This window comes from Folsomia candida, unplaced genomic scaffold (assembly GCF_002217175.1).
Source record: "Folsomia candida strain VU population unplaced genomic scaffold, ASM221717v1 Fcan01_Sc034, whole genome shotgun sequence".
Classification (NCBI taxonomy): domain Eukaryota; kingdom Metazoa; phylum Arthropoda; class Collembola; order Entomobryomorpha; family Isotomidae; genus Folsomia; species Folsomia candida.
This window is the reverse complement of record NW_019091226.1, coordinates 811,670-880,681: the sequence shown is the minus strand read 5'-3', so window position 1 is coordinate 880,681 and position 69,012 is coordinate 811,670. Positions and strand designations below refer to the sequence as shown.

The 69,012-nt window shown below is 37.5% G+C and overlaps 9 protein-coding genes and 2 long non-coding RNA genes across 15 annotated transcripts; 6 read left to right on the top strand and 5 right to left on the bottom strand.

The window, feature by feature from the left end:
* Nucleotides 1-1,540: 1,540 nt before the first annotated feature.
* On the top strand, nt 1,541-3,703 carry LOC110860755 (polyenoic fatty acid isomerase). The gene is made up of 2 exons (XM_022109852.2): nt 1,541-2,685; nt 3,047-3,703. Exon 1 carries the CDS (start codon nt 1,554-1,556, stop codon nt 2,355-2,357), a length of 804 nt encoding a protein of 267 aa, XP_021965544.1. The 5' UTR covers nt 1,541-1,553; the 3' UTR covers nt 2,358-2,685; nt 3,047-3,703.
* Nucleotides 3,692-8,221, bottom strand: LOC118439383. Its single transcript, XM_035860638.1, has 4 exons — nt 7,693-8,221; nt 5,713-7,242; nt 4,961-5,508; nt 3,692-4,649 (listed from the first exon to the last, which is right to left on the bottom strand). The coding sequence occupies exons 1-4, from the start codon at nt 8,124-8,126 to the stop codon at nt 3,925-3,927; spliced, it is 3,237 nt and encodes a 1,078-aa protein (XP_035716531.1). The 5' UTR covers nt 8,127-8,221; the 3' UTR covers nt 3,692-3,924.
* Nucleotides 8,222-9,219: 998 nt separating this feature from the next.
* Nucleotides 9,220-12,079, top strand: LOC110860754 (delta(24)-sterol reductase). The gene is made up of 8 exons (XM_035860623.1): nt 9,220-9,508; nt 9,602-9,760; nt 9,837-10,061; nt 10,432-10,526; nt 10,795-10,966; nt 11,017-11,379; nt 11,448-11,625; nt 11,708-12,079. The coding sequence occupies exons 2-8, from the start codon at nt 9,668-9,670 to the stop codon at nt 11,710-11,712; spliced, it is 1,131 nt and encodes a 376-aa protein (XP_035716516.1). The 5' UTR covers nt 9,220-9,508; nt 9,602-9,667; the 3' UTR covers nt 11,713-12,079.
* On the bottom strand, nt 12,060-18,464 carry LOC118439373. Its single transcript, XR_004837392.1, has 5 exons — nt 17,758-18,464; nt 13,309-13,736; nt 13,137-13,168; nt 12,902-13,038; nt 12,060-12,400 (listed from the first exon to the last, which is right to left on the bottom strand). It is a non-coding gene; the product is annotated as an uncharacterized LOC118439373 (long non-coding RNA).
* A 10,678-nt stretch (nt 18,465-29,142) lies between these two features.
* Nucleotides 29,143-34,232, bottom strand: LOC118439391 (ATPase family AAA domain-containing protein 2B-like). Its single transcript, XM_035860649.1, has 6 exons — nt 34,196-34,232; nt 33,018-34,054; nt 31,569-32,518; nt 30,702-31,402; nt 30,157-30,501; nt 29,143-29,759 (listed from the first exon to the last, which is right to left on the bottom strand). Exons 3-5 carry the CDS (start codon nt 32,230-32,232, stop codon nt 30,400-30,402), a joined length of 1,467 nt encoding a protein of 488 aa, XP_035716542.1. The 5' UTR covers nt 32,233-32,518; nt 33,018-34,054; nt 34,196-34,232; the 3' UTR covers nt 29,143-29,759; nt 30,157-30,399.
* A 1,643-nt stretch (nt 34,233-35,875) lies between these two features.
* On the top strand, nt 35,876-40,549 carry LOC118439346 (delta(24)-sterol reductase-like). Of its 5 annotated transcripts, none has more exons than XM_035860594.1 (9): nt 35,876-36,166; nt 36,240-36,401; nt 36,471-36,695; nt 37,391-37,485; nt 37,545-37,716; nt 37,780-38,148; nt 38,535-38,686; nt 38,783-38,950; nt 40,325-40,549. In XM_035860594.1, the coding sequence occupies exons 1-8, from the start codon at nt 35,978-35,980 to the stop codon at nt 38,934-38,936; spliced, it is 1,518 nt and encodes a 505-aa protein (XP_035716487.1). In that variant the 5' UTR covers nt 35,876-35,977; the 3' UTR covers nt 38,937-38,950; nt 40,325-40,549. The 5 variants fall into 5 exon arrangements, with proteins under 5 accessions (XP_035716487.1, XP_035716485.1, XP_035716486.1 ...); XM_035860592.1 differs by having other exon boundaries at nt 38,783-38,971; XM_035860593.1 differs by having other exon boundaries at nt 38,783-38,971; nt 40,315-40,549.
* Nucleotides 40,550-42,785: 2,236 nt separating this feature from the next.
* LOC118432948 (delta(24)-sterol reductase-like) lies at nt 42,786-47,964 on the top strand. The gene is made up of 8 exons (XM_022109933.2): nt 42,786-42,960; nt 43,321-43,415; nt 43,489-43,660; nt 43,715-44,074; nt 44,439-44,620; nt 44,691-46,334; nt 46,700-47,033; nt 47,479-47,964. Exons 2-6 carry the CDS (start codon nt 43,402-43,404, stop codon nt 44,842-44,844), a joined length of 882 nt encoding a protein of 293 aa, XP_021965625.2. The 5' UTR covers nt 42,786-42,960; nt 43,321-43,401; the 3' UTR covers nt 44,845-46,334; nt 46,700-47,033; nt 47,479-47,964.
* On the top strand, nt 46,721-47,855 carry LOC110860820 (glyoxalase 3). Its single transcript, XM_035860566.1, has 2 exons — nt 46,721-47,033; nt 47,479-47,855. Exons 1-2 carry the CDS (start codon nt 46,721-46,723, stop codon nt 47,853-47,855), a joined length of 690 nt encoding a protein of 229 aa, XP_035716459.1.
* Nucleotides 47,965-54,278: 6,314 nt separating the features above from the next.
* LOC110860753 (UDP-glucuronosyltransferase 2B14) lies at nt 54,279-58,037 on the bottom strand. Its single transcript, XM_022109850.1, has 4 exons — nt 57,993-58,037; nt 56,932-57,428; nt 54,980-55,178; nt 54,279-54,698 (listed from the first exon to the last, which is right to left on the bottom strand). The coding sequence occupies exons 1-4, from the start codon at nt 58,035-58,037 to the stop codon at nt 54,279-54,281; spliced, it is 1,161 nt and encodes a 386-aa protein (XP_021965542.1).
* A 6,136-nt stretch (nt 58,038-64,173) lies between these two features.
* On the top strand, nt 64,174-67,312 carry LOC110860752 (solute carrier family 25 member 45). The gene is made up of 5 exons (XM_035860628.1): nt 64,174-64,382; nt 64,571-64,687; nt 65,040-65,364; nt 66,715-66,827; nt 67,061-67,312. Exons 1-5 carry the CDS (start codon nt 64,337-64,339, stop codon nt 67,276-67,278), a joined length of 819 nt encoding a protein of 272 aa, XP_035716521.1. The 5' UTR covers nt 64,174-64,336; the 3' UTR covers nt 67,279-67,312.
* A 305-nt stretch (nt 67,313-67,617) lies between these two features.
* Nucleotides 67,618-68,174, bottom strand: LOC118439376. Its single transcript, XR_004837393.1, has 2 exons — nt 68,023-68,174; nt 67,618-67,937 (listed from the first exon to the last, which is right to left on the bottom strand). It is a non-coding gene; the product is annotated as an uncharacterized LOC118439376 (long non-coding RNA).
* Nucleotides 68,175-69,012: the final 838 nt, after the last annotated feature.

Sequence of the window (69,012 nt, the reverse complement as noted above, 5' to 3'; positions counted from 1 at the left end):
TACGCAGTCTCATCACCATAAAACTGTGCACGTACACATGTATGCATTTGCCCATTCGTCGCTACTCTGAAGCTAAAAAACTTGACTACTGAAACATTTAAGAATTCTATTATACATACATAACTAATTACTTCAAGATTCATTTATGCAGCTCATATATGTACACCCATAAGGGATCAGCACTTCATCAGGCATGCATACATGTGTACATAATATGTAATACATATGTGCATATGTATGTAAGCTTTATATGATGCTTACATATTACCAGAGGGCGGATATGCATGTATTTCTAACTTTTTCATATCAAATCAGATCGTACTAAAACTTTGTGTACTGTTATCCCATCGAAGCGTGATCTCAAAAATTCAAACATTGTTTTCCATATTTTACATATTTTAGGGTTTTCGTACATATGCATATTTTCATACTTATTTTGAGTTTTTTTTCGTACATGCACATATTTTCCTACATATTCGAGCCTTTTTCTAAAAATAATTATTTGAATACATATTTCGAGGTTTTTTATGTGAAAATATTTTTCTTTATTCAGAAGTTAAAGTTTTCTCAAAATTATATTTTCATGATAATGGTGTTCAATTCATGTGAACGACTAGCAAATCCAGTTTGCCCGATTTTTCTAGTAAAAAAATTACACCTGAAAATCTCTAAGTATAACTAATGTCGCATTATGGGTTATTAGATAAAGATTAAAATGATATATTTAATAATTCGTTGATAAGAGTGTTAAAAAGTTTAAAGGTTTGGACAATTAAATTTAAATACAGTAGAAAATTACAATAGAAAAATGTTTTATTTGCATATTTTCGTGTTTTTTAAGCACATATTACATACATATTTTGAGAAATTTAAGTACATACATATCCGCCCTATGCATATTACATTTGAAAGCATTATGTAATGCCTTCGACATCAGTTTATATCAAATGATGTCCAAAAGACTACCCTCCCATTTTCGCCAGTTTCATAAGTTATTTTACGAGAGCAAAAGTTACAAGGTTATTTATCCGGAATCAACTCATTGTCTCTGAGGTTAAAGGAGACACACATGTAAACTGTTCATGCATACGTGTGGGAATAATTAACCATAATGGTTGCTTATGTGGCTCTGAGAGATTCTCAGGGATTTCCCACCTAGAATACTTATGTAAGGCTTACAGACAATTGCCTTAATTTTCTGTCAACACATAGTTTCGCCTTTAATAAAATAATGCACTCTTAAAAATACTTAGGATTAATGATATACTTGAAAAGTAAATGCGCTCTGAATTCTGCATATGTATGTATGTACATATATCTATTAGGTACATTACCTATAGTACATATTTAAATACAGAGTATAAATTATGTACACTTTATCAAGTTAACGTTACCCTGTCATTAATACAGAATTGAGGCTGCATCTACTTTTCAATAGGATACATAACATCATTTTTAAGAGTGAAATCGTAAATTTCGCAATAAAAACAGACACTTCACAAGACTTGAGTACAATCGCTGATTTGGTTTGATCCGTTAAACAGGCTTCCATTATGGAACATATTCCCTTTTTCTGGGTGGCACTACCCACAATTTTACTAATTTATTCCCCCCTCACTTCCACCCTTGACCAGAACGGTCACATTTGCATCATCGGTGGCGGCATTAGCGGTCTCACCATAGCGGCCGCACTACAATCCAAAGGTTACACAAACGTCGACCTGTACGAAGCTGAGAAAACCCTTGGCGGGAGAATTGTCACTCACCGATCCACCGGAAGTTCTCGCAAATCCCGGGTTATCGAGACCGGTCCGATCGCCTATTACCGCAGTATGACCCACACCTTCCGCTACATGAACGAATTAAAGATAACCTCCATTCCATACAATAATTTCGACACGTCTCTCTTCAATCCGAAAAGTGGCGTGATTTTCCCAAAATTTGAAGCTTCCGCCAAACTAAAGGCTATCGTGCAAGAGGCGACAAATCGATATAAGAAATACTGGTACGAACTAGCTCCCGCCCTAGAACTGGGGTACACTTCGCCCCTGTTTCAATCAAAATTGGCGGCATTGTCGACCCCAATTGAGACCTGGTATAACGACCGGAACTTATCCTTACTCCTCCCCATTTTGGCGGGACAGTTTACCGCGGATGGATACGGAGATGTGAAGGACGCCCCGATTTTACAAGCACTAAAGCCCGTCGTGGGGGACGAAGCGGAAGCATATTTTCAAATCGGGGGAACCCCATTTCAACCGTTGGAAGGGTTTGACACGTTTGTCACCCGGTTTGCTGGGAGGATCCGGAAAAAAACCGATTCTTGGTTGGCGGGCGATCGATATCACGAGGAGTAAAGGACAACAGCACGTGACTTTTAGCGTGGCAGGGAGAAAATCGCCGGCGGGGGTGACGTGTAGTAAAACGATTCTTGCATTCCCCCCGCTGCTAAGAAATTTGGGAGTTTTAGTGAGCGACCTAAGTTTCGCGGAAAGGCGGGTTCTTGACCAAGTTAAAATTAACAAGTATGCGGTCAGCGGGGTTTTAATTACGAACTTGAAAAGGCAAACTTATACTGGATTTGTGCCCGAGATTGGGTTAGATTTTAGGCGGGACGAAATTCCAAAAATAATATACCCGCTGGGTGATGGAGGGCCCGTTATGCTAGTGAGACAGGATAAAGGGGTAAGTTGAGAGATGCACTCAATAAAATTTTTTTTGAATAATTGGTGAATAAATGCTGCAAAAGGTTTGAATGAATATTGAATGAATGATTTATTCACTTCACATTCATGAGCAATGAAGGAATAACTTTGTACCTCATGGGGTACATTGAGAAATCCATCTAATAAAGAAAATTTGAGGTAAAATGAATAATAAATAAGTGAATAATGAATAAATAATTATTTTAAAATTCTGAATACGTGAATAATGAAAGAATAATTTTTTCGAATTCTGCTATTTTTTTAATTTCTCAAATTTAGTTTAATGAATTTGAACAGGTGTATCGTTCAAAAGTTAAATTAACGTATATATTTTTACAAAGGATGAAGTTTGCTATGCCGCATACTCATGGATTTACGGCCACTACGATTCAATCGCTGAGGGAAAAGAAATCGAAACTATGGCGGGAAGATTGAACGCAACGTTGAAAAAGATGCATCCCTTCGCCACCACGCTTTTTACCCGGGCGACAGAATACTTTCCCCACGTGACTGGAGAATCCATGCGGAATGGATTTTATCAAGATTTCGACGCCATTCAAGGAAACGGTGGACTTTATTATGCCACGACGCTCCTATCTTTTGAAACTATTAATGGCGCCATCGAAATGGGGGAAGGTTTGGTGGAGAAATATTTTTAAATTTTTTACTATGTAATTTTGTTCATTGTATATGATATTAATGTTTTTTATGTAACAAATTCGGATTTTCTCCTTCCAGGGAAATATCTTTAAGCATGTATGTATTTATAATCTATTCAGTTCATCTTTTAGGCATTTCCAGTATTTTTGGCTAGTTTAACAATGTAACAAACAGACATTTACACATACATACATATGTACATTTACGTACACATGTACAAATAAGTAAAACTCAAATTTTTACTGGAATATTTTTTGTCCGGAGGCCGGAACCCAGCAATAATTCTAAAATTACAAGAATCTTCAAATCAACATCAAAACGAGTTGTTGAATTTAGGAATAAATAAATTTATTAACTTGGAAGCGAAATTAAATTGAAATTTCAAAACAATTTCGTCACTCACCAAAAGTGGCTGACTTTTTTAAGTAAATTATACGCAGTACATACAAAAACTATTCTAGCATTGTAACTTATCTATGTATTTAAATTGGCTAAAATTTTGGAACAATGATCCTCGAACTTTCTCAGACACCAACATAATCGCACTTAAATCATAATGCTAAAGTATAAAAATGCAAATCACCATGACTAAAGCAATGAATGCGACCTTTACAAAATAAGTAATTTTATCAATATACTTGCCATTTATAAGAACGGGGAGGATAGTTTCTTCACAAAATGGGACAATGGGCCTAATGACCGAGTGCCTTGACGCAATAAATAAAACGTTTGAGAGAAAAAACCTTAGTGGAGAATATTTCCAAAATAGTGGTTTAAACATTTTCATGACTCTAATTAGCTCCTTGATCTTGTCGGCATATTCCTCGTCCACGTGACCCATAATATTTTCCAACATTTCAATCGCAACGTTTCCCTTGTTTAGGATGAACAGCACGGGAGCATAAGACAGCTTGGAAGCCACCGTTTTGCAGTGATACGGCCCCCAGACGGCTTCGTGGAGATGGACCGATTCTTCATGAGCTTTTAAGGCATCTCGAAAGTGACCCAAGCGGAAGAGTGCGTTTCCATAAAGCATCAAAGCCACGGGATCCTTCCCTTTCCCCTTTCTGTCCAGATATTCCAGAACCTCGCCCAGTTGTATGGCCGCTTTTGACAGTTTTCCTTGTGATACTAGTAAAATGCTGAGATCGCTCTTTAAAAGTAGCGAAGTTCTTTCCGCGTCCCATAACTTGGCGCGTGCGCAGGCCGCCAAGAGTTGTTTATATTGTCGGGTGGATTCTTTGTATCGCTTTAAATACCACAGGTTAACAGCGATTGCTTTTCCTACAAGACAAAAACATAATTTTTACTTTTACTCTGGTCGTTTGTTTCCATGCGGTGACCGAGTGGCGATGTTTGATCACCATCAGGTAGAGTCACATACATATATACAGTCACCGGTTATTGATAAATGATAAAGTACACTGGCACACTCAACAATTCTTACTCAAAATGTAGTAATCATGGAATAAATTCTAGCAGTTCCGTTTTCCAAATTGAGTGGGAATTGTTAGGTGAAAATTGTCAGTTCCGGTGATAAAACTTCTTAGCATGCACTTTTTCAACAAATTTCTAGCAATCAGCTATTGATTTACCTGATGAAATACTTTCCTCGCTCTCCAATCCATACCGGGCACATTGGCGGGAATAAATTTGTCGGTATTTTTCCAAAGCTAAGTCATACCTCCCGCTGAATTGGAGGGCACGAGCTAATTTATGCGCCGCGTAGAGGCTAATGTACCCCAGCTTGTCGTACTTTTCGAGTCTCTGTAACGAGCCAAGTCCTCTAATTAACACTTCACGCATTGCCTTGTACATTGGAAACTTATCCATTTTTGGCGCTAAGGAGGTCATGGGCAATCCCATAAAATTGTGAAACTTTACTTCGTCCTGTTGAATGTGATGCCATAAACGGATCACATGGTTGAAATCGTGCGGTTCAAAGGTGTCAAAATGTTTCAGAATTACTTCACCCATTTGCCGAAGAATTTCGTGTTCCACGTCAATTTCCAGTTTTAAGCGGGTCACTTCCTGCACTAATCGATGAATCGAGACGACATTGTTCTCACTTTTTATGAGGGAATGAAGTTTCAAAAGGGTAACGGCATCTTCTGTCCGCTCTTTGTCGAAATACTGTAAGAATCTTAAGGTTTCATAGGATGATGATTTGATGTGGCATAGATTTTTAATCTCACTCTCCCCTCTTCAATGTTTAAAATGAAAATTTCCAAAATCGCGTTTATTTTATGAGGTTAAATGTTGTTGAAACTTAGAAATTTGCATTGAACCACATTTAACCTTAACAGGGGTAAAATGAGATTAAAAATCTATGCCGGTGTTATTCCACCTTAAGTCAATTCCATCCGGTTCTAGAAACGCTAGACGATGCATTAACTTATCAGCTGCTTCACCATTTTCCACATCATTTCTAATTTTTTCCATCGAAATGTCCCATGTGATGAGGCATGTGCTCGGATACGCGTGATAAATACTGTCCAGTTGATAATTCAAAATTTGCTCCTTCTTCCTCTCATAAATTTCTAATAAATTTTTGATTTTAAACGACTCTCCGAGAGGACCCACGTTTTTACTTTGTTTAATGAACCCCACCGCTTGCTGCAAAGCTAACGGGAAGTTGTCCAACAATTCGCACAGCTTCGCAATGTCTGACACAGATTCGGTTGGAAATTGCGATTTTAGGAGGGCGATTCCTTCCAGCTCTGTAAACTCGTGCAATTTAACCGTTTTCTCCGCGGATTTAAACACATTTACATTTCGTGACGTTACCAACGTAACAGCTGACATTTTCTCCGCTCTTAACCCTTTAATTAGGTCATTCACGATTTTATTTATTTCATCGACGTTATCAATTATAAGAAGGAGTTGGTTTTTGGATTTGTAGGCCAATCTTTTCACCATAAGAAGACCAAAGGTGACCGTATCTAAATCATTGCCGGTTTTGGGGATGCCAATATTTTTACATAATTTGTTCAGAGACTGTTCTATATTTTCTCCGTCAAGCCATACACACGGATTTCCGTGTGTTTTATGTAGGTCAAATGCGAATTTTTTTGCCAGTTCGGATTTTCCAATGCCTCCCATTCCCGTCAGAGTGATAAGAGCTTCACCAGATTTATACAGTTCCTCGAGTCGTCTTAACTCCTTAACACGGCCGACGAATGTTTTGCAGACGTCGCCCACCCCAAAGATAAGTCCGTCATATTGTCCGTTTTCAGATGGGGTGAAGATTGGGTAAGGATAGGTTAACCTTTTCCCAGAAACTTTGCGATTGTTGTTCTGTTTTAATAATTCAAATTCATCCACAATTTGAGAAGCGCTGGGTCGTAAGTTTGCCTCGATGTGTAACATTTTCCAGATTATTTCGACCAAATTGTGGGTGCCAGTAGTTTCCAGATATTTTGTATTTCCAGACTTAATTTCATAAAATATGCTTCTCTTTTCGGTAGGGTCGAACGGATGAATTATTTCCAGAAAGATCAAACCCGCACTGAAAATATCCGTTAGCTCAGTATACTTTTGTCTATTCGCCATTTCCGGACTAGCATACAAATTCGTGCCACGATGCGATTGTAAATCTTGTTCTTGATATTTAGTTGATAATCCGAAGTCTCCAATTTTCCAGTGTTTTCGGAGTCCCGGCGTCCCGAAAATATTTTCCGGTTTCAAGTCACGATGGATTATTCCTCTCTGGTGAATATATTTCAGACCGTGAGAAATGTCAAGGATACAATGGTTTGCAGAGGTTGGACGGGTTTCCAAATTTGTGTCGGGTGGGAGATTTTTTAACCACTTGGCCAAATCCGTGTCACACAGCTCCATTTGAATAAAGAGAAAGTTTGTTTCGTCTTGTGTGGAACTGTGGGAATAATAAGGAAATTGCAAATTAAGGTTTTCTACACAAAATTCACACATAGACGCCGCAAGTCCCTCATTTATGCACGCCGATGATCGATTTAGCATTTGCGTGGAAATTAGATTGAATGACTTATTTATCTACTAACATGAGATTCTTAAATTCTGGGATCTTGTATTTAGAGGAAACAGAGTACAATTAGTATACAGGATCCTCTAAATGTCTCGCAGCGAACGAATTTTCAATTGGAAAAATTTGTAAATCTCCATTAATTTCCTACATTTGGTCTCTAAAATTTAACATTTTAAAAATATTATTTTTGACAATAATTGATAAAAATCGTAATCCCAACTCCTCCGAACTAATGGAGATTTATGGTATTTTCCCTTTGCAAAATTTCCCATTGTAGTGAGACATTTAAACCACCCTGTACAATATATAGTGTGGTGCAACCTTAATTCGCTATCTCCGTGATAATCGTCGGGTAAACTTCCGGTTTGGTCAAATTTTTCTTCTTTTTTCAATAAATTTTCTATGTTAGGTCCTTCCACCCAAGAGTCGTGATACTTGACGATATTTGTGTGATCCAAACTTTGTAGTAGCCTCACCTCCTGACATATCTTGTAATTCTGTAGCTTCAACGTTGCACTAATTCCAACGGTTTTAATGGCATAGGAACCCTTATCAATAGAATGATAAGCTTCCCAAACCGTGCCGAAACTTCCGCCCCCAATGCACTTAATGGGGACTAAGTGGTTTCGTAATTCCCAATTACGTGGATTTCTCGGGAACATTTTGAAATGGAAATTTATTTCCCGAAATACGACTATCGACCGAGTGGTCGGTGAGATGTAAGAGTGAAGTGAAGTATGCAGACATGTTTCCATGTGGATTTAGTCGAAAGAATCATCATTATCACAGGGCGTGATACTGATTAGATTAGATAACTGGATCAAATTTACGTACAAAAATGCATTGAACATATTACATACCGACAATGGAGATCTTCCAATGTATGTATGTTCTCCGATTTTGGCCAAGTTAGTATAAATCTAATTGATTTAATCTGTCACAAATTCAATTGGTTGGTATGACATTTCAAAACGAAACCATTGTCCAATTCGCAGGTTTGGAAAAATAAATATTTACATATTTGCATACGAAGAGGAATTAAAGCATGCTTTGAGTTTTCATAACGGTGAGATTTTGTCCCCCGAAAATGGTCCAGGATTTGTCAAACGTATTTGCAATTTCCCTACTTAATATGCACATACAACATATGCACATATGTACATACATGTATCGTTGACTCAAGAAATGTGAGTAAAAATATACGCATTCTGGTTCAGCCCCAAGATAAATATGTACACACCTAAGTCGTTCAGGTTCTTGCAACACTCACAAGGTCACCAAGATTGTTTGCATGCATATGTATAAATATGTATCGGTCACCTGGTCATTTTGCGAGGTATTTATTACGTTGCTGAATAACAACGAAAGTATTTATGTAGCACCAGTTTTATTTTCATGAATTTGAGCAAACCCAAGCTGAATTACGTATATTGGTATATGTATGTATGTATTTAGGTAAGTTAGGTACGTCAAAGTAGGGGTTTCTACCGCGTGTGTGTGCTTGCTTGCACATTTAATATGCACGTATTCAGACACCCTCAAATTTTCATTTAGCTATCTACACCAATAACTAGTTCTGTGATATGACCATGCAAATCTGGAGCTATACAAGACGATTTGTCCAGTTGCCGTGGAAGCTGTGGGGACATTAACTTTGTAGGATAGGGGAGGGAAGGTTTACATAACATGAGGAGGTTATGGGAACATCGATCTACCGTCGGGGCATTGCCCCTCTGTCCCCATGCTTCCGTGGCCAATGGATTTGTGCATGAATGTATGCATGTATATACGAGTATATTTACATCCAAGCATAATTACAAACACACAGCTCAAAAATTCAGTTGGAGAATGTGCAAAGTCAAAACTACTCCGTCCAGTTTAATCTTTTGACTAAATAATCCTAAGATTCTGCTTAAATATTCTTAAATAAATTATATCAATCGATTGAAATGGCGCACCCCACATTTTTCGAGCGTATATTTCTACACATTTCGAGATATTACGTTTCAGCATGCTTTACACTGCTACGAGCCCTCACCCTGCCTTTCTGTTACTTGATAGAGTTTGTTTGTGCAAAGCTTAAAGTGGCAAATTCGCCTGAATTGCATGAAAAAAAGTTGAGCATGTCCAGAATCAGGTGAACGCACAAACACCTTCAAAATCCAGACTTTAGACAATTTTCGAAATTTAAATTTCATTTTCAATATTAATCGTACATACAATTTTATAGATTAAGGCCTGGAACAAGGCTGGGAGACGGACCAAATTATGCACGGCGAGACCCGGATGGGCAACCATGTCGTTGAGAACGCCCGTCTACAAGGATACCATGACCGGGATAGATTTGTCCAGGCTGGATGACATCGTGACGATTGACGAAAAATCCATGGTCAATTAACTGACAGTAATATATTTTTCAAATATTTACATATGTTAATACGCATATTTTTTTCTCATTTTAACAGACAATGACTGTCGAACCGTTAATGAAAATGGGTCAATTAACGAGAATACTGGGATCAAAGGGGTACACGATCCCGGTCGTGCCGGAGTTTAAGTTTCTCACGGTGGGGGGATTAATTTGTGGGGCCGGGTTGGAAACCTCATCCCATAAATATGGATTTTTTCACAACACGTGCACCTCATACGAGGTTGTTCTTTCGTCAGGTCAAGTGGTCAGGTGCAGTAAGGTATGCACATACGATTTTTTTTATTTGGCACATGTGCCAATTTCATTTTGTCTTAAACTGGAAATCTCTAAGCATATATTGTCTAACTTTCACCAAATTAATATCAATCGATCAAAAAATGGAATCAATGTGAAGTTAAAAAGTTGACACATTAGGCACTTCTAAATTTTCTCCTCCTCGGGTGCAAATGTTTTTGCTAAACGAGCGCATTGGCAGATAGAGTCATTCGATAATTTCGAAACAATTAAGTTGGTGATCAATGGAAACAAATTTGGAGAGCATATTCCCAATATTATTCTGTATTAATGTACCCGGCAAATAATTACAGGTTATGATATTTATATAAATATACATGTCTCTAATTTGTCAGGACGAAAATTCGGATCTATTCCACGCCATTCCGGGTTCTTACGGGACCCTTGGATTTCTCACTGCTGCCACTATTAACATCATGAAAGCGGAAAAGTAATTAATTGAAACGAAATTATTGGGGGTATTCATTACTTATCGTGTTTACATACATATATATCGTTAGAAACCTTGTAAAAAAACAAATTTCACCACTTCACCAAAAATTATGGCTTCAAAATTCATTTGTGAACTTCACATCTTAAATTCTAATACTTAAATGGTTCGCATTTTTTAAGATTATTTTCCAATGTCACCTCGTAATGAATACCCCCATTGATTACTTTCTAAAAATTATAACATAAAATTCTGGATGAATTTCCAGATATGTGAAACTTTCATACATCCCGGTCAACTCGTTGGATGAAGCGACTAAACGGATTACAGACGAATCTCTTAAGACACCCGGGCCCGATTTTGTTGAAGGGATCATGTATTCCTTGGATAAAGGGGTTATCATGGTGGGAGCTTTGACGTCAAAATCTGAACCTGGAAAGGTACGCGGGATTATTTACATTTTACGTATATTTGAAATTTAATACATTAGGTAAACTCCGTTGCTGCCTGGTATAAGAAATCGTTCTACAAACACGTCCAAAGTTTCTTAATTGGGGATCAACTAATCAATCTTCCAATATCTCAACCTGCCACAAAAAATATCCCCCTCAGAGATTATTATCACCGCCATTCATACGCCGGCTTTTGGGCTTATTCAGCCTTCGTCCCTTATATTGATGTCCCCCTGTTTCGCTACATTTTCGGATGGACGACGTTTGAAGACAATTACACCTATAAAATTGTCCCGCGTTGTTTCAGACGAATCTTTGAGATAAATCTCGTCCTACAAGATTTTATCGTTCCGATTGATAAGATGAAGATGGCGCTGCAATTCTTTCACGATCAAGTTGAGGTAAATCATGTAATGACCAAGTGTTATATGTAACCATTTTGACTGACAGTACAACCCACGGAATTTAGGTATACCCGGTATGGCTTTGCCCCGTCAAAGCAATAAACGAACCGGGATGTTTAAAATTTGAAGTGGACGAGGACAAGATGTACATGGATATAGGGCTTTATGGGTACACTGGGAAGCCGGATCAGTACGAGGATGAGAAATCCAACAAAGCATTGGAAAAATTTTGTTTGGAAAATGGTTGGTAATTTTTGCTAAAATTACAAAAAATAGTCATAAATAAAATATGTTTTAACACTTGCATTCTTACATAATTCCACAGTATGAAAGGGCCATATGCCGACACATATTTAAGCCGGGACGAATGTGACCAAATGTTCGATCCAACGTTCTACAATAAAGTGAGGGCAGAGCTCAACTGCTCAGATGCGTTTCCGACCCCTTACGACAAAATATGTCAAGCTGGGAGAAAATGACTGAAATACGTACAAGTTATACATACCTGATGTAACCTTTCTGCATTTGGAAATCGAATTGAATTTGGTAGAACTGCGCTTAGAATATCGAAGAATCCCAAAAATGTCTCTGATTTTACACACTATTAATGCCTATGCATGTTCGTATGTACATGCATATGCCCATATATGTAAATAGTTCTGTTTTTTGACATAAAATAAACTAATTTGTGTGAATTTATTCATTTCAATTTTTTGATTTTTAATTTTATAAGTTTGTTATAATGAAATGGAGTGACTGTTCTAAGGTGTAGCATGGAACAAATATATGTACCTGGCGGCGTAGAGGTGACCGTGATTATGTGTAAATGTGTATGCATTGTTGTTACAAAATACTTAGTTACTTCGACGGTTGGTTTACGGTCACAAACTCACGTGCTGCAAGTTGACCGCCAACTTTGATGGCAACCGCCGTTGACGTGGATGTACGTTGGGCGCCGCCGACATCGATGCAAGTTGGCCCCCATATTAATGGAAGATATCCGCCACCGACAGCAAATCTTAAGGTTGCAAAGAATTTTTAAATTTTACAAGAAATCAGAAATTTTTCCAAAATTTCAAGAATTTTCACAAAATCAATTTCAAGGTTCATTTCTTTTGCTCCTCATGAAAATTATTAAATTTATGTAAATCTGTTCACAAAATATTTTCAAAATAGTTTCAGGAATACAAATTTAGCCTAATTGATTCTGATAGAGCTGAATAAGAATAAATCTTTCTTTAATGTTAAATTCTTAATGTTAAATTCTTTCTTTAATGTTAAATTTTATCATAATACAGAAAAACTGGTTCAAAACATGACGAGAAGTCTGGAGTTAATCAATCTATCTAGCTAGCCTGCACTTATATTTTAATGATTTAGAGATTTAAAACAATCTGATCAGTTTTAAAAAAATCATAAGGTGAAAATTAGTGTATGGTTCTAAAGGTTGATATATAGTACATGGATGAAATATTATCTAAGGGTATTCAAAGTGGTAGAAAACTTTAATTTACATTACCAGATATGTATAGTAGATATTTAGATATGTGTACGTAGAAACTGGCATAACTCGAAATTGATCCACTTGGTGGATTGCCATATACACCCTTAAAAAAGATGGTCCCTGGTGCAAGAGGAGTTTTTAATCCAAGTCAACTAAAGGTCATGGAAAAAGTTCATAACAATGTCTCACTTTCTCATTTTAGCTGTAAAATTTAAGTAATCATCATCATCATTAGTTGGAACTGTCATACCGTCATATTTGTACACGGTCATCGTCTTTGTCCTAATTGGAGCAATATTGAAACGAAATTAGGGGTATATTTTGCAAAAAATAATACTTACAATATAGAAATAATACGTGGATCATTATTTCAATTTATAAAGTAAGTACAATTCTAATCGTTTCACACGTAAATTGTGTACCAGGTGTGTTGACCTGGATGGGACGTAACCCGAGTCCTTCTCATCTCGAGCACCTACAAATTTATCAGAGTCAACATTTTCACTCTCCTCTGCCTTTAATTTAGTTGTCAATTCTCTTCCTCGTATTTATTAGTGGTGCCATAGTGGTTCCACGACAAACGTGGTACCACTATGCACTTAGATTAGGGCGGACGGATTGATTCGGCAAGAATCTGATGGCGTAAGTACTTTTATTAAGCGAATTATAAAGGAATGTTTAGTCTTGCCCTGCCCTGGTTCAGATGGACACAAAACTCATCCCATCCTTCAAAAATGTTCCGTTCCGAGAGGAAGTGACAGCAACATTTGCATTTACATCTTAGACGCGAGAGAGGATTACGTATCATTACGAAGAGAGGAGCGAGTGCAATCGCGCAGTGCTTCTGGAACTAATCAAAAAAACTTAATTAGTTATGATTCACGAACTGTAAACTTATCCCAACAACTGAAATTAATTTCTAACGCATATGTAACTATGTTTCACTTATCTAAAATATGCTATCTGTTTCCTGTCAACCCTGACTCGATTCCATGTATGTTTCATCCATAATTAATAAGAATTTCATATACTAAGCTAAATAATTAGCATCGTAGTTATAAAGTGTGTATGTATTTAAAAATTGTCTCAAACCTAGATCTGTGTCGGGTCGTTCCATCAGGATTTATTATTGAGAGTAGCTATGTAGGAAAAAAAATGAACCAAAATATAAAAAAAATCATTATGTAGACTTTAATGACAATAATATCGAGTAACCTAAATAACAAGAATCATCACCACAACTGCAAAATTTAAGGAGTTCCTACTATTCGAAGTTATTTTAGTGAATCTGTGACCAGGAAAGTTATACCATTAATAATTGGTATAATTCTGGTCTAGTTTATTAATAGTAAGTTGTAATTCAGCACGAATTAAAATATTTAAGGAATACAAACTTCTCTATTATAATCAGAATTATAAGTTCTAAATGGCTTAAAGCCGTATCGATCAACAATCAATGTGAGGCTGTGGTACTAAATTGTATTTTAAATGGTGTTATTTAAAAAAAGTAAAAATGCGAGGGATTATGATTTTGCAAAAGATAATAAAAATGAGAATGCGACATTCTGTCGTCCATGCAAGCTTGATTTTAATCTTAAAAAAGCGAGCAAGCACTTCATTTTGAAGCAGAACATGAAAAAGTTGTTATAAATACCGAACATAAATTTTGGTGTCACATTTGTAACCAATTTAGTACGACTATTCATTGTTTCAAACAACACAGTTGAGCCAATATTAGCCTATTAACTGCGGACACCCGGGATAAAATGTTAATAGACCCTTCCCACACAATCCTCTTAAGCGATGAATGTAAGCGTAAAGTAATTAAAAAGATAGCTCGATGCTTAAATATACCATTAATGAGTAAGAGTACTGACAATTATGACAATAGTACGGACAGTAGTGAAATAATGGGAATATACTCGAACGTTATAAAAAAAGTGCAGCGTTCCAATAATTAGTGATAAAAGCTTGTTGGCTTGCTCCAGTACCTACGTTTCTGCAGCTACTCATAACTAGCAAAGATATGCATACGGTTACTGACACGTGCTGACGTGAAAAATAACAGAATGTGCAGTGGGTGCGAATTTCTTTCAATTACCAATTCATAGGATAAGGATAAATGCAAAGTAAGCGATTTTAAATATTTTGCATTCGCACTTCTCACGCACAACTACGTCGTAGGTGGATATAAATTAGTTGCATACTTCATATTTTCGTCACATTTGCCCACACTTTCCAGTTGCAGAACTTCCTAATAATTATTACGACTAACTAGGGTTGCCGCGGGTAACGGGTCGGGTACCCGTTACCCGCATACCCGCAGGATTCTTGCGGGTACCCGTTATCTGCGGGTAGTGAGATCTACCCGCACGGGTAACGGGTAGTTCAGTTTTTATTTAATTTTCGACCACAAAGAAACTTAGCAGCAAGTTAGTCCATTTACCAACAAAAGCGTCAATTTACATATTATTTATAAAATTCAAAATCAACTAACGTTTATATCGAGCGTGTCTTTTCGGAAGCCACAGAAGCTTACGGCAGCCTCAAATGCTTGTCACGTCCCGAAAATGCGGAGAAATTATTGTTGCTCAAGTATAATTTGCCTGCTCTAAAATATCAGTCATACTTTTACTTGTATTTGTGTGTATTTATGAATTTACGAGATTTTAATTTGGGCTTTGAAGGTGAAAAAGACTAATCCGATCGAAAGCAAAAATTTTATTTATAGACAATTTTTTATTGAAACCTTCAATTAAATCAAAATTTAAAAAAATCAAACTAAAAATTGAATCTCGATTCAAGTTACACCAAAACTGTCTAGCGAATATATCAAAAGTGAAGTAAAAAATTAGGAATCGCGTGATACTTCCCGTTGAATGTCCACTTTGAAGAAAAACATACGAGGCAAAGTTAAATTTTAAGTAAATGTTCTGCATCTTTTTCCTCCACTGGACAAAAACCATGGTGGATTTTGAACTCTACCCCCACCCCAATAGTTTTCTTTAAACGGGCTATTCAGCAAGCGATAATTCCTAATTTTTGACTAGATTTTTTTATATAGTTCGCTAAGAAATTCTGGTGTAGCTTGAAAAAGGTTCCATTGTAAGCCAAAAGTCTGGTTTCAGAAACATGTGATGACATCTAGCAAATTATGGCATTCGTTATTTAAACAGCATTATCTCAAACTACTTAACAACCCAGATGAGGAAATAATTGATTAAATCAAATTTATTCGGAAGGTTTGTCAGGTTTTAACTTAATTCTCATAACGGGTAGCGGGTAACGGGTACCCGCACGGGTACCCGTGCGGGTACGGGTAGTTTGGCTGCGGGTAGCGGGTCGGGTAACGGGTAGCATTTTCCCTACCCGCGGCAACCCTACGACTAACTACAATGACATTACGTCTTCTACACTTGCTAATGCTCATCCTGACCACAGTGTGGTGTAAGTACTATTACAAATCTATTGTATCGTCTTGAATATTGGAATTGTTGTATCTGTACATGTTGCAGGAGTGGTACAGCACACAAACATCATCACGCCACCTTGGGCGTGGGAGAGATGATACAATGCTCAAATTGTATCATGAGAAGTAATTTACTATGAGTATTTTACCCTAGATAATCACCTCATCACTATAATCATAATTTTTTTTCTTATTGTTTTGTGTTTTAGATTTGATTTATATTGTATGGAGTACAGAATACGTCCATCCTCGTGGAAGTTGTGTGGATATCGACACTCTCTTCAGAGTAAGATGCGTTATTACTACATGTCGTCACATATGGTTTACTCGAGCCTAATTACTTTATTGCTTGCAGCATCAACAGACTTGCTCAAGGTATTTGCATCCGTTCGTGGGAATGTGAAGATTAGGCATCCAGACGAATTAAGACGCTGATCTCTCTCATCCTGAGATCCGAACATTCTTCACTCGTTGAGTGGTTCGTGTGTCCACTTCGACGACAAGAAGAGATGAGCGACCAGTCACGCGTGAATGCTACCAACTTGAACTACAACTAACCGATAAATTATGTTTGATCTACATCCTACATTATTGTAAACATTTTATAAATTCCTAGAGCTATTCCAATCTTTCAAAAACCTATCAACCAATTACGCTATATATATGTATATACCGTAGTTGTAACGAATCCCTCACATTTTTACCATCTCCTCTACTATCACGAATACTAGCATCATCATCATATATTCACCCCATTACTAAGACCTGACACGGCATCATATATGAAACAATAAGAAGCAACTGTGAATGAATCATAAACGATTTTGCAAATTGACTAAATATTATAGTGTTTTGGCTTAAATGAAGGAATCTTTGACGGATCATGGCCCAGGTTTGTATCATGCGATTTGGCATGATAGTATAAAATACGTAAATGATGTAAATTGTACAAGCACGGTAAATTTGTTTCGTCGGCATCCAAATTGGGGACGAAATAATTTATTTCTAGTATTTGTTTCGCCTTATTCACCGCATATTTACAAAGACACCATATTGTAGTTAACTATTGACTGGTTCATAAACGACAACCGTGGTCCCGAGCGATATATAAACTAGGCATGTTCCGGGTACCGGGTAGCTACCCGGTACCCGGCTTACCCAGCACTTGTTTGACTACCCGGTGACTACCGGGTAGTCAAAGTTTAAATTATTTATAATTTACTGAATTGCCAAATAAATAATTCAATCGGAATAAATTAACGAGTGCTAATTAATAAAAACTTAGGGTGGTCATAAGAATTACAGATCGATTTTGGATTAATGCAAGTTTTTAAGATTTTATTTTAAAAGTAGTAATTGGTCAATAATAAACAAGTAAGGTAAAGTTGAAAAAATTACTCACAAGCCCTTCTCTCTTCCAAAAAACAGAACTGGACTACCTGTGTATTTTTCTTGTCGTTCGGCGTTATGTATAAAGGGGCAACAATAATCAAAACCTGAATTTAAGAAGAATAGTGGTCATAGATAGTCGTGAGCATTATTTCTGCCGAGAGCGCACGTTTTGTGCTATCTTGAGCGAGAGTTCTTGCTCACACCGCAAGCTTAGTGTTAATTTTTTGGAATTGGTTCGAACGATAATTGGATCATTTGGATTTGTTAATTCGCTTTTAGGGTGGCATTTATGCCTGTTAAAACAACGGCCGTCTGCATAAAAGTCGTGGCAATCGTGACACAAGAGCTTACTATCAATTGTGACCACTATTCTTCGGTGGATAGTTCGAAAGTGATCACGTAATTCTGACAGATCCGTGAATGGAAGGTCCCACTGTTTGCACTGATATTCGTCAATTTTGTTAAGCTCAGTTGAGGTTGGGATTTTACGCGATTTTTCAGCTTGCACGTTGGAGGGTCCACCATTATTTCGTAATAGTTGCAAATTCTCTATAACTGTGTGTATGTTGTCTTCATTGTTGTGCACAGGTTGTTTCTCCTTACATTTGAGGATATTTAGAATTTGCTGTGCGAAATCGACATTTATTTCAATTTTATCCATTGTTGACGAATGGGTGTTTGCAACACCGTTTGCACTCAGTATAATTTTAGGCGTCACTCTTGTCGTGTTTATGCATTACTGGTGGGCAGCAACATATGTTACAGTATGGATGGATATACATAACTGTAACATAGCAACTACTGCACAACAAGCTGTATGTCTGTCAGCAAGAATAATATTATTAGCAGCAGCTTTAACAGTAGTATGTATAGGCTACATACATAGTTATTTAGAAGGCACGCATGCAGTAGCGTAATGTTATAATTATTACGGTGTGCACGCTCAAGTTAGAATTTTATTCATGAAAAGCGAGCAGTTAGACAATGAGAATTGACCCAGATAGCAATGTCAATCGATATTTGTACGAAAAATGGTTGTCGGGTGTAGTAATTAAGTATGTATATGCTTAAAATTCATATAAGATGACTTTTATTTGGAAAAGCTTGTAATCATAATGTGTTCAATTTATTGGTAATCGAATTTGTTGTATTTATTTGTCGAATAATTTGATTAACAAATTATTCAAAGCTAGTCGGTGGTAATGTCGGGTATGAATACCCGAACCCTGTGTATAATAAAGTTAGCCTTGGTTTGCGACTCATTGTGTACACTTCTTTCCCTTCTTCACTCATCCGCTTTATCTAACACTGCATATCATCAGCGTTCTCGTAATGCAGTCGTCGCTCCCTCTTCCTCTTCCACATGACAGCTGCAGCAGCAGAAACAGCCATTACCAAGATACAAACTGCGATATCATGATAATGCATGGCATGTACAGATGTGTATAATATTATTCTGACCCCATATTCCAGCGTTCCATCCTCAGGTGGTGGAGACAAAGGGCAATTCACCTTGAATCCAATTACTCAAAATATTTTCGAGTTGGAGGAATAAATGCCGGGAAACAGAGATCGGTCCCATCTTTCATAATCCCAAAATAATTTCGGAGAAGGGACAGAGAATTTATACAATCCATGGTAACTTAGTGGCGACGTCGGTCCCTATGTTGGTGTACCGGGAGTCGTCAACAATACGATCAGAAATATGACACATTTGTTAGTCATTCCCTTTCATCTTGTACAAAGTAAAAATGATTCATAGCACTCACAAACACTTGCTACGACACATCACCTCACACGTATCAAGATGTATGTAATTCTATATCTAGTCGTGGGTGTGAGGGTGGCTCCTCCTTCTCAACGGTGCGACACGGCGCAAACTTGGTGTTAGAATGGTGTCTAAATACAGAAGGGACTGCAGTGCATATTAAATGCATTATTGTCTGAAGCAATTAACGTGAAACGAAAGTTACTCTTGCTGTAATGTGTATTTGATGCACAAAAATGTAGGATGTTAGTAACATCATGTTACTCACTCTTCCTCATCTTATCCTTGATGAATGAGGAATAGTACTGTAAGGGAAGCCGAAATTCCTTAAATGGTGCACTCTTGTTCTACACTGTCAATAACTTTCGTAAACTGATGGAATTGGATATCTGGTGCTGAGAAGATGGTAACATTTTAAGTGCCATACGTTGAGATTGACTTTCTCTTATAAGGTATTGAAATTTAATTGAATAAAATTGGCATTCTTTTGTGCAATACACCAGCAACAGCGGCACCAGAATTGGGTGGCAGAATTTGACCCAATTATGAACCTGTCTAGACGACAAACGAGGACGAGGAAAGTTAAATCAGCGATTTCGTTTTACTCAAACATTTTTTTAAGTTTTTAACATTGAAGTGATTTGAGTGATCTATGTGAACTACATGTCTTTGTGTGCACCGCTCGGTCGCTCACAACCCAGCCGGCTCGTACTTTGTTTCTCACTACTACCACCATAGCCGAGTAATAATAATAATAGCAAGTGAACTCTTTTTTATGTAAATTTAGTATTTGAAAACATCTTTTGTGTTTTTTTGCAGATGGATTTTCCAACAAATTGCGTTGCCAGCATCGGAAGCAGAAAGTAATGTTAGGTGAGGGAGGATAGTAGCCATATCTGCTTTTCGTACAGCTAACCATGGCCTGATTTTTCTATTCAGGTCGTGGAGGACTTCCTTCCAATCCCTCCTCACCACTACTCCCCACCCCCAGACTCCGTGGAAGGCTGGTTCGCCTCATGTAAGGCAGGCTTACCTTCAAAATATATTTGTGCTAGTCATCTAATTTGGATATTTTGACTAATTCGCGAGAGACATGCGAGAACCGCAGTGCGATTATGTGTGCGACGTTTTGACATTTTGAACGAGTCTCATTTATATTTTTCGCCGAAATCGGAGGAAACCACTTGATGCTTAGATACTCATTTTTAGTAAAGTGATATAGAAGAAATAAGGAAATACCAAACATAGTTAAGTAACTTCATTCGATAGCCTAATATTTATTTTTTAAGCTGATTACCTTATTTGTATTTTTTATTTTTTTTACGTTATTTTGATTTTAATTGTTCCGGTCCTGGGGGGGAGCTTAAGCCCCCCTACCCCCCTTGGCTACGCCGCTGCTTCGAAGTATGTCACATCATGCACTTACACAATTTTGCTGTGCTAGACTGTAATTATATTTATATTTCTGAATCAGAGACGCCGCATTGTACAGTAAAAAATAATATTGGTACACTCACTCGTGTTTCCACAACTGACAAAACTGAGATTGAATGTATCAAAGCATTAATAACGGATACTGGAGTCTAATCAATCGTGTCCTGATTACCGTCGATAGACTAATCCGAATAAAATCTCTGCTATGAATCTTGGTTTTCAAGATTATAGGTATACATATTCCAAAACTGTGGCTACACGATTTATTTTGAGAACAATACCCACTAAGGTGTCCATCCATTTCCCTGCTTTCAACACACAACTGGAAAATAAGTCTCTGCACTTGCAACGCCAGTTATTATCATATCGAGTCGATTATTTTGTAAATATTTATTATAACACATTCCTAGGATTATTTTTAAAATGTTCAGTGAACATTAATTAAAATAAATCACCTGTATGAACAAAACGATTAAATTTCTTTTGTCTAACGATTCAATAAATTTTATACAATTGTTGTGTCATCCTCCTTTTTTACTAAACCTATGTAGAGTAAATTTCACACATTTTTATCTCACAATGCAGGTTTTTTTCATGTAAAACTGGGATTTGAACGAGACGTATACCAAAAAATCAGTCTACAAATCACAAGACACGTTTCTTTTGGAACTTTTTCCAATACTCAAGCGTTGACGTGCTATTACGTCACGAAGTGACGAAAAATGTGACGGCCCCTCCTATGCGAGTCGCGCTGACTCCCGTCCCACCGCTTCTCCAGAAATGACCTCTCACTCACTCTCGCCATATTTTCTCTCACTCACTTTTTTTACTTCCTCATTCGTTCACTACTATAATTTTATTTCTTGTAAAATGGACAGCATTAATTTTTTATCAGTTGCCAATGCTCTCGTTAAAATTATTAAAAATACATATTCATATGACGAAACACCACCTAATATTGAAGAGGAAGAATTGGCACAATTACTGCTTGAAAAATTACACGACATAACTCACGAATTTATATTCATCGATGAAAATGAAAATGGTAAGGTGTCTTGCTTTATTTTGTATATATAAAGTGTTTTAATAGTGTGTCAAAATATATTTAGGCGACGGACCAAGTGAGGACGATACGTTCCAACCATATACTGACCAAGAAGGAAATTATATACTACTATCTGAAGTTTCAATGGAATATAAAAAACGGGCAGTTGAAGAATTTGAAAGACATCCGGGGTGGAAATTCTTGACATTCCAACAAAATTTCAGCAAAGTACGTCAACCCAACTATATAAACCGATGGAAAAAGCAAATTGAGATGGGTGGGACGAAATACGAATTATTCATAGAAATCGAAAACTATGTTTATCAACAATTTAAGTTATGTAGGGAACAATATCTCCCTGTTCACGATATGGATTTGAAGAAGTGGGCGATACTCAAAGCGTCAGAATTTAACGGATTAATGTTTAAGGCGTCTCATTCGTGGCTTAACACATTCAAGCGACGTAACAGAATTGTTTCACGAAAAATTCAAAAACTTGTGAGCTTCCGTGCTGTAAAGGAAGTTGAGGACATACAACAGGATGCTGAAGATTTCCGTGCGCAGATTGTTCCACTACTCAAGAACTTTGCACACAACAAAATATTTAATACAGACCAAACAGGCTTCCGATATGAAATGGTATCAGCTAGAACACTATCGACACAAGGGGAGAGATATACATTTGGTTCTTGTTCGTCGCCAAAAAACAAATGCACCCACAGTTACACAGTTCAATATGTTATAACATATGCCGGAGATATCCTTGACCCTGTATTCATATGTCTGCAAGAAAACGATGGCACATTTGGACCAAGAGTGCTGGATACGATGTTTATTGCTCCAAATATTTATGTGACCTGCACAAAATCTGGGAAACTGAATCGAAGTAAGGTGGAAGAATTTCTGGATGAAATAATCGTCAATAATCGGAATGGAAATTTACTTTATATTCAAGATATGTGGACAGGCCAAACAGACAGAAGACTTTACACATCTCGATGCACCGATGATCTTAATATGGATGTCAGATTTATTCCCGAACACTGTACCGATGTTTGCCAACCGCTAGATACCTATTTCCACCGACAGCTGAAGTACTTGGCCAGACAGTTTTATTCTTTTGAAAGCGTGCACGCTAAAACTCCAACACCACAACTTCTGACTAGAGACGGCTTGTTGAAAATGCAATCTCTTGTACATTATTTATTATCGGCCCCCGTATTTCGAAATATGATCAAGTACTGTTGGTTTTCGAGTGGGATCTGGGACGGAGAAGATAGACCAGTTTTTCGCAATGTTAAGGAAGTGTGCTTCAACTTTCATAATGATATGAAATGTTCTTCAAATGATTGTACTAATATGGCATTTATTTCATGCAGCTGGTGTAATAGTGTTCTTTGTTTTGATGAATTTTTTTATGATTATCATTTAATGTACTGTCCAGCTGGACCCTACACCTAAATAAACTTATTTAGAAAATATTAAAAAATTTCATATCATTATGAAAGTTGAAGCACACTTCCTTAACATTGCGAAAAACTGGTCTATCTTCTCCGTCCCAGATCCCACTCGAAAACCAACAGTACTTGATCATATTTCGAAATACGGGGGCCGATAATAAATAATGTACAAGAGATTGCATTTTCAACAAGCCGTCTCTAGTCAGAAGTTGTGGTGTTGGAGTTTTAGCGTGCACGCTTTCAAAAGAATAAAACTGTCTGGCCAAGTACTTCAGCTGTCGGTGGAAATAGGTATCTAGCGGTTGGCAAACATCGGTACAGTGTTCGGGAATAAATCTGACATCCATATTAAGATCATCGGTGCATCGAGATGTGTAAAGTCTTCTGTCTGTTTGGCCTGTCCACATATCTTGAATATAAAGTAAATTTCCATTCCGATTATTGACGATTATTTCATCCAGAAATTCTTCCACCTTACTTCGATTCAGTTTCCCAGATTTTGTGCAGGTCACATAAATATTTGGAGCAATAAACATCGTATCCAGCACTCTTGGTCCAAATGTGCCATCGTTTTCTTGCAGACATATGAATACAGGGTCAAGGATATCTCCGGCATATGTTATAACATATTGAACTGTGTAACTGTGGGTGCATTTGTTTTTTGGCGACGAACAAGAACCAAATGTATATCTCTCCCCTTGTGTCGATAGTGTTCTAGCTGATACCATTTCATATCGGAAGCCTGTTTGGTCTGTATTAAATATTTTGTTGTGTGCAAAGTTCTTGAGTAGTGGAACAATCTGCGCACGGAAATCTTCAGCATCCTGTTGTATGTCCTCAACTTCCTTTACAGCACGGAAGCTCACAAGTTTTTGAATTTTTCGTGAAACAATTCTGTTACGTCGCTTGAATGTGTTAAGCCACGAATGAGACGCCTTAAACATTAATCCGTTAAATTCTGACGCTTTGAGTATCGCCCACTTCTTCAAATCCATATCGTGAACAGGGAGATATTGTTCCCTACATAACTTAAATTGTTGATAAACATAGTTTTCGATTTCTATGAATAATTCGTATTTCGTCCCACCCATCTCAATTTGCTTTTTCCATCGGTTTATATAGTTGGGTTGACGTACTTTGCTGAAATTTTGTTGGAATGTCAAGAATTTCCACCCCGGATGTCTTTCAAATTCTTCAACTGCCCGTTTTTTATATTCCATTGAAACTTCAGATAGTAGTATATAATTTCCTTCTTGGTCAGTATATGGTTGGAACGTATCGTCCTCACTTGGTCCGTCGCCTAAATATATTTTGACACACTATTAAAACACTTTATATATACAAAATAAAGCAAGACACCTTACCATTTTCATTTTCATCGATGAATATAAATTCGTGAGTTATGTCGTGTAATTTTTCAAGCAGTAATTGTGCCAATTCTTCCTCTTCAATATTAGGTGGTGTTTCGTCATATGAATATGTATTTTTAATAATTTTAACGAGAGCATTGGCAACTGATAAAAAATTAATGCTGTCCATTTTACAAGAAATAAAATTATAGTAGTGAACGAATGAGGAAGTAAAAAAAGTGAGTGAGAGAAAATATGGCGAGAGTGAGTGAGAGGTCATTTCTGGAGAAGCGGTGGGACGGGAGTCAGCGCGACTCGCATAGGAGGGGCCGTCACATTTTTCGTCACTTCGTGACGTAATAGCACGTCAACGCTTGAGTATTGGAAAAAGTTCCAAAAGAAACGTGTCTTGTGATTTGTAGACTGATTTTTTGGTATACGTCTCGTTCAAATCCCAGTTTTACATGAAAAAAACCTGCATTGTCAGAGTGCATAGAATTGTTAAAAATCTGGTAGTCATATAGGCACTCTGTACTGGTATTGAGTTGGTAAAATTTCATACCGGATTGATAGTAATTTGTTCCTTAGAGGTAAATCATTACCATTACCATGTCATTACCACAACATTACTGAGCGGTATTCCAGTTATTACCGTGCCCATTGAGTCACATATTTACTCCTGTCGGTAATGATTTAATACCAGTTTTCTAAGAGTGTATATTTATATGTGTTATTATAAACTACATACTTTTCCAATCTGGTTCTGCAAACCGGTGTACGTGATCCATTACTCTAATGAACTATCTAATTTATTTACCGCTCTTTAAATACATATTTAAATATGTATGTAGATACATTCTTGTTGTTGTAAGCTTAAACTGCCCGAGCAAATACGGAAGGTATCTATGTTCATAAAATACGTAAAGCAAAATCGGCGAATTTTTTACCCCTCCATCACCCTCGTAACGGGTTGAACCCCTTTTAAGCATGTGGCTCAAGTTGACCAGTAACACAACAGTCCAACTCTTCCTCATCCGCAGCGTTACGTATCTAATGAACGTTCCCATGGGACATGAAATCCTATCTAGTAAAGTTTCATAGTTATAATTAATCCTTAGCGGAAAAGTTGAGTGCGATTTGACAACCGCTATCACGTACATACATATTTCTACCAGAAGATATACCATTCCCCCAGATATTTTTCTTCAAGGGGGCCACCTAGCAGAAATATTAGCGCTACGCCTTTCTTAATTTTTGACTTGATTTTTTGATATGCATAACTCGCCCAGATAATCCAGGTGTAGCTTAAAAATAGGTTCCATTATAGGAATTGTTTACGAAATTTACCAAATATTTCTATCAAACGATGTACCATTCCATGGGGAAAGCTTCCATCCCATATTTTTTAACCGTCTTAATTCACACAGTGCATGGAAATGTTTCCGCAGTTTCAGAGTGTCTAATCTACCTTCGAGTATACGGATTTTCTTCGGAAGCTCACTCCTTCATAATAAAAAATTCTCATCGTACCACGATTTCCAACTTTTCTTACTCTTTCCACACCTGGGTCGTAATTGCGAGTGATACTTTCGCAAACAATTTTATCATTCCTGTAAAAAGGGTTAAATTTGGGTCATCCTGCAATGCTGTTTTCCTCTTTGAGACGAACGCCGACGAGGCAAACGGTATCTTATTAATATTCGTTTATTCAATCTATAGAGAACGAATAAATTGTTCATTCCGTATTCAATAAATGAGTGAAATACGCAATGAATAATTTTTCTAAATTTTTAAATGAATAAATATTGAATAAATATCTATTCATTTCATTCATATATTCATGAAAAATGAATGAATTCATTACTCATTTTTTACTCTATGCTTAATACATGGGGTATATTGAGAAATCCATCTAATAAGGCGAATTTGAGATAAAATAAACAAAAACCCGAATTTTGACAAAATGCTTATTTACTTTAAAATTTTGAACAAATAAATGAGTAATGAATTTTTTCAACTTTTAACTTCAATTTATTTTAAGTGCAAATTTATATTTTTCGGACAGGTATTTGGCAAAGGCAATTATGGGGCGATACGCGATGGCTCTTTTACTGGAAATATATCTCCCCCACTAGCACCTTAATAGTCGTGCGACGCCCCCACTATTCCCACGCGATAAATTGGAACTCTTGCCGAGCATCCATGTTCGAATACAATTTCGTGCATGACGACGTCGAACTCGAAAGTGAAGATGATCATTTCCGTGGGGGGTGGTTCTATTCGAAAGAAACGAACCCTCCAGGGTACCAAGTCACCCCGTCTCATGTCTCCCTTTGGGATTTAGTAACAAAGTCGTTTATACCCACCGACCAGAACCTTAATGGACAAAAAGTCCGCATATTAGATGAAATAGAGGGGACCCTTCCCCAAGCCATGATTATCCACCTGCTGGCGGTACACATGAACTTCACTCCATACATCGTAAACTCCACAGATAAGGACTTATACACTAATAATAACAACCGTCTTCCATCCCTTTGTATCGCAAACATTGCCCTTCCCCGGGTAAACTTTGAAGTTAGCGCCACCTATGATACCGGTTACCCACGTGTCATCTATTGCCGAGCGTGGGAACGCTTTCAAACCGGGTGGAGCGTCTGGCTGACGCCGTACCACGCCTCGACATGGGCTCTCCTACTCGTCGCCATAGGTGGGCTGCCGTTCCACACGTGCAAATATTTATATTTGGAAAAACGGAGGGAACGTTTCTTGAAAAACTTGACTTTCGCGCTTTTAGAGGAAATTTACTTTCTTGTTTCAATCTTTATCCGGCAACCGATCCGAACCGTGACGAAGCGGCATATTCTCTTCGCCCTGGGGACGTTGGTGATGTCGTCGGGATATGAGTCGATAATCACGGGGAAGATCATCGCCCCCGCGGCGCTCTACAGGTCATAGGTGCATTATTTACATAAATTAGCTTATTTAAATAAGGCTTAAATAATGCTTGGCAATTATTTATCTATGTTTAAATAATCTCAAAATGACAGTTTTTCACGTTTTTAAATTATTGCCTTATTTTAATTATTTATTTATTTAATTATTTAGTTCTAAATAACCCAATTATTTAAATGAAATTGAAAATTTCTTAGTTGTTTATTCTTTATAAGTTAAACAATTCTGAGAAAAAGAATTATTTATTATTTATTATTTGAATAATTTATTCCTTATTTAACCCAACTCTGCTATAAATAGGTTTGCCAACATTGGGGAGTTTTTCCACCTCGGGGGCTACACGAGGCTGGTAGGAAGCGTAATTCTGCTCGACTCGGAAGCCTATCATCCCGAACTACAGGCCGACATTGTGACCGAATTCGAACGGTACAATGTATCCGACCGGTTAAACGGGACCTTCCACATGAAGAAAACTAACGGTCAGGATTTATATTCAAATTGGCTGGGAACAGCGAAAATGTTAGCGGTTAACCGGACTACGGGGCTATTTGACCAGTTTTCATTCTCGCTGAGTAAAGTGTTGGCGCAATTGTATGAAATGTACGGAAATGAATATCGTAAGGATGGGGACGCCCTGCAGTGTGATACGTTCACCTTGGGGGCGGCCCTTTTTAAGACGACGGAGATTAGGATGCCGGCTGGTGGGGCGGGGATGAACATTGTTCGGCACCTTTATCAGGCCGGGTTTCCGGAATTGTTTAGGGACAGGTTTGCCCTGAGGATTATGAGGTTTGAGTTTATCCAGCATAACGAGAATCGGACAGTGGCCGTGGTCGAAAAGTTTATCGGGATGAGACATATGTCGAATTTTTTTAAGATGTGGGGTCTTCTCGTTTTTGGAGCTGCGGTGATGGGAGGAATCGAATTGGGGACGAAGGGGGGATGCGATCTGGGAGGGATTATTTCTGTTGGGATGGGCATGTTACGAAATGTGGGACGGAAGTTGAAGAATATTAGGTCTTCGAGTGTTTCAGTAATTGTCATAGTGACTGCGATTATAACGTTTTGTATAATTTATGCTGTTATCAGTTAGGGTTCGTCCATATATTACGTCATTTCAACATGCGAGGATAAGGACAATTTCCTATCATTTCCATGTCATCTGTACTACATGGATATATGCGCTCTTAAAAATAATTGTTCCCATTTTGAAAAGTAAAATTTTAAATTAGTGAATTCACTATGAAACCAGTTTTGAAACTTCTGACTAACTTAAATTGTAAAAGCAAGTAAAAGTAACTTAAATTGAAAAAGGGTAAAATTTACACTTATGCAAGTTTACTGGCATTATCAAAAATTTTATTTTATTTATGGACTCATTTTACCATAATCAATAATCCTAATTTACATAACAAGTAAAGTAGATAAGCTCCAAGTCGTATTAAATAGAACAGTCGAAATGTATTGTGAATAACTTAACTAAACAAAATATTATGCAGAAATTCATAGTAAATAGGTCGAAGTCGAAATTTTGAAAATTTATAAATCTTTGTAAGAATGAATAACAATTAAGGAATTTTTAAAAATTAGAAATTTACCAATAAATATCGAATAAACAATATATAGGATAATAAATTAATTAAGTGTACATGCCGCAAAGAGCCGATTTGTATTTTTCTTGTCCATCCAAATATGAGCAGAAGGCATCCGTAGCTTTGTCCAGAGCGAAGCAAACGTCATCCATGGCCTTGCCCGTTGTCAGATCGTCAAATTTGCCACATATTTGGGTGACCTCCACTTCGAAATCAAGCAGATCGTACAAACTCAAATTTTTCCGAGTAAAATCGTTCCCTGTCCCTTTTTGGGATGTCGAGCCGCCTAACTTCGTTATAATTTTCTGAAACGCCATGGAAGGAATTTTTTCGGAAATCCTGGCAAACACTTGCCGTATTTGGGTTCCGTTGGGAGGAGTGATTTCATAATGACGAGAGTTGTGCAGGCCTGGAAGTATAAAAAAGTACGAAAATATTAGAAAAGTTGCTCAAAATCATGCGAAAAACCTGGCAAGCGTACTCACGACAATCACGCATTTAGCAAATTTCCGAAGCTCAAAAAATTGCAAATTTCGTAAATTTACTTATAAAAACACCATTCATATCTTATTTCCATTTAGTGTAACTTATCTTGCTAATAATGATGAGGATGTGAAATAATCTTGCAAAAACATGTTAAATTGGTTGATAAATTTGCAAAAAAATCTATGATTTTCCAGCAAAACTTTTGCCAAGTCTCGCAAATTATGCGAAGCAATGCCAAATTTGCGAACAGTAGCGTGAGTACGGTCAGAGTAAAAGTTTGCAGAATTTTTACATCGGAAAATTTAAAAATTTGCACAAACCTCTAAACAGGACTTGGACCTTGTCACTCATCTGGTCCGGTGACCCTGCCGCCGTCCCGATAAGGAGAACCTTTTCCCCTCGCATCATCTCAAAACTGTTCAAAATCTGCTCGTGTTCCTTCATTTCCCACGCCTTCCCAATCTTCGGATTCAACAATTGATCGATCCCAGGAACATACAAAACTGCTACTTTGTCCTCACCGGGATTAAGCACGTGATTGAAGATGGCCGCAATATATATTTTTACCACACCAAGCCCCACGCCAAGAGGGAGAATTTCCATTTTCGCCGCGATAACCGAGCTGAATCCGGGGGACGAAAAGAGAGATTGTCGATCACTTTAAGCTGGAAATTTACAATAAAAAATCATAAGTTTTTGTTAAGGGTATTCATGAATCCTTCGTATTCTTCGTATCGCAAAATAAGTTACGATTTTACGAAGCTCGACCCCTTCTTTTTTATTCGTAAACTAAATACGATACTAAATACAATTGTGCATATTTTTTTCGAAAATGTGCCAACTTTTTCGTAAATTTTTGACTCACCTGTTTCGCATCACTTCCCCAAATTAAGAAAGTATTAAGCACTCCGCCTCCGCCAGATTTCGGAGAAGATTTCACAATTCCAGTCCCACTCTCATCAGGCTTGATAAAGTACGCTAAACGGGCCGTAATCTCGTCCACGTCATCCTTCAAAGCGGCCGCGGCACTGGCGGGGATTGGCTTATCGGAGATAACCGCATTTCCAAAGTGACTTGTCCCGCTTGGAGGGACAGCCTTCACGGCGCTGTACCACTCCTGCTTTTGAACGATCAATCCATCAAACTTCGACTTCGGTCCTTCCACTTCCGGTCCCTTTTCCGCATTTTTTTCTGGCAGGGGCAGGGGACAATTCTTTGCCGCAATATGTCGCTTCATCGCGAAGACGAAGGCTTGGCGACAAACTTGCTCCAAATCGGCGCCTGTATAACCGCCCGTCATTTCGGAAAGTTCATCCAGAAAGGTTTCGTCAAGCTTTGATTTTATGTCCCAATTGGCCGTGTGAATCTGCATGATTGATTTTCGTCCGTCCTTCTTTGGGGCTTGGAATGCAATGGATTTGTCGAATCGGCCGGGACGACGGAGTGCAGGATCGAGACTGGTGAGACGATTGGTCGCTGCGATGACGAAGACTTCTCCGCGCGGAAGGTTATCCATCAGTCCGAGCATTGTGGTGACGACGCCGTTGTAGAATTTGAAGTTTGAGGCTGGAAAGAGTTAATGTTAAGGGCAAAATTTTATTCAGAGTTAGATCACCTCATCGTTAAATCAGCGCAATTTTAATCATTTTCTAACTTTGGGAATTTAATTAAAATTTCTGGACTGTTTGAATGTTTCAAAAATATCAAATTTCATCCGAATTAAACCACTCACCACTATTTTCATCCCTCGCACTGCACAGACCATCAATCTCATCCATAAAAATAATCGCCGGCTTGTTCGCCTCCGCATTGGCGAAAATCGATCTCAACTTGGCCTCCGTTTTCCCCACGTATTTCGCAAAACAATCCGTCCCCTTGTGATAAAAGAAGGAAAACTTCTTCCCGCCCTGTAGTCGACTTAATTCTGCCGCCAACGTCTTTCCCAGCAACGTCTTCCCCGTTCCGGGCGGCCCGTGGAAAATAAATCCCCGCACGGGTTCAACTTCCCACCCGAGTTCTTTCAACTTGTCCTTATTCCTCAGCGGGGTGATTATGTTCTCCGTCAAGACCTGAATTTGCGCCGCGAGCCCGCCAATTTTTGAAAAACTTAGCCCCTCCATGGACGCGTCAGAGTGGGGCATTGCTGCATTAAAATCTGAACAATTTGACGTTTCCGCCACCGGCGTGGTGGAAACGTCAAATGGCGTCTTAAGTTCGACGAAAGCCTTGAATCCCGCCTGCCAGTCGGACACCGAGGGGAATTTGGGCGCCGTTGGGGGACATTTGCAACAACTGCAGGAGGAAGAAGAACCTTGAATCTGAGTGTTGATCGCGGTTTGATAAACTTCTTGGCAAAGGATTTCAATGTGGTCACGTTTTAACAGTTTTCCAGCCATGGCCAGGAGTTCAGAAACTTTGGTTAGAATTTCGTCTCTGGTTTCCAGGGAGGTTTCGGAAACATCCAGGTTTCCGTCCAGGTTTCCGTGAGCATCTTGAGGCAGCCGAGGATCCCTTTGGGCGTAATGGTGGTGGGGAATTGGAGGAATTTGGTGAAACGATGGACATCATTGAGGGATTGGAAGGTTCTCGTGGGGGCGGCGATGGTGGCGATGACGAGCACTTCGCCGGGGATCAAGGTGTCCATCCGTTCCCCGAGTTTGGCGACGAGTTCGTGATTTGTGACTAGAAATTTAGAAAAGAAACAATTATTTTCAGAAAAGTGTTCAAAAATTTAATTGTTGAGATTAAAAAATGTTTTTGAAGTTACGGAAATTTTCAACATTTACTCAAGTACGTGGTTCAACTAAATATTTAAGGAGATCAATTAGAATCAATTATATAATTAATGAGGCAATTCACGCAGGCCTTGGTAACATTGAGAACTCTAAGTTCTGTAAACTTGCAAACTTTTTAAAAAAATTGCTAATATTTCTAAGGAAAATTAGCTAACGAACTTTTTGTAAACTTGCTCAGATGAAGTCTTATAAGTTTGGTGAGTTGTTCTACAAAATTACCAAGCATTGCGTGAATTGTCGCACTTAAATTAGTGACACAAACAAGTGTTTATACTTACAAAATTAAAGCATATTGCAAATTAAGCTGTTATATGTATACAAATTCCTGCTTGATTCGTTATTGATACACATAAATTGGATAACTACTTATCTGTCCATCCACTTACAAATATCGTGCCTGCAATAGCTTCCAAACTGATCCAAATTCTCGATAAATATGATCGACGGCTGGAACTTTGTCGCCGCGGAGAAGAGCCAGTCGACGAAAACTTCTGCTCCCCCGTCACCCGAATATTTTGAAAACACGTCGACCTTCCATCTTCTAAAAATTCTAAGGGGTTTCGCCCCATCCCCGAATTCTTTGCCTAATTCCGTCGCAAGGGCTTTGACGAGCAGGAGAGCTTGACAATTTATGTCGCCACCGTGGAAATATATTCCTTTGGGGAGGGAAATATTTCCAGTTTTGTACAGTTCGCGACACTTGATGGGATTGATGACGTTCTTGCGGAGAAAGTCGATCTGGTTGTTGAGGTCGTAGTTTTGGAGGGAAGGGGAGGAGAAGTCGGGGGGAGGTTGTGTGGAGATTCCGTGGCGTCCGTTGGCGACGACATGGACTTCGTGACTTTTGATGAATTCTTCTTCCTCTTTTTCCTTCTTTTCGGCCTCTGCTTTCGGGTCGTCCCCCTTCGCTTCGGTGGAATCGGTTTTGCTGCTTTTTGTATCGGTGGGGGCAACTTTTGTGGTTTTCGTGTCGGCCGTGGTAGTGGGAGTGGTTGTCGGGGTGTCACTTGTATTTGTGGATGTAGATGTCGACGTCGCCACGGTGGGAGTCGTTTTGTCGACACTTCCCTCTCCAATTTCGCCAGAAATTAATGTTGGTGGTGGTAATCCAAACGTTTCCTCAAACTTTACAAGATCGCCAAAATTGGTGCAGCTTTTGCGACGCACTTCATCCATCGTGGGAGCTGAAACTGGAGGGATTTGCTCAGGAGGTTTCGTTCCCAGGTTGAGTTTCTTACGTGGGGGAGGAGTAGTTTCCAAATCGTCCCCCGTGCCCACCCCCATTTCGCAGTATTTCCTCTTCCCTCCAGATTTCTCGCCGGATTCGGATTTCTTGTCGACGGAGAAGAAGACTTTTTTGAAAAGTTGGAAAACGTAGGAAGCCATGATGAAATGAAGGCAGAAATTGGGTCACAGAAATTTACTGAAAAGAGAGAGGAAATACGCAAATTTCAATAGTATAGGATCAATTACTGAGTCAACCACACCTCGAGAACATTGTGTAGCATCATAAAATGTTTCGAAATTGTTGGAAATTTTTAGAAAAAGGTGAAAAAAAACTTACCGAAATTCTGACTTGTGTCCGCGTGGTGTGCCTGCTGCTGGAAGAGTGACGAAGGGAAAAACGATTTTTATCTCGAGAGCGGACGGGGGGCAAGATGAAACTGTGTCTTTGCTTAAATCCATGTAAAAATAAAAGTTGCTTTTCTATTTATATTATCTACGTGATAATTTGTAATTGATAAGGTCAAAGGTATTGAATTATTAGTAGTTAGCGTACCAACGTTAACCCTTCGCATATGTCGGATATCTCGTACATTGAGCATATTTAGCAGCAGAACTTAAGAAATTTGCGAGATTTCGCAAAAATTTTGCTGGAAATTGATAGGATTTTTTTTCGCAAGTTTACCCAGCAAGTGGGGACGCTTTAAAGTATTTCGAAAACTCACCCATGCAGGGAAAGAAATTCCAGAATGCCATGGAAATAAGATCAACATTGGTATTTAATAAGTAGATTTGCGAGATTTGCGACCTATTTTGCGATTCCCTTAACCAGCCAAATTTTTTGAGCTTGAAAATGTTACAAGTATGCATGTACTCAGGAGAATTTTCCCGGCTAGTCACCTAATTTACATATTCTGAGATATTAGTGAAGTTAATTAATTGGTCATGGAAACCCTGTGTCGCCAAGAATGGGCATAGTGAGATTTATGCAAATGAGATGAAAATATGCATTTTTATGTATGCATTTGTGCTTAGGCACCCGTGTATAAATAAATACCTACGTCTGAGCATAAGTAAACAACATTTAAATGTATGTATGTACCTATCTTTTGTTAACAAGTAGTCATATCATCTTATGGAATAAGTTGTAAAAATCTTCTGGTCAGCCTCAAGTTAAATCATTAAAATTCTTGTCATGCTAACCATGAACGTTTTCCTCCAATGGTTTAGAGTTAAGCATTTATTACGTAACAAAATCGCAGGGAAAATATACCAAGTTTTGTTACCACGCCCAAGAGTTATTTTATTAGGTTGGTATAGTAATAGAGCAAGTCCTAGAGCAAGTTTCTACTTCATGTGGTATGTATTTACATATTTGAGTATGGAAGTACATACATAGGGAGCGTCCATAAATCACGTGATCGATTTTTGGACAATTTTGACCCCCACCCCCCCTTGGTGACCGTTGGCGATAATTTCGCTACCCCCCCCCCCCCACCAGTCACGTGACAGATGATGCTCAAATTAAATCATGTTGTCCGGAAGAACAATATTATTCCAGTGTTTCTTAATCATTAATTAGAGCTACACACATGTGTAAATAACTATGTAATAAGCCAGTCAGACATAAGAATTTTAAGTCGAAGCAAGTTTCTAAATATGCAAAATGAAAATCAAATCTATATAACGTGTGTGAGGTATGCCAAGAGAATTTATATATAACTCTCATGACATTTATTGGCATATACAAAACTTTACTCATGTCACGTGACATCTGACCGTCTACCCACCCCCCCCCCCTCGTGATAATTGGTGACAAATTTCAGACCCCTCCGCCCCTCTATTCGATCACGTGATTTATGGACGCTCCCATATGCATCTGCACATCCAAGTATTTATCGATATCAATGACTAGATAGTTAATATGACCGTGTATATTAAGAGTTACATATGTACATACATAAGTCAATTTATTTATATTTATTTACCAGCATACTGACAAACACAAAATGGTTAAACATTCAGTTGGTGAATATCCAGGATCGAAACGAATCCATCAGCTTCTTCGACCTTGCTTGATTAAAATCTTCTTTAAATATTTCTCAATAAAATTTCCCTTGAAATGGCCCACCCCACATTTTTCGAACGTTTAGTTATGCACATTTGCAGATATTACGTTTCCGCTGTCTTTATACCTCTACGATCTCTTGTGCTACCTTTCTTATACTTTATAGAGTTCATTTGTGCAAAATTTAAAGTAACCTATTCGCCTGAATTACATGCAAATAAAGTGGAGCATGTCCAGAGTCAGGTGAATAATTAAATATTTTTCAAAATTTCCATAAATTTCATTAGCAATTCTGATTATGTAAAAAAAATTACAGATTATGGACTGGAACAAGGCTGGGAGGCGAAACAAATTATGCACGGCCAGACCCGGGTGGGTATCCATGTCGTTGACCCGTTTGCCCGTCTACAAGGATGCCATGACCGGGATAGACTTGTCCAGGCTGGATGACCTCGTCTCAATCGATAAAGAAGCAATGGTCAATTAAATGATGAAATTTTAGTCCAAAATCCGAATAAAAATGCATATTTTTTCGTCATTTTAACAGACCATAACCGTCGAGCCCTTAATGAAAATGGGCCAATTGACGAGAATATTGGGATCAAAGGGGTACACAATCCTGGTCGTGCCGGAGCTTAAGTTTCTCACGGTGGGAGGACTGATTTGTGGGGCTGGGTTGGAAACTTCGTCGCACAAGTATGGATTCTTTCACAATACTTGCACTTCATACGAGGTTGTTCTCTCGTCAGGGGAGGTTGTAAAGTGCAGTAAGGTATGTACGTATGCAGACTTTTTAGACTTTTTATCTGGTATTAAAATAATAGCAAGAAGTATTTATCAAAGTGGTATTGATCAGTAATCAGGGTATGCTACCCATTGTGGTTTTGGTGGGTTTTGGGGTAGAGCAATATACCCACGGATAGTCTTGGTTCTCGGATTTTATAAAGTATAATAACAGAGCTTTACTAACAATTCCACAATTTAATAAGTTATTACAATAGAATTAATAAGCAGCTTTGCGTTTATGCTACACGTCACCGTCACGTCCTCCTCCAAATTCGATTGTTTGATTGGCTGATCGAAATTATCACTACGACAATTAAAAATTGTAACCAATCAAAAAATCGGATTTGGAGGAGGACGTGACGGTGACGTGTAGCATAAACACCACTTTTGTTGCGAAATTGCTGAAAACCCAGATTGTTTTCCCAACTTAAGAAGTACATGAGACTCTGACTCATCTTACCCAAAAAAAAACCGACTACCCCCTACTACCCTGACTACCCGCAAAACCCAGATGAAACCCCTGGGTATGGGTTTTCAATAACAAAACAATGGAGTTTTCCTTACCCTGTCAGTAATATGTATCTGTACTCGGTTTTAAAATTTCTTGTTGATTTCATTATTTACCAAACAATTACCGCTGAAGCTGATGCACAGTGTAATGTTTAACTTTTAATTTACCAGGACGAAAATTCGGATATGTTCTATGCCATTCCGGGATCCTATGGGACCCTCGGATTCCTAACTGCTGCCACCATTAAGATTATGAAGGCGGAAAAGTAGTTTAACATTTTACAGTTATTGTTTCGTAATGTTTCAAAAAAATATAAATTTCCAGATACGTGAAACTTTCCTACATCCCGGTCAACTCGTTGGATGAAGCGACTAAACGAGTCACAGAAGAATCTCTTAAGACACCCGGACCCGATTTTGTTGAAGGAATCATGTATTCCTTGGATAAAGGGGTTATCATGGTGGGAACTTTGACATCAAAATCCGAACCAGGAAAGGCAAGTGTTTTTTAAGCGGGATTATTTAACTCTAAATTTTACCCTTAAACTTCAATTCCACAGGTAAACCCCGTTTCGGCCGGCTACAAGAAATCTTTCTACAAACACGTCCAAAGTTTCTTAACTGACAATCAGTCAACTAATCTACCAATATCTCAAATTGCCCCCAACACGGAATTCATCCCCCTCCGAGATTATTATCACCGCCATTCCTACGCCACCTTCTGGACTTGCCATACATACGTTCCATATATTGATGTGCCCCTGTTTCGCTACATTTTCGGATGGGCGCAAGTTGAAGACAACTACGCGTATAAAATTATTCCGCGCTATTTTCGACGAATCTTCGAGATAAATCTTGTCATACAAGACTTAATCGTGCCGATTGATAAGATGAAGATGGCGCTGGAGTTCTTTCACGAAGAAGTTAAGGTAAACACATGCACTCTCAATAATTTTATGATGTGATTGTTACCCACCAAGTTACTATACAATTCTACCGCTTCGGTAATAATTTATCCCGGGAGGGTAACATCTATATGGAGGCTAAATCCGGCTGGCCCCATAATACCAACGCTCTGATAGATAATAAATATATTACCAACCCCAGAGGCAACTTCTTACCCTCACTAGACAACTTGTTACTATATTGTTACCACGTGGTAAGATTGCATAGTATTTACATATGTACCTCCGCCGGTAACAATCGCATCAAATAATTATTGTGTGTGTAAGCCACATAATGGTCAATAAATATTTGAGTTGATAACACAACCCGCGGAATTTAAGTTTACCCTGTATGGCTTTGCCCCGCCAAGGTACCAAACGAACCGGTATATTTTAAATTTGACGGGAACGCGGACAAGATGTACATGGACATCGGTCTTTATGGTTACTCTGGGAAGCCGGATGATTACGAGGTTGTAAAATCCAACAAAGCCTTGGAACAATTTTGTCTGGAAAATGATTGGTAACTTTTGCTAAATCTTAAGAAACTTATTCATGAAAATTTGTACGTACATATGTATAAAAAATTCTACCCTAATGTAAATTGTCACTGGCGTAGTATCAAAGGGGCATATGCGGACTTATGGTTAAGCCGAAATGAACATGATCAAATGTTCGATCCAACATTGTACAACAAAGTAAGAGCACAGCTCAACTGTTCGGATGCGTTTCCAGACATTTACGACAAAATCTGTCAGGCAGGGAGGAAATGATTGAGATATACAGAGTTGTGTACAGGTTATCATATGTAAGGATTGATTCATAAATCGTGGCACGATTTTAAAAGGCGTTCATTACTAAACAATAAGTTGAAATGTTAACAACTTTGTTAATAATTGTTCCAAATGCGATGCACAACATTGACCAAAATCACTTTGGTCGCGGCGACCCTCTATAAGAAATTTCTCACAGGTTTTTCCAGGCCTGTTGATTTTTGCTTTTCCTGACTTTCTCCCAACAATCTTCAGGTTTGACTCATGATGAGTCGAATTCAAAGCAGGATTTTCACCACTTTCGGTCGTCATGGATGTTCTCTTTCGCATCAAGCCTAACATCTTTCAATCCCACTTGTTTGGAGAACATTGTTGGCATGTTCCAATTTTGCCAGAAACCAAATTTTTTTATCGTTGAGGTGGTCGGTAATAACTCAACCGTAATGGCAATTGGCTTCATCCGGCCAAAATCTGACTGGGTCACCTGATGACCATTTATGTAAGGAATTAATCGGCGTTTGATACATTTTGATAAATAAAGACATGGGGTCATGGTCCAATCCATAATTGAGGGCTTTGAAATTGCTCCATTTTCGTCCAATGCTAGCCAAATCTGTCCGTTTTTGCGAATTTGGCTTTGGGAAATACATTAACCTCATATTTCACATCCTAACGACTTGTAGCAATAAAACATTGCTCGGTGCAAACTTTTCATAGCGTTATTGTGATGTATGCTTCGTCACAACTGGCAAGTATTTTGGATTACACTTTTTTGCAAATTTAGTTGCATCCCATTTTGGTTCTTAATTTTTCCTCTTTAATGTAACTTGAGGCCTTAGTTTTCAAAATGTTGTAATCCTCTATCATTCTGCTTTAAATCGGCGAAAAGTTGGTTAAGATATCTTTACCCGTTTGGATGCTACGTTTTCTAACGTCAATGGCGTTCCCTCAAAATTATAGGCACTGCAATGATGACTTTGGATGTGGTCTGCCACACCAGGTGATGAATAATTTTTTTGAACTCGGCTGATTTTCTTGAAGCATACATTGACATGTAATGACAATTTGAGGTATTTGGAATATTTTCATTTTTGAGGTGGTGGTGCATCTTTTTCTCGTCCAATTTCGGTGCGTTTTTGTAAAAGTGCACCAAGAGATTTGGTTGGACTTGTTTCTCTTTTTGTCTGACGGTTCTTGTTTATTTATCAGCCTTTTTGAACTAAAACCCTAATACTACATCGGTTGGGCTATCATATGAAACAATTCATACACAAGAATTCCAATCTTTGTTAAAGCTAGAGCTAAAGACAAAACTGTGCCACGATTTATGAATCAACCCTTAGATGCTTAAAAATTCGCCAAATTCAGTGAATTTCAGTGTTTAACAGGTTTTACCTAATACCAAAATGTATTACGGATATGTCTACCAAATTAGAGAAATTCAAGATGCACGGGGTGATTTAAATAGTATGTCATATATTCCAAGGCATAGACTAATGCTTACTCTTTTACAACTTAAAAGGTTAAAATCTCGCTGAAAATATGAATGTATCTGCAGACAATAAGTGAACAGTAAAAATGTTCTGGTCAAGCCTCAGGCCAAATCCTTAAAATTCTCGCAACGCTCGCACAGTAACCATAAAATATTTTCATTCAAGACAATTCTTATTTGTCATAGAGGAAAAGATTGAACCGAAAGATTTTAAAATGCTGAAACCAAAGTTGGTTTGAACCTATTTATTTCATAACAAGATTTGCAGCGAACTTACGAGAAGTTGCATTTCCATTTTTCCATGCATGTTACCAAACCATGCCCGAGTTGAATTAAATTGACGTTTTACAGAAAACAGGTTAGGGTCACCTGGGAATCCAGAAGTAAATAAGGTTTTCCTGCATGTGTTGTATTAATGTATTTACATTTCTACACATACATACTCAAATTCATATTTACAAATCTATAATAAGGAAATGTGGAGTTGCATACATAAATATGTATACATATGTATGTACATTAACATATATTTACATACATAAATATGTATATATTTTTCCATCTTTGCATAATTACATTCAAGGACGAATGCCAACACACACCACCTAAAATTCATTTTAAGAAGGTGCAGCGTCGTCGAAACTAATCAGTCCGTATCACCTTGGTGGACTTTTTGGTTGCATATTCCTCACTAAAATTTCCCTTGAAATGGCCCACCCCACATTTTTGGAGCGCTTAATCATCCACATTGCCAGATATTACGTTTCAGCAGTCGTTGCACCGATACGAGCTCTGGTATTCCCTTTCTTATATTTCATAGAATTTACCTGTGCAAAACTTAAACCAATAAATTCGCCTGAATTGCACGCAAAAAAAGTTGAGCATGTTCAAAGTCAGGTAATTATACAAATACCTTAAACAATTTTAATAATTTACACACTAAACAACTTTCAAAATTATAATTTTATTTTCAAACCTCGCTATATTATTTTAAAGATTAACGCATGGAACGAAGGTGGGAGGCGTACAAAATTATGCACGGCGAGACCCGGGTGGGTAAGCATGTCGTTGAGAATGCCCGTTTACAAGGATACCATGACCGGGATAGATTTATCCAGGCTGGATGACATTGTCAAGATCGATGAAAAAGCAATGGTCAATTAATTGAGGACATTTTATTCAAAATCCGAATGCATATTGTTTTTGTCATTTTAACAGACCATAACTGTCGAACCGTTAATGAAGATGGGTCAATTGACGAGATTACTGGGATCAAAGGGGTACACGATCCCGGTCAGGGTATTCCGACCCAGGGTTTTAATGGGTTGGGTTTTTTGGGTTTTAATGGGTTGTTAATGAGTAAAACCCAACGGGTTTTACCATGTTAAATGGGTTTTATTCGGGTTTTAATGGGTTTTATTAGGGTTTTAATGGGTTTTAACTGTGTTTTAGATTATAACTATATTCTAAAAGTTGAGCACATCTGTTATACGTTAGACGAAGGTATTTGACGGCAGCTAAACAGTTTAGTTTATTAGTACCATAAGTTTTGAAAACCAGGAATAAATCAGCAAATGCATACCTCCCCTTACCACCACAGGTTTCAAGTGATACAAAAAATTAATTTCGGAAAGGAGAATGTGTAACTGGTCATACATAATTTAATACTTTTTGCGACCATAATTAATACGTTTTTCCCAAATACTTCTTCTTTTCTCGATAGTATCGAGTCAATACACTATTTCACTGGTACGAATCAATTTAAAAAAATATTATAGTATTTTGTTTAAATTTGCAAAGTTTTTTAAAATTTAAAATTTCAAAGCGATCTTAATTATCACCTCTGGAAAAATCGAGTACTTGTGGACAGCGAAATACTTTATGATAAGCAAAAGATGTATATCTGTAAAAAGCACTTATTATACTTTCGACCATAATACGTGATTCCGTTCAATTCCGTTGTTCATAAGTACTTGATTCTTTCCAGAATTGATACTGCACATTAAGATCGTTTTGAAACACTCTTTGAAACAATAAATTTTAAAAACATTTAAACAACTTGGATTTCATTATAATGAGAGGAAGTATTCCGTAAAAAGGTAATACTTATGGTCGCATAAGTATTAAACTATGATCAGTTAAATAGGATCCCTTCACAACGGATACAAATTCTAACTTGGACCACGAGGATTTGCATATAACTAGAATTGGATCGCAATGTTGTGAAAATTTCTTGTTCAGTGTATTACTTATGTAAAACCTAATAAAACCCAATAAAACCCATAAAACCCATTAAAACCCAAAAACCCATTAAAACCCATTAAAACCCCTGGGTCGTTACTTTTTGATTAAAACCCTGGGTTTTTCCGAACCCTGATCCCGGTCGTGCCGGAGTTTAAATTTCTCACAGTGGGAGGACCGATTTGTGGGGCTGGGTTGGAAACTTCATCACACAAATATGGATTTTTCCACAACACGTGCGTTTCATACGAGATTGTTCGCTCGTCAGGCGAGGTTGTAGAGTGCAACAAGGTATGTCATTGCATACATGTGACTCACGTCACGTGAGACTTTTACCTCTTTTTACATTCAAATATGGCATACATACATATGTGTGAATTTCATTTCGGTAACGGACAGAAAATTGCAAAGTATAAAATGTACCAAATTAGATAGTGTTTTCTCCTCTTAAATAGATGAAAACAACTCTGCCAAACCTGAACATTAAGAGATTCCTTTTGAAGATTCCTTTTGAAAATTTCGCATGATAATTAAATTTGTGATCGATTGGCACTGATCTGGTCAAAATGGGATAGCATTCAGACTTATTAGTTATTAACATAACCAGCAAATATTTTCAGGTCATGTAAAGTTTAACTTTTCATTTGGCAGGATGAAAATTCAGATTTATTTTACGCCATTCCGGGTTCTTATGGTACCCTTGGATTCCTAACTGCTGCCACCATTAAGATCATGAAAGCTGAGAAGTAGATACATTTACATTTAATTGAAACATAATAATTGATTCTTCTTAGCATCTCAAAAAATATAAATTCCCAGATACGTGAAAATTTCCTACATCCCGGTCAACTCATTGGATGAAGCGACTAAACGGATTACAGAAGAATCTCTTAAGACACCCCGGCCCGACTTTGTTGAAGGGATCATGTATTCCTTGGATAAAGGGGTTATCATGTTGGGAACTTTGACATCAAAATCCGAACCAGGAAAGGTACATTGGCGGGTTTATTCAAATTTTCCCACTATTTAAAATTCTATACATTAGGTAAACTCGGTTGCTGCCTGGTACAAGAAATCCTTCTACAAACACGTCCAAACGTTCTTAACTGAAAGTCAAACAATATCTCAACCTGCCCCTAATAAAACGGAATATATCCCACTCCGAGATTATTATCATCGCCATTCCTACGCCAAGTTCTGGATTGGTCCGACATGCCTTCCATACATTGATGTTCCTGTGTTTCGCTACATTTTCGGATGGGCTGCGGTTGAAGACAGTTACACGTATAAACTTATACCGCGTTATATAAGACGAATTTTTGAGGTAAATCTTGTCCTACAAGACTTTATCGTGCCAATTGAAAAGATGAAGATGGCGCTGCAGTTCTTTCACGATCAAGTTGAGGTAAATTACCAATGTACATAATGACAAGCTATCACAATATATCATTGATAACCATACCTATTCAAAAATTTTGTCTTCATCCAAAATTCAGTCATTCCGATTTCTCAATTTTCTATCAAGTTCATTCAAACTCATTTCATTTCACTTCATCCGATGAAGTTCATCGGAATTCATTTCGTACTTCGCCCCATGCATAGTGTGAAAAATGAGTCCTTCAATTCATTCATTCATCTGAAATTACGTAATCTTTCAGTCATTTTCATTCAAATTCATTTTTATTCACTATTATTATCAGTCAAATGAATGAAACTGAACAAGTATGAGTATAACAATTATAATTGATAGCACAACCCGCATGATTTAGGTTTATCCGGTATGGCTTTGCCCCGTCAAGGCAATAAATGAGCCGGGATATATTAAATCCGAAGGGAACGCGGACAAAATGTACATGGATATTGGGCTTTATGGTTACTCTGGAAAGCCGGATCAGTACGAGGTTGTCAAGTCGAACAAAGCCTTGGAACAATTTTGTCTGGAAAATGATTGGTAATTTCTTAAAAAAGTGGTCATGAAAATGTGTTTTGAAAATTGCATTCTCAAATTGGCAATGTTGTAGTATGAAGGGGGCATATGCAGACACGTGGTTGACCAGGGACGAATTTGGCCAAATGTTTGACCCAACGTTGTACAATAAAGTGAGAGCAGAGCTCAATTGTGTACACGCATTCCCAGACATTTACGACAAAATATGTCAAGCGGGGAGAAAATGATTGAAGCAGCACAAATGTCTTGTCACAATTTATACGACACATTTCTGCAACTGGAAACTTAATACTATGCAGCAGGCCATTTGCGACAAAATCTCTGACATGGGTGACCAGATATTGGTTGAGCTATGTAGTTACCTAACCACAAAATATAAAATTTTAAAATTCGAATGTTAATTTTTAATCATAAACAACTCTATACGTAATTGCAAGTAGTGTTTATCACCATGGCCGGACATCAAATATTGTCGTTACGAGCAAACATATGTACATAAAATTGTATTGGTTACATTTGACGAGTGAACAAACCTCCGAAATTTAAATAGAACAATTATTAAGTAAACAGCTACCAAAGAGCCTTTACATACGCATATATGTATGTGTGCTCTGACATAATTGTACAACAGGATATGCTGCGTATCATATGCCTAAACACACAATAGTTCATGCAAAATAATTCATGAAAACTTATGTCACGTTTGTAGTACATGATAAAGAGAACCAATAGATGTGTACGCATAATGGCATTCTCTGTACATATAAGGAAAAATATTGGCATAAATTGCTGTCAAATATGTATTAAAAAAACTAGGCGACCAATTCCATGACAAATGCTTGTGAATCTGCATCCCAAAAATGAAAATTATTAAACCCTTTATAAGATATATGTTTTGTCCAATCCTTAACACAAGTCGAGGAATCTGAACACATAGTTACATACATAATTATAGTGATCATGCGATCCACGTGTCAATCAAAAATAAATTACTACCCAATACACATATAAATACATATGTATATGCAGGGTTCCTAGGTTTCAGAAATGTAATCCTATTAAGTGGTTTTTCTGTTGCAGCTCACAGGAAAGAATACATCACAAGTTAATTACTTATTATCCCTTCTCGCATAAATGTACATATGTATGAACACATAGATGAATATTTGGCTAAGGATGACATACATACGGGTATGTATGTAAATACATGTAATAATTCAGATTGCATGCTGTATTGGTAGGGACCTGTTACTTAAAGAGAGCTTAAGTCCACGGTCCTTTGTAGATAAATTATCTAGTAAAATCCGTAAATTTTATACACTAGTTTTATCCGATTTTTCCAAAATAAAGAGACGCCCTTGCCTAAACTTATGAAAATTTGAGAGGTATTTTCCTCCTAAAAGTTTGCGAGTTCTACCCATTGTACAAGGTTGCCAAGGACAGCGAGAATATCGGATTACAGAAATATGTATCATGTCGAAATAAATGTGTATTCGGTTTGGTGTCAGGTTCCACGTACTCGATAACTTTTGAAGGAAAACTAGTTTTTTTTGTCCTGGCCCGTGAATCAACTAACATTTACCATTTGTTTGTGGTCAACCAGTCCCACTTTTTTTTATTATGGAAAACTCATTAATATTGGTTACTTGTATGTCTGCAATAAATCCATCCAGTCGTCTCTCCACATCGATCCTGGACACCTCACGCAGCCAAGCGGGTGAGTTAATTAAGTAGTTGATTGGTCCCTAGATTAAGTAATTTACCAACAAAATAAATAATTCAAGTTTGAAAATTTACTGAGGCAATTCACGCAGTCACTGGTAACTTTATAAAGTGGTTAAGTTTTATAAAATACTTTTCAAAGTTTTACAAAATAAAGAGACGCCCTTGATTTAACTTTTAAAAAATTTGTAAGCTAATTTGCGATAGAAATATTTGTAAAATTTTGAAGTTTTTTAACGTACGGATTTGGCAATGATTCCAAGGACTGTGCGAACTCCCTTCTTAAATCTGTGCTTCGTTATTTTGTGTACACAGTTTACAAAGTGACAAATAATGGCACGAAATGATTTATATTTTCAGACACACATTTACCTCGGAAAAATGGTTAAAATTCTCTTCATCTTAACGAATCAAGGCCAGTTGGGCGCCTCTGGCCACGCCACGGGGTGGTATCTTCCCGAGGTCGCGCATCCCTACAACATCCTGGTCGAAAAAGGTCATGAAATTGTCATCGCATCGCCAAAAGGTGGCCCCACTCCACTCGATCCCGACAGCAAGGTGGCTTTCGCAAATGACCCGGAATGCATAAAATTCCTTGCTAATTCTAAAGCGATGTCGGACATGGAAAATTCACTGCTTGTGGCGAACATGAAATCGACCGATTTTGCGGCAGTTTTCTTCCCAGGCGGACACGGTACATAAATCGCGATGCTTTGTAACTTTGTAAAATAGGATTAACTTTTCTAAAAATGTGCAAAATTAAGATGGAAAATTTGCGAACATAGTTTTTCACGGATTATCTACTAATGGGAGTATAAATACTCGGTTATTTCCTGTACTATCTGGTTTAGACCGAATTTGCAAAAAATTATGACAGGAAATTTGCCAATATGTCTTTGCACGGATTACTTATGTTTGAAAGTCTGCATAGGTATTTATTTTATACCGATTTACAAACAATTTGCGAAAATTATATTTTTGCAACAAACATTTCTGCACAGATTGTTTATAAGCGTCTAATACTTATCTTTTACATACGAACAATTTGAAAAAAATTGTGCACTTTGCTAAATTACAAATACTCACGTGAAGCATATTCCCAAATATTTATTCAAATAATACTAATCATATTTCATTAGGTCCCATGTTTGACTTGGCCGACTGCGCCGCCGCACAGCAAATCGTGCGAGAAATTTACGAACGTGAAACCGGCATAGTTTCCGGAGTTTGTCATGGATCCATCGGTCTCGCAAATGTGAAGTTGTCCAACGGCGAATTTCTTGTCAAGGGACGTCGACTCACCGGGTTCTCGAACGCGGAAGAGACCGCCGTCGATGTGGCGAAATGGATGCCACTCTCGCTCGAGGATACGGTTAACGCGAACGGAGGGAATTTCATAACGGCGGAAAATTGGGCGGAAAATGTCATCGTGGATGGAAGAATTATCACGGGACAGAACCCCAGCTCCTCCGCGTTGGTTGGGAAAACGCTGAACGAAGCGTTGAGCAAGCTTTAATGATGGCAATAAATATGAAAATTAACATACTTTGCATGAATTGGTTAACTAAAATGTTGAAAATTTTAAAAAGCCCGTTAATAAAATTAGAAACACTGCTTAAATTGTATTCACAATTTTTTTGGTATCCTTAGTATCGTACGTAAAATAGTTTACGAATAAAAAGAAGGGGTCAAGCTTCGTAAAAATCGTAACCTTTGTTACGTAACCAATTTTTGACGACAAAATCTTACTACATACGCTTACAAAATCTCGTAACCGTCGTAACCTAACAATGTACGATACAAAGAATATTAAAAATACAAACGAAAAATGAATCCCCGCAATACTTCAATTTAATTGGTTAACTAAATATTTTAGACTTTCTTAAAGTTTGAATAATTTTGGCAATTCGTCTTATGTAAATTGTTTTATTGTACTGAATAAATTCAAAATTAAATAAATGAAAAAAAGTAAAAAACGTGTCTTCGTACATATGTTCATTTGCTCCGTGCACTCCAATTAAGTATTCTGACTTAATTGTTGAATATAATTAATGTCAACGTGAAACTTGCTCGAATTAATGTGTATGCGGATAATACGGTTTATTAACAGGTTTATATATTATGTACGTCGTTGACAGTATGCATACATACATATTTACATCCTACATTATCTTTCATATTTAGGTCGAAATCACCAAAATAAGATCATTAATTATAATTACTTAAGAATAAAAACAAGTTACATACGTAAATATTACGGGTAAGAGATCAGTCTTTAACTTACACCTGCATCCCCTTAATTTCCCTCCCTAGATAAGCGAACACATCCCCGCCTACATTTATAGCGAAGATTCTCCATATAAACAAAATTTTGTCCATCAATAATCCCGTCAATCAAGTTCAGAAATCTGACGAGATTTTCCTCGTCTCCAAAAATATCGAGGAGTGTCACCTTAACGAGGATTAAGTCTTGCAAGTCCTGATTAATCTTGTCGCACATCGAGTTTACCGCACCCTCTAAAGTTTCCCCCTTGTAGAGGACACGGAAAACGACTTCACCGTCCCCATAGCCGAAATCTTTAGTCACTCCGAGGATATCGTTAACCATCTGAATATTTGCGGACGCTATGGCGATCATGCAATTGAATGCGGGGTGACGTCTTATTTCGGAAGAGAGTTGAATCCCTGTGGCAAATGCGACCGTTTCAAAGGCCGCGCTGGCGCCGGAATTTCCAATCCGCCAGAAGTTGAAGGTTCCTTGGTTAAACCTTAAAATGTAAAAAAATAAAGTGTAAAATTAATTTAGGGAAAAAGTTTTTAATCGATTTGTCTATTCATTTTTAGACTTAGAGTACGATCGTGTGAAGTGTAACATTCGGATTTTGCTGAAATTTAGGAATTATGAAGATCAAGTAAATTCAAAAAGTATCTTCAGGAAATTTGTGCACGTATCAAAATATACTATGTCAAAATTGAGGTTTTTGTCAAGCAAGCTCGAGTTTGCTTCCTACATTTGGAAAAAATTTCCCATTTTTCAACTTTAATCTAAAATATCTTGCCAATCCTAGGCATCCTGCAATACGCCTCAAAAAACGTTGCTGCTACATATTGACTTAAAATTCATAATTTCAAAATTTCAAAAAAATCCGAGTCTTACACTTCCCACCATCTCATCCCAACTCACCTGTTGTCCACTTTGCTCACAGTGTACCATTGGTTGTACTCCAAATAACTTTGAAAAGTTTGAAAGAGAGGGATTATATCTATGTCATAACACTCTCCTGCAATTTCCTTCCCCACTTTCACGACCTCCCTCTCCAACTCGCACATTCTCCCGAATTCGGGATAGTCCTTCAATTCGTTGATATCTTTTTTTGGTTTTGGTACATCGTCCCCTTTAAGTATCCTTACATAAGTGTCATGAATATAGCGTATGATTCTGTAATCCGGCATTTTCCCACTTTTCTCACACCGGGTCCAATCCATTTCCATGGCATCGTCCAAAAACCACTGCCAGATGAAGAGACGAATCCCAAAATCCATTCCAAGGGAATCCAATTCCACATTTGGGATCCAATACTGCGCAAATTGGACCGCGGTGAGGATCATTGTTTTGATCGAGTACCGTTCAAACTGGGCATCCTGGAAGCCTAACGTGTTCGCAAGGTGGGTGTATTCTACCGCAATTTCGTCAATTTTTGCGGGATCGACTTCTTCCCGGAATACGTTCGGTTGAAGGCGGGTGAATCTTCCAAAAACGGATTTACTACCGAAGGAAAACGGAGGGAAATTCGAAGTCTACGGTTCCGTTTAGTTTGGTTGGTTGGTTGGTGAGAGGTTGGCTTCATTTCAAGAAATTTATGTGTAAATCGGAGTGGGTTTTCGTATAAGTGTTGTTTTTCATCTTTAAAGCTCTGCAACAGCAACATGCATGATTCAAAATAATTGTGTCTAAATTTCCCGGATTGGTAGTAGTTTGTTTGTTTGGCTCATTCTCTCTTTAGAAAAATGCTTTTGAAATTGTATACAGTCCATAGAAATTTATTAAAATACGTGGGTGATCCAATAAATATTTCCAAAAGGTATGTTCCGCACTATATCTGACCAAACTTTTGACTAAATAACAAACTCCAAATACATTTAAGACGCTGTGATTTTTTTCAGCTCTATCCGTTAAAAGGAACACTCGCAATGAATCATCAAAATTTACCTCGAAAATATGCCAAAATTTACGACTTGATTCAATTATCGTCCAAAAATTGTTTCCCCTTGATGTCTTCCTTTGACTTTCGAAACGAATAATTATCACTAAGAGTCATGTCTGGACTGCACGGGGGTTGGTTTATGACAGTGAAGCGATTTTCGTCTGCATCAGCCCTAGAAACTAGCGGCGTATTCGGTGGCGCGTTGTCGTCTAGAAAAAGGCCAACTCTTTATTTTCACCCCACGTTTCTCCTCAACCGCAGAATGCTGCTCCTTCGGGTTCCTGCATACGCGGCCCCATTTATGGTAGTATTTTTAGCAGTAAATTTTATAAGGAGGGGACCTTTGGTATCCTTGAAAATGGACATAATCCATTTTTTGGCAGATTTTGGCACTTTTCCTTTCATGGGTGGCGGCGACCCACCGTGCTTCCATAGCATGAATTATTGTTTGATCACCGGGTCATAATAGTAAACCCAAGTATCATATCCAGCTAAGACAGTATGAAGCAGGTGCCAGTTTTCCGTTGAAATGTCAAAATTTGCATTATAAAGGTCGACTCGATCCTGGTTTTGAGATGCTGAAAGCGATTTTGGTACCCAACGGAAGGAAGCCAATTTCATACCAAAGTCTTCAATTAACATGGAACAAGTCGTTGGTTTTGGAACACCCATCTCATCTGCTAAGTAGGACAGTTTCAATCGTGGAACTCTCATTATTGGTTCCTGTAGTTACTGGAGGTTTTCTGTGGAGGAAACGGATTTTGGGCGTCCTAGCAACGTCTTGTCCGAGACCTCTTTTCGCCATCATTTAAAATTATTGACCCGATTCATATTATGCTTTGTGTTGGGCAGCTTTCACTGTAAATTTTAAGCATACGATCATAAATCTGCGACACGGATTGCCCCTCCAGCATTAAAAATTAAATCACACTACGATATTTAATTTACAAATTTGACATTTTTTCCGTCGAGGTAAAGTTTGCTTATTTATTGTCAGTGTTAATGTTAACCTATATAACTGAAAAAAATCACAGCCTCCTAAATATATTTGAAGTTTGTTATTTCATCAAGATCTTGGTCAGAAACAGTGCGGAACATACCTTTTGAAAATATTTATTGGACGACCTACGTATATACAATTATGGTATTGTAATGATTTTATAAATCTGCGAAATCAAACTTTGCAAGTCTCACGCGGCTCAGATCTGAGATTCTCAAGTTTGATACACAATATGTATTACATAAATGAGTTGTGATACTATTTAAATATCTAACAAATTGTAAGAAGCTTTACAATTACACTTTACGTGCTTTTATATTTGTACATTTTTTGACATCTTTGTGTCCAACATGTGACGAAACTGATGGTATGTTTAGCGATGACAAAAAGTAGGAAAAACAAGGCGAATATAATAGCCGCATACGCGCCTATGACATCTACTGAGTGGTATTGAATTAGCGACAGGTTTCGCGCCGCTGACCGGAGGTGAGGAGCGCATGAAATAGTGCAGAATTATGTACAAAGTTATTATCATTAAGTTAGGCCTTATTTTAGTCGGTTTCTCAACATTATGTCGCATCACATACTCCACCCAGAAAAGCGCCCTCTCCAACGGATTATCGATCTGGTCACGGAAAATGGTTGATAAGCGTTTCACATTGTCACGATACCTATGGGGAAAAAATCGTTAAGGGATTATGTAGATCACAGAATTGTGAAAGCGCTTAAAATGAAATGATTTTATCAATTGTCATAATAATTTTTGTCTCTAAAGGGATCAAATATGGCAAATTAGTGGAAGAGAAGAGTGGTAAATACATATTTTCAGAAAATATTTTCGCAATACTTTGGACTTTTGGATTATAAGAAAGTTTAAGTAGGGTTGATAATACATGTTATGTATATATGATTATACATAAATAAGTGGTACACAGTGAGAGGAGACAGAGGAGAGTATTTATTGGAAGAGAGTTAAAGCAGGAGTGAGTACAGATTCATAACTAATTACATATACATATCTACGTAGGCATACATATACCTAACACTACCCTCTCACGAAAAAATTTTTCTCCTGAAAAATAGTCGGAAAGAGTGTGTAGGTTTGCAAACTAACAATTTCAGTAGTCACAATTTGAATTAGAAATTTTGATGGTTTACATATGAAAAATTCATGGAAAAATGAAAAATGAAATGACTCCGGAAAACAAACATTAACAAAGATTTTGCATGAATAACACATGGAACAATTTAATACACATATCGAATGACGTAGTAATTATGCAGGGCTGGAACTTGAGAAGATGGTATGGCTCGCAATCGGTGGTGGAATTGTGTCATCTCAGGCGTGGTGGTGGTGGTTGACTCATATAAAACTTGCAGATTGGGACAAAACGATGAACAGAGAAAAATACATTTTTGTGGTCGTGGTATGTGGTCCATCGGGACATCGGAGATACATAAATACGCAGACTTGTGAGGGTTTTCTCTGGGTGACCCATAACCGGACAACTCGAAGACGCAGGGTTTTGTGTGGGTGACCCATAACCGTAACTCGTTAAAAAAGGGGAACTATGTACAATGTGGATTTCCATACTTGAACACGCAAATAATATGTAGACGTTGCTCATTACAAACATTAATCTCAAGGCGTTATATTTCATTCTCAGCCTGGGAAAGTGGTGGCAACGCAGATCGAGCATAAAAGTTCAGCAGAATTTTGAGACAAGGTGAATCAGATTACATTTTTGCAACAAAATTTGATAAAGAATTGGGACAATTTTCCAGACGAAATGAATAAAAATGAGTTTTTTGCATATATTTTGCAGAAGTTTTGCAAATTTTGAACGAATTTTGATGAAAATTTTTCAGAAATTAAAAGGAATTTTTTACATTTCTTTTACGATTTTTTTACAATTTTTAAGGACAATTTTGCATATATTTTTTTGACGTGTTTAAAACAAATAACGGAATTTTGAATTTTGCATATTTGCTCGAATTATGAAATGTAAATTTTGGACTGGAGATTTGGAAATTTTAAGAATGGAGGAAGATTTTCAGGGTGGTTTAGAACCAATTTACAGACCTGATAGCATCCGGGAGGATAATCCAATTTACAGACCAGATGACGAAAATTCACAAAAAAAAGTTTCACAGGAAAATCACAGAGTTTACACAAGGTTTTGAGAAGAGAGATTTGGGAAGTTTCCCTATCGGAAGCAAAATGACAAGCTCTAAGGGGCGTTGGTCAAGCTGCTTAGTCGTCGGAAGAATTTTGAAAATTTTAAAATCCATTGTGAGTGGGAGGAGCGAAAGAAAGTACTCGACGATCCACGAATGTTATGTATATATGATTATACATAAATAAGTGGTACACAGTGAGAGGAGACAGAGGAGAGTATTTATTGGAAGAGAGTTAAAGCAGGAGTGAGTACAGATTCATAACTAATTACATATACATATCTACGTAGGCATACATATACCTAACATACATATGGAAAATTTTATGCAACCTGATTATACGCCCGCGTCTTATTTATTTATAACATGAATCCGATCCGAGCAGTCCGGTCAGACAATATCTGAACTCCCGGATCAAATCAATGTTTCAATAAACGCAACGGTCGAATAAAAATATGGTCCGATCCGATCCGAAATTCCCGGATCGGATCTATGTAATAACTCTAATGTTGACTCATAAACCGTGCGACTTGCATACTTTGAATTATTGATGACCTCATTTATCGATAAGCCTTTCTTCCGTCACATCCTTCCACTCGAGTCGGACGAGGAAACCTTGCCTCTCGGGGGGTTGGTCTCCGAAGAAGGGAATTTCGATAAGCGGCACCCCGTGGAAAATGGCTTCTTCAATCCCTCCCGCGCCACAATGCGTGATAAAGAGGCGAATTTTCGGATGTCCGAGGAGGTCCATCTGGGGAAGCCACTTGCTGAGAAAAACGTTCTTCGGCACGATAATTGGAACATCGTCTGATTCATATTTCCAAATCACTTTCTGCTTCAAACGAGCAAATACGTTGATGAGCATGGTCTTCTTTTGAGCAGACATCGCACTTGAGAGGACATATGTTCCGAGCGAAAATAGGATAAAACCGTCGTCCTCAAGATCTCCTCCGGAGGCGAGAAAGTTTTCAATCTCCTGGAAAAAAGACCCAGGGAATTTTACAATCCTTGCCAAACATTGTTGCGGGTTTGGTACATTTGTTTCACGACATAGCAAGAAATACGAGGTGGAAGAAACTACTAGAATTTCTAATAGTTTCCGAAATTTAAGTTCGGAAATTTGTATGTACCATCTAGCCCCAAGGAGGGAAGTACTTTCTTGCACCTCGGATTTCTTGCAAATCAGAATACCTGCGAGAAACTTTATTCTTGCGATTATTTTGTGAACGTGAGTGCTTGACGCCAAAATTAAATTACCATTGACAACGGTTTGCCCTTTCGGGAATGTATCCCTCCGACGTCCACCACATTTGGGAGGTTCGGTCTCGGTGGACGCGTGGAAAAGTGGCCATTCGATAAAATCAGGGAAGCCTTGCTCAGCACTTCCGCCACGGAGGAGGCATCCCGCCCAAGCTTCTCCTTGTACACGGCCTCCATCGCGGGAAGGTAGTAAAACCTGCGAATTGTGTTACCCACGAGTTGTAAACATGCATGTTCACATTCATTCATTTAATGATGAATGAATAAATTATTCATTCAATATTCTAAATTTCAATGAATATTGAATGAATATTTTATTCTGATTTTTGAATAAATGAATGTTGAGTGAATATCTATTCAATTCGTGTGAATGAATAATGAATGAATTTTTTTTTCATCATTCATTTTTAACTTAATGCTTAATACATAGGAAAAGTTGCGAATTTCATCCAATACTGTGAATTTTGAATAAAATTAATAATGAATACATGTTGAATAATTAATCAATATATTTTTTAGAAATTATGAATGAGTGAATAAGGAATGCATATTTTTCAAGGCTTTGAATGAATGAACTTGAATGAATAAATATTTTTTGAACATGTATCGTTGTAAATTACATAGAGACGAGTTTGGCTTAAAATGGTCATCACTTGTGTAACATTTAATTTTGAAATATTTAGTACCCCCAGATAAATTTTGAGTTCTATGGAATAAATTCCAAGAAATAAAAAAATCGAAGTATTCATAATTTTTTGGCCAGCTTGTCTACTGCTCCTTAACAGTTAAAATAATAAAAAGTTATAATTTTTACATTTATCTAAAACTTGTACTAATTTTACTATAAGTCCAAAAATAGAATGTTTAAAAATTCAATTTTAAGCCCAATTCATCTTCACCCAGGGTATTCCGACCCAGGGTTTTATTGGGTTGGGTTTTTTGGGTTTTAATGGGTTTTAATGGGTTGTTAACGAATAAAACCCAACGGGTTTTACCATGTTAAATGGGTTTTATTTGGGTTTTAATGGGTTTTATTCGGGTTTTAATGGGTTTTAACTGTGTTTCAGGTTAAAACTATATTCTAAAAGCTGGAAACAGCTGTCGTACGTTAGACGAACTTGTTTCATGGCAGCTAAGCAGTTTATTTGATTAATACTGTAAGTTTTAAAAACCAGGAATAAATCAGCGAGTGCCATTACAAGTTTCAAGTGACAAAAATATTTAAAAATAATAATTTCGGAACGAGGTATGTTTAACTGAGCATACATAATTTAATTACATTTAATTTACATTTTGCTGTCATAATTAATACTTTTTCCCGAATACTTCCTCTCATCTCAGCGAATAAATTAAACAAAATACTGTAGTATTTTTTATAAAGTTTTTTAAAATGTTTCAAGGCGATCTTAATTATCACCTCTGGAAAAATCGAGTACTTATGGACAGCGAAGTACTTTATTATGAGCAAAAGAAGTGTGTCTGTAAAAAGCGCTTATTATATTCTCGATCATAATACATACGTACTTTCATTGTTCATAAGTACTCGATTTTTTCCAGAATTGATAATACACGTTAAGATCGCATTGAAATATTAAATTTTAAAAACTTTTAAACAACTTGGATTTCATTATGATGAGAGGAAGTATTCGAGAAAAAGGTAATATATATTCTCATAAAGTATTAAACTATGATCAGTTAAACAGGACTATTTCGAAACGGATACAAATTCTAACATGGACAAGTAGGATTTGCATATTAATTGAAATTGGATTCCAATAGTAGTGAAAACTGTTGTTCAATGTATTACTTATGTAAAACCCAATAAAACCCAATAAAACCCATTAAAACCCAAAAAACCCATTAAAACCCATTAAAACCCCTGGGTCGTTACTTTTTGATTAAAACCCTGGGTTTTTCCGAACCCTGTCTTCACCTCATCGGAAACATACCTGCGAACCGCTTCGTGTAGATGATTCGCCCCAAAATTCACCAACCTTTGCGAGAAGGTCATCCCGTCGCTGAAATCGAGGTGAGGATTCGACACGAATGAGCTGGGGTGGTTTCCCCCGACATAATTCAGAATTCTGTAATCCGCATTAATAACCGAGAAGACGACGAGTGGGGGTGGAAGATTCGAATTTGTCCCATTTTTAGTCAAAATTTTGTCCACGAAGCCAAGGGCACACTCATTATAGACGTACTGGAGAAGGACGAGGTCGAAGTCTTGCTCGTACAAGGCCTCGATTTCGGGGCGGTCGTACATTTCCCGGCAACGTTTCGGAACACTGCGCGCCAATATTGGGATCAAGTTGATGGCCTCGTTCCGCTCCAACATGGCGAAGGGGTCGATCGGATTTTCCTTAAGGATCGCGTCCCCATCGAGGCTAATAATTTGGTGGATGGCGGGATTCTTCGTGAGCCCTTGAGATGGTGAGATTAACGTGACCTGAGCAATATTCAGGGCAAAAATTATGTCCAAAATATCACAAAATTTGTAGAATTTTTTGCCAGAGGTACATACATATGTACATACTCCCCAGTTTTATGACAAACCGCTTCATTTGTGTAAATTAACAAGTCCAAGATTTGTCACTCTGCGTAAAAATGTGCAAATTATATGTTGAAAGTAGGGAATTACCTCTATTCCTATATAGCACCTCTTAGTATAAGGTGTATCGCAGAGTATGTGTAAAAAAAATATGTATCACAAAAAGTATCGAAAAATCTGACTACTCAGCAGTCGCACAAATAAGTCCCTAAACTTAAAAAAAACGCAGAAAATCGCAGAAAAAGTCCGTAAGAATGGGAGAGAGAGAGCGGACTACAAATAGTACACTTCCTCCAGTTCCTTTCCTGGAGGAAGAGTACCCAGAATCGAAGCAACGTTCCCACGTTGCGCGGCGAGGGAAACCCGCTGGCGCAAAAAGTTCACGGCGTTGGCCTGCCCAGTTGTGGCGGCGATCCGCTGACCAACTTGGAGGATGAAGGCAAGTCCTTCCTGCCCTCATACTCCTGTGGTCTCCATGGCAACGGGGACAAAGATGTATCGGTCCATGAGGAAAGCGTACCTCTTCCGGTCCTCTGCCTTGCTGGCGGCAGCGCCCTGATGGCGCACGGTGTCGGGGAGGTAGCTGGGGGCGAATGTGTCCGCGCAGGTGAAGTCCCAGACAAGGGACCTCCCCCGAGACCAAGGGACAAGGGTCAACCCGTCGGGGCGCTTGCCGTCCGTGGTGGAGCACCCCGCGGGCTCCCTGATGCAGGGTACTTCGCCAGACCGGAGGGCTCTGGCGATGACGTCGTTGGCGGCCTCATGGCGGGACCAACGACCCTTACTTCGGCGGCCGAATTATATGTAGTTCACTAGCTACGTATTTTAGATAGGTAAGGTTATGTAGAGATTTCCTGATATCTATTTTGCGAGGACTGGAATTCTCTAAAAAAAATCATAGCGATAATTTTTTTCACACTAATTTCTGTCAAATTTTTAAAAACGCCATAAATAACAAAACAAGTTGCAACAGCTTCTGGGCGCGGATGAGTAATTTTTTTGTGGTTAGATAATAAATGTACACCGTGTATGTATGTAAATGAGTATAATCTCACGTTGTCTCCCCTTCTCGCCAATTCCTCCAGGAGGGGGAGGTACGTAATCACGTGACTTTTTCCTCCGACAAACTCCACGGATAAAATATTCCTGCCATCTACATTCCCTAATTGTAGTGTCCACCCGAAAAGAAGGAGAAATCGCAGCGTCACAGTTGCACCATTGCCATTTTTAAAACTTTGCATCCTGACAACTTTATGAATATGGAGAGAAATTGATCGCCCTCCGGTGAGAGGACTGACTCCATGTGTGGACATATTTATATAAATGAAAATAAAAATATTTATTTATATAAATAATAAATCCCTCAATAAATAAGAATGCATGTATGCATGTAAACATTTTTTCAAAAGTTCTGACACCAAATTGGCTTCAATAGTGGAAAATTTATTTAACTTAAAAAACTGAGGAAAAACTTGATTATTTCAAATTGTCGAATCCTCATGTAAACATGTATTTCCTTCTAATCTCATAATCCTGCATCGCATTATAAACTTGTTATCGTCTAATAAAGATGACTAAAAAATAGGACCAGAAGCAATTCACTATGTAGTTTAGAATTAGAATATAAACTTCCCCATGTATGTAGAAAACATGTCATTGAACGTTCTAAAAAACGATGAACAAGAGTGTGCCAAGGTTAACAAATGTGTTGAAAAACAAGTCCAAATCATGAATACGTCAAACTTCAAAAGTTTCCGCAATTCCGGAAAGCTTTTCCCATTCGGAGAAACAATTAGCGAGATATTTCGATGCTTCATCCGTGTTCGAAAAATATTCTTCGAATCCGCTCACTCCCAGATATCCGGTTCCGTTGTAGGTGTGGAATCGAGTATCGTACGCGAGGCCTGAAAATGCAGATTTACATATATGTATATGAACAATATATTCATTATTTCTTCGTATCCTTAGTATCGTAAAATAGATAGTTTACCAAGAAAAAACAAGGGTCAAGCTTCGTAAAAATCGTAACCTTAGTAACGCGATTTTGCCGATTTTTATATTCACAAAATCTTACTCCGCTTGCAAAATCTCGTAATTTATTTTGCGATAGGAGACTTACGAAGGAATCGTGAATACTCTCAATATTTATTTCTATGTAAAAATTACCCCGATTTTGCGTTCGAGCCATGTTAACCCCGATAAACGGGATGGAAACTTGGTCTCCGTACAAGTAATATTTTTCTGGCGGTCCACAAATATTATTCACCATTACGGGCGTCAGCATGGGTGGATTTTTCCAGAGTTGTCGCACTATTGGGAGTGGTAGGGCGTATACCATTTTGTAAATAGAGGCCGCAAAAATTGAGACACGTGTCGAGCGGAATTTTAGAATTCGGCCGGAAATCAATTTCAATCTCTTGATCGAGTCAGGTTCACCGATTGGGAGTAGGATTGATCCTGCAGTGCTGTTAATAAGGATGAATAGGTTCATTATTCGGAGCGTATGAGGGGACATTCCTAAATTATGTAACATTTAAAGGGGAGGGTGCAGATTTCGAAATTCCGTTACAAACCGTTTCCGATGGGGGAGGGGGGGTTACAGGAGGGGGGGTTACAGTTGCGTAACAAGTGTTACGCAACTTTTTTTTATTTTTCTAAAAATTTGAACTATTTAACATGACTCACAAATGATTCGTTAATTTCATCGGATGATTCGGAAGTGGTTAAATGAATCCCGCTTTGATTTCGTCATCAAATTTAAGCCCCTGATCGAGATAAGCCTGTCTTATCGCGAATGCCACCCCGGCGAGAAGAAGGGACAAGTGATCCACGCCGTAAGCGTCTTTAACCCTTTTAAAACCCGACATTGGCATGGACTCCATCGTTTTGGTGACTATTTCCGGAATTTCGAGCAACCTCTTGTCTAGAATTGCATAAATTTTGGTTTATAAAAATTTTCGTTGGGTTGTAAATGTCTGAAGTTGCGGCGGAAGTTGGGGGTCATATGGGGATGCTAGCATTGTGAGATAGGAGCAGGGGCTTATCAACAAGGGAAAATATCCCCATGTCCCCCCCCGCTTCCGCCGCCACTGAATATCTGCATATCATACTTGGTGGCGGGATGCGGTTCACGGTGCTGGAATTATTTTTTACGAAGGAAACAAAGAAATACGGCATTTTTAGCAGACGCAAAACTTGCGATGAAATGCTGTCAAAATCATTTTGCATTGATTTGGTAACGGGAATGTCCATTTCGAGCAAATTGGCGGACATTTTTAAGATCGAGATCCCATCGCCGAGCACGTGACTGCACCTAAAAATTAGCAGCGTTTGTCCATGTGCTCTCTCCGTGGTGACATTTTCCATAATTAAGATTTCCCAGAGTGGTTTATCCTTGACCCAGAGGCGTTCAGGGGGCACGTGGTTGATCAATTTATTAAATTCTTCCGGATTTGTTATGTTATGTTGTGAAAATTCGGAGGCTAAATTGAGTAAGAAGTGGAGTATTTGCAAATTTTTGGTTTAGGATAAAATTTTCGTAGTTACATATTATGTAGAATAGAAACATATTTACATACATACAGAACTAGCGTTTTTTACGCTATAACGATTTCGATGGAATATATGTATGACGCCTCATTTTGCTACATGTACGATTTGACTTGTGAAAATTTGGTGTAATATGCATCACTGTAAATAATTTCTAAGAATTATTTTGAACGTTTATTTAAACGTTTTACGTTTTGAACGTGTAACCAAAGGCACTCAGTTTGGTAGTTATTTTTTGAATAACAAGCGAACTTTGCGATATAAATAATTACGTTTTACATTTTTACAAACCTGGTAAGAACTTTATTTGGTCGTTGACATCGAATTTGTCACATTTTCCCCAAAAGGGAGCGTCCATAAATCACGTGATCGATTAGACGGGGGGAGGGGGTCTGAAATTTGTCACCAATTATCACAGGGGGGGGGTGTAGATGGTCAGATGTCACGTGACATGAGTAAAGTTTTTAACGTTTGTATATGCCAATAAATGTCATGGTCATGAGAGTTATATAAATTCTCCTGGCATACCACACGCACGTTATATAGATTTGATTTTCATTTTGCATATGTAAAAACTTGCTTCGACTTAAAATTCTTATGTCTGACTGGCGTACTAAATGGTTATTTACACATTTGTGGAGCTCAAATTTGATTAATGATTTAAAATACGCTGGAATAATATTGTTATTCCGGACAACATGATGTAATTTGATCATCATCATCTGCTGTCACGTGACCGGTGGGGGGGGGTAGCAAAATTATCACCAACGGTCACCAAGGGGGGGGAGGGGGTCAAAATTGTCCAAAAATCGATCACGTGATTTATGGACGCTCCCAAAGTAGAATCCCCACCATTCCACAAGTTTACACTGAAGTTCCGGGTATAAAAATTGAGACCCGCTCTTTTTATGCAACACTTTAGTCTCGAAATCATCCTTGAATCGGGACAGGTCAATTTTCTCCCGGTCAATTTCCACGATGGCGACCATTGTTATTGCGTTCCGAGTGAACGTGAGGTTCCCATCTGATAAGTACATACATTAATTTATTCAAAAATTTACGAGTTCACGTCAAGTTTGTAACTTTGTACATAACTGCGTTAAGTTTGTAAGTTTATGTACTTTCGAGTTGAGTTTAAAAATTTAAAAATTTAAAAATTTACAATAAAACATTACGTAGGCGTGACCTGATTTCAAATCAAAATCCAAATGCAAATATCATGCAAACACTCGAAATGCATATGTACATTTTTACGAAATTTGCAAAATTAGCCAAGTTATTTGCGAGACGCTATCAAAAACTTTTGCTTATGAAGTAAATTTTTTCCGCAAAAGTTCGTAAGCTTAAAAATCTTATCCAGTTACAAACAAAGGTTACAAACGTTGACATGTTTATTGCAGCAATTAAATATGTAAATAACCGAGTAAAGTACTTCCTCCCGTCATCATTTGGACGAGTGTCCCCGTCTAAATATTTTTGCCAGGAGTGCAACAAATGATCTTAACAGGAAGAAACACAATAATACGGGGGGCACAATGGGAGTATAATGAGGAAGATGATTAAGGTCGAAATTAATATGTGAAAATTAAACATTTTGGAGAATTTGTGTGTTTCTTTGTAAATTCATATTATGGGTTGTCAATATGTTGTAATCGTTCTGCTGGAATTATTACTTGTGCACGTGGGGAGGGCCACGTTACAAGAAATACATATCTGAATTTTCTGCAATCTTTCCCATTTTTGCCAGACGCTAGCACGTGTATTTTTGCAGTGTTGTTTATTAATGCAAGTGCTTTTATGCTTATAGGTGGTAATGATATGTACATACATAGTGGCCATTTATTTTCTGACCACCCTAATAAAGTTGCTGAGCCCCTTCTGGTTTTTGTGTTATCGGAACTGATTTGTCCCCCCCCCACAACCGTTGTGTTCACGAGTGGAAAAAATTATACTTTTGTTTCGAAAAGTGAGAAAGCATGTCACTAAAACCACTCCCACTTTCAAGCGACACACAGCATAACATCAACCCAACTTGATGCCAAATGGGGTCTGGGTGGATTGACTGAGGTTTTCCTTCTCTTCTTTATGGCAAGGTTTTCCCTCAGTCCATCAAGTTGGGTCCCTTTACATTTTTATCTCTTCAAAACGTGACCCAATATCCAACGCCACAAACATGACAACTATTTTTATGAAATTCAAACTAATTTCAACTACTAAATCATGTAACAAATTTCCCATCTTCGTGTAAATGTCTTGATAATGAATGGCATTCGAAATATTGACAAAATAAAACAAAACTTTTTCTTCGATTTTTCCACTAAACTCCGTGTAATCCAATTATTAAAAATTAGTACATAAATACGTCTAAGCTTATTTGGATATAAAAAATCACTCTGAACATGACACGCGTGTATTTATTTGTACCTATGTACATATTCAGCTATGCATGAACATATTTGCAAAGGCGATTAATTTAATCAATAAGTCCATACTTACTCTATGTATGTATATTCCTATGGGTATGTCTTTAAACATGTATCGATTTGCATATGTATGTATGTATGTATACTAGTATGCATTGTATTAAATGTTACACTTTTTTGCACTTTCTTTAAGTAAGTTACTTATGAAGTTGGTTTGTGGTACAAGCATGGATTTGTAAGCATAATACAGGCAACCTAAATACATACATTGTACGTAAATATGTACATGCATAAAGGTACATACATATATACCCACATACTCATCATCAGTGAAGCATTTTGCGTGTTGTCTTTTGATGCTGTACATATGTTGAATAAACCCGTTTGTAACCAAAATATGCACCACATGCACTATGATAATGGCAATGTCATTTTTACCAAAAGTCTGCCCGGACAATGTAATCTAATAAAAGAGAGAGTGGTCGTCTCACTTCTGTACATACATGACTACATATGTGTGACTTACATACATACATATTACCTTTGGTAAATGTGCATGTGGTTATGTTGAGCAAGCTAAAATTGGAATGCATGATCCGTATGTACATATGCAAATTTGTATGTATGTATGAAATCATGTAAAAGGAGTTTAGAGCAGAAGCCAACTTACTTTGCATGGTAGTAAAAATCAGCCGGTATTTTAGTTCATGATTATTTCAGTCATGAAAGTTAGCTCCTTAGAAATATTATTAATGGTAGTCAGCTATAATTGGAATGTAGATACATAATTAACAAGTATTTCAATATGTAAAAGTGATAGTGCAGATTTCGGGTATGGTTTTCACTATGGGCGACGATTTCTTCGCCGGGTGGGTTGCAGGTACATACATAAAACACGATAAATTAATGTATGAATTTTATTTATTATGTAGACATGGCAGATTTCAGATAGATTCATGTTAAATACATATGTACAGATTTCTGAGCATGCATTTGTGATGTAAAACTCATGCGTATTTATGCAATTCTAAATTTTGAGAAAATTATGTCACAATAAAAAATGTTCAGGTATGACTGGGGTATGCGCTGGACACCCGTTGGACACAATAAAAGTGTTGCAGCAAGTCAACTCCACCGGAATGATGGACACTGTAAGACGACTTTACCGTCAAGGTGGTATTCGGCGTAAGTAAAAATTGATATTCTTTAAAAAATGCGGGGTTAACTCCGTCATTTAAATGTACTTTATTTTCAAGAAAATCCCGGTTTTACAAGTTTTTTATTAAGAATACATTCAAATATTTATTTTTCGGTACTAAAGCTGCCACCGATTCGTATCAAAATTATACTGGTCCGTAAAAGTTGTCTAGCGATACGGTATAACTTTAATACCGAGATATTACTATAAGTACACAGTATTACATTACTTATCAAAACCATTTTGGTAGAGTCGTATATGAAGTTTATAAGAATATCGCTTGGTATTATTTTAATACTGGATTTCTAAGAGTGTAACATATGAATATTGTTTATCTAGCATTTTTTAGCGGGATGACACCCCCACTGGTCACAACGGGTCTCTTAAACTCCATATTTTTCGGGGTTTACGGCTACTCAATACAATTCTTTACAACACGTGGTGACCCACCCACCTTCTACATGACACACTTTTTAGCCGGTTGCATCGCCGGAACGGCTCAACTTCTTGTAGGCTGTCCAGTCGACGTGGTCAAGATTCAGATGCAGACGAATTGTCGAAAACATTCCAGCGAACTGAGAGGAGTTTGGAATTGCATCGCAAATATTTTAAAATTAAGTGGAATTTTCGGTTTGTACAAAGGACTGATCAGCCACGCTTTGAGGTACATTTTTCAAAATTTATGGGGGAGGGCCTAATTAATTAATTAATGCGCATGCTTGTAACCCAATAAGCTACAAGTTTTGCATGCAATTATTTCGGGAAGTCATGAAAATTTGGTAGATTTTTTTATATTCTTTGCGTTCACAAATTTACGGGGTTACAAACGTCCGGGTGAATTGCGGCGTTATTGAGACAATTCACGCCAACCTTGATAACATTTTTGTAGACTTGCTCTTAATTTTGTAAAAGTTTGTAAAATTATTTAGCAAAACTCCCGGATTTTGCAAGATACCAATGATTGTGCGAATTATCGCAATATTTATGTATTTAGGATAAAAGGCCGTGGAATAGAGTGCATCCTTTATGTTTTCTAGAGAATGCTTGGATTACGATTAGTTTATCGATTATTGTCGATTCCATACCAATCTATGTATACAAATCTATTCGTTTAAATATCAGGGTTGGGCAAAATACATGAGTTTCAAAATACAAAATACAAAATGAAAATACATTAGTGTGAACCTTCAAAATACAATTACAAAATACAAAATACTCGAATCTCATCAAAATACAAAATACAAAATACTTTTGCCCAAAATCGTCGAAACCTAAAAATACAAAATACAAAATACGTATTTAAAATACATTTCAAAATACAAAATACAAATGCCAGATTTGACTCTGAAAATTCAAGTCAAGCTCAAATTTCAAAAGTTTTGCTAACTTATTTTATTTCACAGCGGTAGTTGGAATTTAGTAATTATGTTTCTTAGCATGTGTGAGGTCATGTCTTATCTAAAAAAAATTATATGAAGATGATAAGCCCGCTATACTTTCAATCTAACTAATTTTTATCTTTCTCGCACTACAAAGTGTCGCTAATGAAGCAAAAATAATTTTTAATAACCATCCTAACCCTTGAGAGAAATTTGAAAATAAACAAATTAATCATCTGCATAAATATAAAATATTTTATGTAGTTTTCTGGCACAGCCATATGAGTCCAAAAACTGAAATAATCCTGTATAGCTGAAATCTTAAATGTTAGGACTGGTTTGTAATAGATATACATATATGTATTGCATGGACCAACTCTTGTTCCTCTCATGAGTTCGTCTCATATTTTCCAAATGTATTTTGTAAAGTATTTTTGTATTTAAAATACATTGACCGACCGAAAAACTAGAAAATACAAAATACAAAATACAAAATACCCGGCTAGCTTCAAAATACAAAATACAAAATACTACTTTGTATTTTGTAATTTGTATTTTGTATTTCAAATAGTATTTTGGCCAACCCTGTTAAATATTTACCCAAGTAAATCTTGATTTCCATAATTTTTTTCCAGGGACATTCCATCCTCTGGAGTTTATTTCGTTGTGTATGAATATTCCAAGATTACATTAGCCAGTAAGAGAAACGAGTCAAATCGCGTACATTTTGTCGCTGGAGGGTTAGCAGGTTCGACTTAATTATCAAATTTAAAGGGGATTTTCATATGGTATTGTTTGTATCGTAAAATAGTTTATGCACGAAGAAAAATGCAAAACCGCAACCTTAGTGACGCGATTTGTGCTGACAAAATCTTACTCCTCTCACAAAATCTTGTAACCGTCATAACTTATTTTACGATACAAAGAATACAAAGGAATGCCCCTCATTAATTACTTCCAGCATAATCTATATTATCGTAGGCGTCTTATCATGGTGGTCGACGTTGCCGCTGGACGTTATTAAGTCTCGTCTGCAAGCAGACTCTGGATTACGCCACAAGTCCGAAGGAATCCTACACGTGGTATCTCAAATCTTAAAGAAGGATGGACTAGCAGGACTTTTTCATGGATTTTGGCCCCTCTCATTCAGAGCTTTCGTCGTGAATGGGGTCATATTCTTGGTTTATGAACATTTCTAGAAAATAAAAATAAAAATATATAAATCAGTGCCGATCTCATTGGTTTAAGCGATGGTTATATATCATGATGCACCTTAAACGTTATTTATGTAGTGCTCCATTTTTGTTTTATCTGATTATATACGTAGATGTTTCGTCACAAACGGAAAATAAGTCAAAAACTCGTTTACCAACCTAAGTTATTAAAAAATTGCAATACTTTCACGCTAGAAGAGCTTTTATAGTCGAAATATTCCAACGGAACGAGTGAGATAAGTGAGCTTAAAAGAGAATCGGGATGACTGACCTTTGAATGAAATACATTTTTCTAGGGGGATGCCCATAAATATGCATTACGTGTAAAAGTGTTACGTTATTTATTTACAGAACCCAAAATAATAAAAAGTAAATGCTCAGTTTATTGCAATCTCAGCAAACTAAATGTCAAATTGTTTCTTATCCGTGAAAGCAAGCTGTTGAATATCTTCCGGCGTTAGGGGCCCACCTTAACAAAAAGTACAGAAATCGATAATTAACATTGCCCAATTCCGGCAATTTCGTATTTGTTTAGAGAAAAAGTAGAAAATTTTCTTAGCAAAAAAGAATCGCATGACTATGTACTCACTGATCTGATACCAATCCGTGTTTCCAGCATCTTTTCTTGCAGATTTGATCGCATTCTGCGTTTTGGGTCAAAATTATATGTAATTCATTATATTTATAATTTGAATAAACATGTATGTGTATTTAGATATTCAAACAAACCTTGAGGGCCCAGATAACGCTAACACTTAGGCACAACGGTGACTCTCCAGTTGCTGTAAAATTACCAGTAGATCAAAAATAAATATGTAAAGTTACAAATAATATTATTCCAATTCCTAAATACGTAAATACACCCCCTTCTAACGACAGTGAAAAAGAAGCTGTGCCAAACAAATAAAGTGCAAAATTTGTAGATTATGCAAAACCGTTTATTTAGCAGTATGCAAATAATCAACAGAGAAAACATTTACCCTTGGATCTTAAGACTCCTAAAGGCTTGGGCCTATTTTTGATCATCGTAATCCTGAAATCCTCCGGTATATCTTTAACGAATGGTGGTTTGTATCCCTACGAGAAAGAAGGAAGAAATACTTAAAATCAAGATTAATACAAACTTGATTCTGAACATGGTTTTCAATTAAAATTGGTAGTTTGTGACGATAACGACAAAATGACTTCACCCAAGTATTCTTGGTGAATTTCTTGGTGAATTTCTTGGAGAATTTCTCCAGTGTCCTGATCATACACGAGTTTCTCCGTTGTCCAAAGTCCCAGGCCTACAAATAAATTATGGATTAACCAGAAGAGAAAGGTATGAGCGTAAATATGTAACTGTAAAATGAGACTGGTCCTAATGCATACAAAAGGCGTTAGGACATGGTTTTGACGAATTCATACCTTAATTGCGGGATGGTTTTTAGTCGTAGAGATTTCTAACTTTTTTTATTTGAAAGCCCATGTCTCAAACTATAGGTAAGCATATCTGGCTTCCGATTTTGTGTACTCTGCGAAATGAGGCAAGGTCAAATTTGGAGAGGTGTCCTTTTTTAGTTTTCCAAACCAGTGTTCTTATAAAATGTCGTTGAGCGATATATTTTTTTCTGAGGTCCTGATGCAAAAATCGTCTTTGCGACTATTATCAATGGACTTAGCATGCTTTTCACTATATAAAACCACTTTTGCCTTATGCTTATCTTTTAAGTCCGTTTT

Excerpts from the sequence above, each read along its gene's own strand:
- LOC110860755 (XM_022109852.2), top strand. The coding sequence starts at position 1,554 with ATGGAACATATTCCCTTTTTCTGGGTGGCACTACCCACAATTTTACTA.
- LOC118439383 (XM_035860638.1), bottom strand. The coding sequence starts at position 8,126 with ATGGAAACATGTCTGCATACTTCACTTCACTCTTACATCTCACCGACC. Across the intron at positions 7,243-7,692 it reads CACGGAGATAGCGAATTAAG|TTCCACACAAGACGAAACAA; the intron begins GTTGCACCACAC and ends TTATTCCCACAG. Across the intron at positions 4,650-4,960 it reads CGAGGAAAGTATTTCATCAG|GAAAAGCAATCGCTGTTAAC; the intron begins GTAAATCAATAG and ends TTTGTCTTGTAG.
- LOC110860754 (XM_035860623.1), top strand. The coding sequence starts at position 9,668 with ATGTCGTTGAGAACGCCCGTCTACAAGGATACCATGACCGGGATAGAT. Across the intron at positions 10,062-10,431 it reads AAGTGGTCAGGTGCAGTAAG|GACGAAAATTCGGATCTATT; the intron begins GTATGCACATAC and ends CTAATTTGTCAG. Across the intron at positions 10,527-10,794 it reads AACATCATGAAAGCGGAAAA|ATATGTGAAACTTTCATACA; the intron begins GTAATTAATTGA and ends ATGAATTTCCAG.
- LOC118439391 (XM_035860649.1), bottom strand. The coding sequence starts at position 32,232 with ATGGCTGGAAAACTGTTAAAACGTGACCACATTGAAATCCTTTGCCAA. Across the intron at positions 31,403-31,568 it reads TGCGAGGGATGAAAATAGTG|CCTCAAACTTCAAATTCTAC; the intron begins GTGAGTGGTTTA and ends AACTCTTTCCAG. Across the intron at positions 30,502-30,701 it reads GGGGAAGTGATGCGAAACAG|CTTAAAGTGATCGACAATCT; the intron begins GTGAGTCAAAAA and ends GTAAATTTCCAG.
- LOC118439346 (XM_035860594.1), top strand. The coding sequence starts at position 35,978 with ATGGCCCACCCCACATTTTTCGAACGTTTAGTTATGCACATTTGCAGA. Across the intron at positions 36,167-36,239 it reads TGGAGCATGTCCAGAGTCAG|ATTATGGACTGGAACAAGGC; the intron begins GTGAATAATTAA and ends AAAAAATTACAG. Across the intron at positions 37,717-37,779 it reads CAAAATCCGAACCAGGAAAG|GTAAACCCCGTTTCGGCCGG; the intron begins GCAAGTGTTTTT and ends TCAATTCCACAG.
- LOC118432948 (XM_022109933.2), top strand. Across the intron at positions 43,661-43,714 it reads CAAAATCCGAACCAGGAAAG|GTAAACTCGGTTGCTGCCTG; the intron begins GTACATTGGCGG and ends TCTATACATTAG. Across the intron at positions 44,621-44,690 it reads TTTTGTCTGGAAAATGATTG|TATGAAGGGGGCATATGCAG; the intron begins GTAATTTCTTAA and ends GCAATGTTGTAG.
- LOC110860820 (XM_035860566.1), top strand. The coding sequence starts at position 46,721 with ATGGTTAAAATTCTCTTCATCTTAACGAATCAAGGCCAGTTGGGCGCC. Across the intron at positions 47,034-47,478 it reads TTTCTTCCCAGGCGGACACG|GTCCCATGTTTGACTTGGCC; the intron begins GTACATAAATCG and ends ATATTTCATTAG.
- LOC110860753 (XM_022109850.1), bottom strand. The coding sequence starts at position 58,037 with ATGGACCGATACATCTTTGTCCCCGTTGCCATGGAGACCACAGGA. Across the intron at positions 57,429-57,992 it reads TTGCCATGGAGACCACAGGA|GTCACGTTAATCTCACCATC; the intron begins GTATGAGGGCAG and ends AATATTGCTCAG. Across the intron at positions 54,699-54,979 it reads AGGGCAAACCGTTGTCAATG|GAGATTGAAAACTTTCTCGC; the intron begins GTAATTTAATTT and ends TCTTTTTTCCAG.
- LOC110860752 (XM_035860628.1), top strand. The coding sequence starts at position 64,337 with ATGGTTTTCACTATGGGCGACGATTTCTTCGCCGGGTGGGTTGCAG. Across the intron at positions 64,383-64,570 it reads CTTCGCCGGGTGGGTTGCAG|GTATGACTGGGGTATGCGCT; the intron begins GTACATACATAA and ends AAAAATGTTCAG. Across the intron at positions 66,828-67,060 it reads TGTCGCTGGAGGGTTAGCAG|GCGTCTTATCATGGTGGTCG; the intron begins GTTCGACTTAAT and ends ATATTATCGTAG.